Source organism: Gymnogyps californianus, unplaced genomic scaffold (assembly GCF_018139145.2).
Source record: "Gymnogyps californianus isolate 813 unplaced genomic scaffold, ASM1813914v2 HiC_scaffold_176, whole genome shotgun sequence".
Taxonomy (NCBI): domain Eukaryota; kingdom Metazoa; phylum Chordata; class Aves; order Accipitriformes; family Cathartidae; genus Gymnogyps; species Gymnogyps californianus.
In genome coordinates, this window is record NW_026114057.1 from 1 (window position 1) to 72,089 (window position 72,089).

Genomic DNA, 72,089 nt, shown 5'->3' on the forward strand with positions numbered 1-72,089 from the left:
CTTTACACCCCAAACAGTCGTCTTCTTGGTGGGGACCATTTGTATGGCCAAAACTTTTTGGTGATATCAAAGTTTATCAGAAGCACACATGCCCCACACTTAAATGTATGTATTCAAGAACAGTTTCCTCAGATATTCAAAGTGCTAACTGTATTTACTAAACAAATCAATATGAATTTTAACTCCTACCATTCCATCATAACGGTCTCCAGGTCTACCCCTTCGGTCATAAGACATAAGATCTCTAAAACGAGAAAAAGCAGCAGCACATGACTCATGTTATAAACTAGTTTATATATTCTAATTCAAGTTTTCATGATTTGCACACAACTATGAATTTCTGAATGCTTTAGCAAAGTTCTGAATGACATAAAATAAAGTTACAGAACTACTGACTATAGTCCTAATAGACTGCTACATTGCAGAAATAATTAAATTCAAATACTTTTTGAAATTCTCTGGTGCAATGCACACTCAATCCTGCATAATCACTACCAACATGGAGTGTGAAACAAGTCCTGGAAACATGAGCACAATTCAGCAAATTTTACTCAACTTGAGTTTTGTACAATGCATTTATGCAACAGCTTACCCGCCACGAGGAGGTGGTGGAGGAGGAAGAGGAAGATTACGAGCTCTGCTGCCACCTCTGCCACCACGACCTGGTGGAGGTGGTGGAGGTCCTCTGCGAGGGCTCATATCATCATAATCTCTTCTTGATGGAGGCATAGGTCGTCCACCACGACCAGGAGGCATTCGATCAAAGCCTCCTCTTCCACGCATTGGAAAGCCTACTGGACGTCCCCTTCTATCATCAAACATCATTGTGAAGCCACCATAGTCATATGTTTCATCATAGAAATTGGGATCATAAGGCTGGGCCCGTCCTTTAATTGGAGACTAAGACATACACAAAAAAAACAAAAACACCACCCCTCCCCCCTGGTTAGCACTGACTGTTACAATTATTATATTTCATTAAATTACTATATTAAATGTATAAATATTAATTTATACATTCTGAATACGTTCTTGATTTCACAATGCTGATAAAGGCAGGGATGGTGATATGCTTCCTGAGAATTTAACTATGATAGAGAAACTGCTGTTACTGATGGGTGGCACGTACATTTGTCTCACTTCCTCCCCAATTTAAAATTTCTTATTTTACTGATATGTAAAGCATGACTAATAGTCCATTGGTACCAAAAATGGCTTCTCTCTCCAACAAGGTACACCCCAATTCTAGAAAACAGGAATAATTTCAAAGGGTTCTAACAATCCAACACTTATTTTGTTACTGGAGAAGAGGCACTGAATTCAAAATAGAAATGGAAAGATATAATTTTCCATCCAAATCATCCCGACTTTCATGAATACCAATGAAAGAATAATAAGTTTAAGACACATTACCTCAGAGATAAGATCCAAGATAATCTTGATACATTCCACAACTCTATCGGGTTTTCCACCAATAAGCACCACTCTATCAGTGGAATGAGGACAACACTCTTGGAAGAGCTTAATGGTGGTCTGAGTGTTCTGTTGAAGAGAAGAAAAAAAAAAAAACCCACCCCAAATCTTCAAATAGAAGTATTTTAAACAATTTTATAAACTTATTGAAAACAAAATGGGTAAGACACTCACTAAAATATTTTTAAAGGAACAATCAAACCAGACCATTAAACTTCCGGTCATTTTAAGTGAATGCTTGCTTCTGAGTTCTTACAACAAATTTTATCTTAGGATATTATATTTTTAAGACCTGCAACGACATCAGTTTGTATGAAATGCTAGTGAAGAGGAAAAAAGTTCGATTTTTAAAAATCCTTCAATTATGGCTCATCTACACGGTCATTTAATCAAATATTAGCAAAAGGACCACATATCCATTATAAGCTTACAGGTTATATAAACCTTCATGTGTCAAAAACATGCTTTGCATGCAAGACAGCAACGTTGCCAGGATTATGTCTGGTCATCTTGCCTTCCTCAGTCCACACAAATAGTAGCTTACACCTAAACTGACCTGGAATTGCTTTTGACACAATGCCAGGAAAGGATAGAAAACAACACTCTAAATTCAGAGACCACTAGCTTTTTAGAACAAAACCTCATTCCTTCACAAGGAATGGTCCTTCACAAAGGAAACAGTGGTCTTCAAGGAAGTGGAACTTCAAACAAACAAACAAATCCAAACAAACCCCAACCCACCCAAAACCAAACAAAAAACCCCAACCGCCAACCCCCCCAACAAAAAACAAAACCCACAACAAAAAAACCCCAAACCCACCCCATACTACCTTTTTATAGCAATATTCAAACATCTATTAAATTATCATCGTTAGAGTTTAGGGAGATGCATCCATGCTAAACCATTTTCCATGTCCAACACCACCAATATAGTCTATTCAGCAGTTCATTCCAGAAGGAGTGATGAATGGCATTTTAATTTTAAAAAGTATCCTTTATTTATAAAGATTACTCTACTGCTAGTATGCTTAAAAGCTTTATAAGAAGTCCTAGGCTCTATCACCAACAGCCACTTTATTTCTGACTTTTTGCAAGAAAGTTGTAATAAGTAACTCAGATTGATCTCAGAATACAGAAATCATGTACGAAATATGTTCTGAAGGAATTATTGCACAGATGATGCTTACACTCACTGTTTATTAACACAAAAACCTAATTTGTTTATAGAATAAAAGCAGAATCTGAAAAGAATAGGAAACAGTACCTCTCTGAGTTCTTTGATTTTAGCACCCTTGACACCAATAATTCCTCCTGCTAGACTTTGGTGAATTAGAAGTCTTAATTCACAGTCAAAGTCGCTACCTTTGTAGTGTTGATACTGTAAGTAAGATGCATACAAGGAAAGAATAAAATATTAGTTGGGGAAAAATAATTGAAAAATCAAAATACTAATTTTGGTTTTTTGTTAAGGTTTTTCTCCAAACACCACGGTATAACTTAATTTGCTGCTGAACTGTAATGCTGCATTTGCTACAATAGAATCACACCTATTTAAGTACTTTGCCTCAACATGAGGTGATGTCAAATTAGTTTTTCTTATTTCTTTTATTATTATTGTATAAAATTTTAAGATATCAAACAGTGCAACACGCTTGCTTACAAAGCCAAGGCAGGGTGGAAATTACAATACAGCTACTTCAAATCGGGGACTAAACAAGTCAGGAGACAGGTGTTTTGAAGGGGAGGAAGCTGTTCCAAATATTAATTTTCTAAGAAGAGACTGTCTCTGTCCTCTACCAAAAAAAATGCCAACATAGTTTGAGCGCTATAGGCCTCCTTTCAAAAAAGGCTGGGTTTTATTTTCTAATTTAACATATTAAAAATAGCACACAATCATCTAGAATTATCTTGTTTTAAAATCTAAATTTATATCTCTGAAGAAACAAACATAAGAGACATACCTCTTCTAAAGTAGGGATAATCTTCTTCAAGATTTCTCCAATTGTCTCTGTATCTGCACTTATACTCAAGATGCTGTTAGAGAGGCCATAGTGTCAGAAAATATGGAGAAGGTAGAAAAGTAGTAGAAGTTTAGTATTCATAATCATACACAAAATTCTAACAAGATTGACTACACAGAAGAACTTACATTTAATATTCCCCATTTAAAGTAAACCTGTTCACTGGATTTACAACACATGCATCTTTGTTTATGCCCAATATATATGCATGATGAATTTAAGACCAGGTAGGTCTTGCAGAGAGAGAGAGAGAGAGAGAGCAAGCGAGAGCTTTTGGAAGGGCTCAGATTAAGTGGGCAAGAAATCGATGCAGAACTGAAAGTAGAAGTGAATATTCACGTTCCCCACCAACACTAATTTAGTATACCCTCGTCATTACATTGGTAAAACTGGCACACCTTCTTGTAGAAAAAGTGGGGATATGCAAGCGGTCAACATTATATCTGGAGTAAGGTTGAGAGACCAGTTAGAAATTAGATTACTAGTGGGCTCTGCAAAAAAGGAATATAAATACAAGGAAAAAAAAACCAAACCAAAAAACACCCCAACCCTCCAAAACCCCACAAACAAACAAAAATGTAAAACAAATGAGAAGTGAAGGAAAGTGAACTAGAGTTAGTATTTCATCAGAAATAATTATGAACAGACAATGTTGGGGGGGGAGCAAGGCGGGCCACAAAGAGGAAGAGACTCTTGAAACAATTTGATTTATAATGCAGTGAATATGCAATACTTGAAGCTGTGCTCCTTCCATTGAAATAAAATTAGTGGATTGTTTGGGTGGCCAACTCACGTAAAAGTTCAGTGACAAAAAGACTTAATGGGGAAAATAAGACAGAAAACTTTAAAAAAAAAACAATACACGGTCTATAAGGGGATACTATTTAATTATATAAAAGGCAGGTAATAAAATACATTTCTCTCTTTCTAATCAGGCAGTGAGGCATAAACTGTTGGGACATACCGCTCGGGGCCACTGCTGTCTGGGACTGAAACACTTGCATTGTACTGCATTGGTCATTGGCGTTCGTGGATGTTGGCATTGGGCATGGGTATTCAATCAGAAGTTGTCAAGTATGGTACCCGTTTGGCAACGAGCACATTTTTGGGCATAGCCAACCAGGGTTTTCACATGGGCGTTCAGGGGCGGATGGGCCAACGTCATGGTGGGCAACGCAGGGGCAAGTCGATCCAGTACATGGGTAACGGAGATATATGGCCAAAAAAACAAGGAGAGGGAAAAGGGGGAAAAGCAATAAATTTTAATTTAATACAAACTATACTCATTACTCTCAGTTAATGAAGCAAGCTTAAGTTGTTCTGAAGACTAACACAATAATGGATTGCTACATCAACTGTGACTTAACAGTATGGATCTTAATGATTTACTTTATCTGACTAAACTACTTTTTACTTTTAACATAATGATGTTTCAGTAGTAGGCTGGCTCATGAACGTAGACACAAAAACTGTTGAGATCCATATTACTGAAACCTTGGGCAAGTTGGGAAAGTTAGTATTCCAGACCAATTAAATTATCTGGACTTAGGTGATGTATTTATTTACTTAAACAAAAACACTAGCTGCCAAAGTTAGCGAGTGTATGTATGATTCCTGACCATTTCAGCTTAATCCTCAATTCTAGTTGCTATAGTTTGTGAACTTAGATGGAACTGATTCTGTAATGATATATTAGCAAATATTGTGTTGAACAGTCTTGCTTGAAAAAATTGCTGAAATTGTAGCTGATGCTAAGTACAGGAGTGTAAACAAATGGAATTTAAGAAGCATTGCCAAGTTTTATAAATACATAACATTTACACTGAACATGTGTCTAATCACAAGAGTCAACCCACTATAAAATATGAATAGGTAAATAAGCCATGACCATTTAAAAATGCTTCCAAGTAACAGAATAAAGTGTTTCTTTACTGTTCTATACCCGTATTTAAATCATGCAACCTTAACATGAATGCTTTTGTGCTTTATGTCCAAGCTGTTAAAGTAAGAACAGATGGTCCATTATGGGTTTTTTTAAAGGAAGTTAAAGAATTCCTCTATCACTGGGTTAAGCCTGCAATAGTTTTCAATAGTACTATAATTGATTCACACATATGGGAAATGGTACAGTTAAGAGTTTTAAGCTTTGCCAATATTTCTAATTAAAGATGTTAACTCATTTGAAGTGTGTAATTTAGAGGAACCCTGTTTGAAAGCAAAGAGGTTTAATATAAACCTCTCCTCCCATATAACTTAAGCTGGGTTTTAATTACAACACAAACCGAAAAACTAAAGTTATCTCCTCTAAAAATCATTATAAATGGCTTATAATTAGATTATTGTTGTCTAGATTTGAATTTCCAAATTTCTAGAAATGTATGCAATCAAGTTTTTAATGTAGTGCTCTGAAAGAATTGGTGTTAAATTAATTCAAACTCATATATACTCACATCTGTACGAAGTGCCTTAATATTTTTGCCACCTTTTCCAATCACTGCTCCAGCATTCTGGAAAATAGTTTTCAGAAGTTATGTTATGCTAATACAGCACAGACTACATTTTTGAACTGAAGACTAAGAACAATGTATCTATTTCTGCATTACTTTGTGGGATGCATTTAGGGGTGGGGCGGGGCTTGTTTTGCTTTTGAAAGGTTCAAATTAAATCAAAACATAAACTGACATGGTTTTACCATGGGGGAAAAGGTCAAAACAGTTCTTACCACTGAACTTTGGAAAGAGATAAAACTACTCAATAATATTATTTCAATTTCAAATTTAAGTTTCTAGGCAATTCTGCCTGTGTTAAAACCATCTCATAGTTAGAGTATGACTGAAGAAATACCTTATGGGATTCCATGCATGTTATGTAGGTTAAGGATTTTCCTAATTTATTTGATCACTTTTTTTTTTTTATATGTTTGCAAATTTCACTTTCACACTCCAAACATTTGATAATTTCAAATGCTACTTTTGGTTTTAAACCTATGTAACTCAACTGACCACTCAGGTAGGTACAGAATGTAAAGCCAATATAAACAATCGCTAATCTCCAGTTGCTAAAATCAACAGGAATAAACTCAGATATTCAAGAGGGGCAACTGTAAAACTAAATTTTTACCAGGCTATTTCAAGAACTACATGCAAAATTATTGCTTTTATTATGCAGTTCATACATGATGCTAACAGCACCACAAACATTTTGCAGCACTCCACCTAACTTGACTATTCATCAGAAATGCTATGCAGAGTTAAGGTAACATTCGCCTGCCCTGACACAAAAGACTGAGTTACTTCAGACAGCACAAACATCTGTAATGACTGGAAACACTAAAGGAGATTCATAAATAGCAATTTTACTGTGACAATTTATACTAGTTAATGAAGCGATTGCAATCCCTGAAACATTACTCCCATATTTCCTCCTGTTGATACATATAGATTTACTAAATCTGGGAAAATTACTAAAATCCCAAAAGGAAGTCCTCATCTTGCCTCTCATATTTAATTTACAATCATAAGCTGATCATTCTCTAAACTGCTTGCTTTCTAAAGACTAATACACAGTCATTCCCCTGGAAACAATTACATTCCACTCAAACATAAGAAAAGTGGCTTATAATTTCTATTGCTTTATTTTTTTCAATAAGTACATTTTTTTTAAATCAGAAGTCCCATAGATCATTAAAGACTCATCCTTGAAAAAAATTTATTGAATACCATTGCAATACACTTCTACTATCATTCATGCACACTTACAAATATTCCTAATAAGTTATTTTATTTTAAATAAAGCACATGTTCTTTCTAAACATACACCACAACATACACTTTGTCACCACTGTCTTAAGCAATGGTATAAGCAGGAACATAACGATACTGAAAAAGCATACTTTGCTTTGAAGTAAGATGCGTAATTCAACCATCTCATCTGTATTCCGAGATCTTTTGAAAGCCTGTTCTTCTTCCATATCTTCTGCAGGACGTTTGCCTGTAGACAGGTCCATAGGGGAGAAAACACAAACATATATTTAACTTTCTAAGTCACGATAAAATTGTATATCAAGCTTATGCACTGTATTCCTAATGAAGCATTCCCTCCTATTAGCCCAACGCTGACTTCTGATATCTACCCTGAGTATCTATAGCACAGAAACAGGTTTTTACTTCATCAGCCTACATATCAATTAATTATTGAAGACTCATTCCAAATCTATGAACTACAGTTGAAATGAGAATTTTGCAAGCTTAGTGAAAAATTTACAACATGTTGTTTAAAGCAGTGCTGCATCACCTACCTAGTATTTCTTTTACAATTGGGAAAACCTTAAAGCCCAAAAGATCAAAAGTAGTTTGTCCAATACTGAAATACTGGTGGAACAACAGGAAAGCAGTATTTCAAACAGCTTTGAAAAACTGGCATGAATCAACTCAACGCTAATGCCCACTTTTCTTCTTCACTAATTATGTTCAAAAAGTTTTTAATTTAGCTAATATTTAGAGATATTTCACATATACACATTCCTTCAAAGTAACAACTGCAACAAATAAAAATACAGTAATAGATATGCCTGACAGTATTTTTACATGATCACACTGTCCAGACAAGTACTGAGTATTTAGCTATCAAATATTTTCAAATCCTTAGTTATAACTTTTAGTTGCTTATGCCATGTCTAAAATACTCCCAAAGAAAAATTACGTATTCATGATACAAAAACCATGTAAAACCATACGGGACACTTAAAAGATTAAATGCAAAAATACTGCCAATACAAACATTTGATACAGTTAAAGCATTCCAAAATAGTTAGAAACACTGAGACTTAAAAAGGTTCTTCCCCCCCCCCCCCAATAAAATAAAATAAAGTAGTCCTTTAAAAAATTTACCATTTGTCTCTGTGTTGGTAAAGGTCTCCTCCTGTTGTTCAGTCTCCATTACCTTTTATTCTTAGGTGTGCAGATAAAACCTGTTGCAGAATTAAAAAAAAGCTAGTACATCTATTTTGGGGAGGGGGGGGAGCAAACTACATTGTAGTAAAGGGAAAAACACAGATGTCTGCTTTTAGAACTTACCAGTTTTATATACGCTTACAGAGCAAAACCCAAGTGTTCTGGGCAGGATCAAAACCCAACAGCCTACTGCTTCAGAAGCCTATGAAAACAGCATAGATCAGGCTCTGTTCACTTACAGGTCTGATTCTCGCTACAACTAAAAATGGGGGTTTGACCCGAGTTTTTGCTGCAAAGCTTTTTTTATAAATGAGAAAACATAACAAGGCCAAACACATCACTAAGAGGAGAAATAATAATCAAGTCTGTAAACTTACAGATCAGCAATTACAGTCTGAATGATTCTGGACTTGCTCAGTTTTCAAGCATTTGCTAGTTTTAAGCAATCACATTTACTCATAATGATTTTCAGATATTTAAAGTGAACAATTATCTGGTTCCTATATTTAGCATGTTATATAATACATATCTTGAATTTCCTTTTTAAGGGACACTGTGTATCAATCTGCTTATTGTTTAGTTCTAAACAATTTAGACTAAAAAGTTATTATAATCACCAGCATTAATTTTATAAGTTCTCTATCAACTTACTAGCAGGCATTCTATCATGCCTTCCATTCAATATAACAGATGAACAAAAGAAATTACACACAAGCCACACTAGAAAAATTCTGTTAAAAATACCACACTGTAGTTATGTATAACCTCTGCATACATGCACGAAGAATCTCAAAAGCAGCTGAACTTTTTTGACTTTGTGAAACAGGTACCTCTTTCAAGATCTATTTTTGTTAAGTCCATGTGAGAATACTTGTAAAACACATTAGAAGTCCAGGCAGAACAATTTTGCACCTTATTCTCTTAAATTCATTTGTACAGATAACAGCCAAACAAAGAATGATATTTTTCCCCCTTGGATTTTATTGCTCAACTTCCATAGCCTGAACAAACGGTTGACACTTACGTATCCACGAAGAAAAAGCAAGGTACGTTTAACCTTTTAAAACATCCTTTCAATCATCTGTTAATTTGTAACAATTACCCTGTTTGTGCAGGCTAACAGCAAGCACTGCCGGTAGGCATGCACTCTTTTACAGTCGCTGCTGAGAGACCGCCTTCCCAGCACATGCTAGTATTTCCAGGTCCCTAATTTGAGCTAATGGAAAAGCGCCGCTTAAAGAATAACCAAGTCTCAAACATACGTTGCCAGAGCGGGGGGGGGGGGGAAGGCGGGAAGAGAAATTTCACCAGGTTCAAATGGCTAGCCCTTCCAGACCCTCTTCTATTCTATTCCAGACCCTATTCTATTTACGACCCTCCCAAAAATTTTAGAGCTGCGGGGGGACGAAATGTAATATAGTGTTCAGGACAAGATGCTCTCAATTAGTTACTGTGCTCTGTTGTGTAAATCGAGTTTGTGGGATTAAATTGACTAACGCAATGTTTTTAAAAACATCGAAAGGATAAAGCGGCCACAAGTAGAGGGCTGGGAGATGTCGGCGCGTCTCTACCCCGCTCCCTCCGGGACGAACGGCCCTTCCCGCCCGGACGCCTCCCCTTCCACAGCCTATGCGCAAGCTGCGCCACGGTCTGCTCGGGCTAACGTTCGCTTTTACCCCTCGCACGGCTTCCAGAGCCAGCCAGCCAGCCCGCCCGCCCGCCGCCGAGCGCTCGGAAGCCCAGCTCACTCCCTGGGCGGGGGGGAGGAGGCGACGGCGTTACATAACCCCCGCAGCCCGAGACCCACCTCCGCGTTGGCGGGGACCAGCAGAAATGGCGGCCGCTGTAATGGCGCCTACTCACTGCTAGGCGGAGCCGGGAGCCGAAAAACCACCACCACGCGGTCACAAGATTTCCCCCACTCTGCCCAGGGAGACACAAAGGAGGCACTCGGCGGCCCTCACCCGAGCTCAAGCGGGGCCGACAGAGCGCAACGGCCCCGCCACGAGAACTCCGCCATCGCCACAATCGCCCCTAAAAGCAGGCCCTGCTGCAGAGCGCTCCCAAATCGGTTTGGCACGGCCCCTTCCGCACAGGCCGCAGCCGAGAGCGCCCTCCCTCCTCTTCCTCTCTGCCCGCCATAATTCTCAAAAAACTCACCCCATGCAGCTACCCAGGGTAGGTGCAGGAAGGCGGCGGCGGCCGCTCCCCTGGCCTTAGCGCGCACTCGCTAGTGCGGCCGGCCACTCCGGGAGCCGCACCGGTTGGGCCGCCATGCCCGTACTAAGGTCGCCAAGGCGCGACGGCTACCGGCAGAGACACAGATCACCCTTTTCGCCCTTCCCTCAGGACAGATGGGGCCCCTTGAGCCCGCAGGTTGCGCCAAGCCACTCCACATTAGCTGAGGAATCGTCACTCCCGGCCCCCTCCTTCTCCACGCAGCAGTCCCCGGACCTACCCAATTCCGCCGCCCCGCCAGCAGGGAAGAGCGCTGTCCCTACGGGAACCCACGAAAATCCTGGGGCCCGGCGGCGACTCAGGCCTCCCGCGTTACTGTGTCACGCAGCAGCGTCAAGAAGGGCGCGATCAACAGCTCCACTTCCCTTAGTCCGCCCCCCTCCAGTGCGCGCGCAACACCCCCTCCTCACCTTAATCAGGTACGCGCGCGAGCCGTGCTTACCTGCACCCACCACGTACGAGAGATAAAAGGTGAGTAGCTCCCACCACTAACACACACATCCACCAGCACCACCAGGCGACTAGTCCAGCCGTCTCGTCTCGTCTCGTCTCCTCTCCTCTCCTCTCTTCTCCTCCCCTCCCCTCCCCTCCGTGGGGACCCACTGCGGCCCCGTTGGGTAAGGCAGCTGCCCGTCAGGGCAGGGATGGCCTCTAGTTCGCTCCGCCCTCCGTGTAGACCACGGCGAGACAGGCCTGGGTGTCACGGGGAGAGGAGCGCGATCCACCCTGCACCGCCGCAGTGTGCCTAGGTTGTTTGTTTGTTTTACCTGCCTGACAGGAGCCACGAGAAGAGCGGCAACAACAGTGGAGACAATAGAAGGCGGTAAAAGAGAGCGAGAGCAACCTCAGGATTTTTTGGGAAAAAATGGCGTCTGCGAAAACTCCGCCTTGTACTTGTCCCCTAGCGCCGGAGGGGGCGGGGCAGAGTTCTTGCGATGCTTAAAGGCGCGCGTGGCTCCGCGCCTCCTATTGGCTGTTGAGTTGCGCGGGGTTTTTGGGGGTTGTGCACAGAGAGCAGGTGTATTCTCCCTTCCCACCCGCAACTCGGGTGATGGGAGGTGGGCTGCCCTGCTGGTTCTGCTCGCTCGTTCGGCACCGCCCCTGCCCCGGATAAGTGTGGGGTGGCTCGGCTGAGGGTAGGGTGCGGGGGAAGGGTCTTGGGTTCTAGTCAGCCTGTTTGAGGAGTAGGGAGGTATGTGTCCTGTCCCCGATATGACTCTGTAGTGGGGTGGCCTATCTCACCTCAGCGTCCATCGCTGTCCACTGCAGCTCGTCGGTGCCTGCAGGGATGCGGGGTGGCAGCTGGCCTCACCGCCCCTGGGGGGCTTGGCACAGGGTAGCAGCGCCAAGCGGGTGACAGGCTGCCTAAGGACTGCGTGGCCGAGATGAGAAACTTATTGAAAATGGCATGATGTGCTGGTCCTTACCTTACAAGAGGCCCGTGGGATTAGACCCATTGATCGGTAAACAAATGGGTTATTTCCCTTAAGTAACTGTACAGTTTCTTCTAAGCAGTGGAGTTTTGGGGAGAACTTTAAGGCAGGGTATTTTTTTCTTAGCTACAGGTTATAATGTCAGAAGACAAGCCTTGTGTTTCTTAACTATTCTTACAGTAATTTTTCTTTGGTATAATTCTGTAAGGAGGTTGAGCTCCTTGGTCATCCCCCTTAAGGGGATAAACAGGTTCCAAATGCAGTTATACAAGTTAAACGTGCATAGCTACTTCCAAAACTAACAAGAATTATAGAATGGTTTGGGTTGAAAGGGACCTTTAAAGATCATCTAGTCCAACACCCCTGCCATGGGCAGGGACATCTTCCACTAGATCAGGTTGCTCAGAGCCCCATCCAACCTGGCCTTGAACACTTCCAGTGATGGGGCATCCACAACCTCTCTGGGCAACCTGTTCCAGTGTCTCACCACTCTCATCATAAAGAATTTCTTCCTTATGTCCAATCTAAACCTACCCTCTTTCAGTTTAAAACCATTGCCCCTTGTCCTGTCACTAGAGGCCCTGGTAAAAAGTCTCTCTATCTCATTCTTATAAGCCCCCTCTATATATTGAAAGGCCCCAATAAGGCCACCCTCACAGTGAAGAACTTCTTCCTTACATCTAATCTAAATCTACCCTCTTTCACTTTAAAACCGTTACCCCTCATCCTATCACTACACTCCCTGATAAAGAGTCCCTCCCCATCTTTACTGTAGGCCCCCTTTAGGTACTGGAAGGCTGCTATAAGGTCTCCCCAGAGCCTTCTCTTCTCCAGGCTGAACAACCCCAACTCTCTCAGCCTGTCTTCATAGGAGAGGTGCTCCAGCCCTCTGATCATCTTCGTGGCCCTCCTCTGGACTTGCTCCAACAGGTCCATGCCCTTCTTATGTTGGGGGCCCCAGAGCTGAATGCACTACTCCAGGTGGGGTCTCCCGAGAGTGGAGTAGAGGGGCAGAATCACCTCCCTCGACCTGCTGGTCATGCTTCTTTTGATGCAGCCCAGGATATGGTTGGCCTTCTGGGCTGCAAGCACACATTGCCGGGTCAAGTTGAGCTTCTCGTCAACCAACACCCCCAAGTCCTTCTCCTCAGGGCTGCTCTCAATCCACTCATCGCCCAGCCTGTATTTGTGCTTGGGATTGCCCCGACCCATGTGCAGGACCTTGCACTTGGCCTTGTTGAACTTCATGAGGTTTGCACAGGCCCACCTCTCAAGCCTGTCCAGGTCCCTCTGGATGGCATCCCTTCCCTCCAGCATGTTGACCGCACCGCACAGCTTGGTGTCGTTGGCAAACTCGCTGAGGGTGCACTCAATCTCATTATCTATGATAAGCTAGAGCTTATTAACCACTGATGTTCTTGAGACAATGACCACCAAAACTTGGTACTATTGCAGCCAAACCCTGGACTGGGTCTCTAGATAACATTGATATTTCAGGCTAGCCTTCTGTTGTCAGTTCCAAAGTTTTCATTGTATTAAAGTGTAAAAATCACCCCTGTGGTACAAATACTTACAGATCCCAACTTGCTTGTATTGTAAATGGGGCTTCTCACTTGTGTTCTTAACAGTGCTAACGAGATGGGAGAATAACTTCTTGGGTCAATTTTTAAAGTAGACTGGGTGCGAACAGCAGCACTGATAGGAATAAAACAAACAAAAAACAGTTGGAGGAGAACCTTTCTTCTTCTAGTTATTATATGTTCTCTTTCCATCCACAGCAAAAGGATTTCAGGTGTATACTTCCAATTAAATCAACAGGAAAAGATGAAGCCACCAAGAAGGGTTGCTTGTAGAAGTCTCAGTACTTTCCTGATACTTTGTGATGAGTAAACTGTATAGGCTGTTTATGCTGGTTGAAGCTTACTTGTTTAATTATTGGAACTGCATGTTTATTTTTAGCATCAGTGGAAGTGTTTTTAATTGTAATTGCTTCTACATTGTCACACTTAGAATAGCTGAACTTTGAACTGAGAGCAAATTTTTATACAATGCAAGTGAGAGACGTCATAACTTTAGCTGTTGTCAGAAGAATAAAAACATCTTTCTGGGTTTTGTTCTAGAGAATTCACTTTTTTCTTTTAACTTAAAAGAAAATGTCTGCATCTAACATTACAGCAAGAGTGGAAACTTGGCTTTCATCTATGTGGCATGTTGAAGTTCCTTTGATATGGCTGGAAGCCTGTATTAATTGTATTTGTGAAAAAAATAGCAGTAGTAACTTAAGTCAAGCTAAGATTAACAGACAGATTTGAGCAATGGCTTCTTACTAGATCTAAGAAATTTGGAATGTCCCATTTTGCCTGATTGCATTTTAGATGCTCCCAAAAGAGAGTTGTCTGGCTTCTACTCCATACAGATTGATTCACTGGTTGATGTTAGCCAACCAGCATGTTCACAGTTGCAGAAGCTCAGAGGAAAAAATACTGTAAATGAAGAAGTAACAGCCAACACTTGAGCATCCTAAGAATCCTGGGAAGCAAAGTGTACTCAAATGCTGATGCTGCAAATAACTGATGGGATAGATCAAATTCAGGGCATGGAATATCAACCAGTCCCTGTTCTCCATAGTAATCTTCCTCCTGGAAGAAAAAACACTGTACGGGGAATACTGCATGTTGTCTTGGAGTCCTTCTTCTTAAACCAGAAAATATGAAATTCTTGGTGAATTGGATGAAGTGGAGGTTCTTATAGTGGAGTCTATATACTCAGGAAAAAGTCCTTGCTAGATTAATTGGGGAAGCTGAGAACCTTAATCCTGTTGGACAAACTGATCATGAACAAATTGTTCCAAGGCCTGTAGATGAATTAGGACAAACTCTAGGCCCTTCAAATGAAGATCTTTTAGCTAGTCTTGATGAAAATAATGAATTTGCTTTAAATGATGTAACACCTTCAGAAAGTGTATACTGCAGTAGAAGTGACAATTTTAGTACAGCCTCAGGTTTGCTCACTGCACATGATGAAAATCTTTTGTGACAAGAATTTGGAAATCCTTTGCCTCATTCAGATGAACAAATTTCACCTCCTGTGGAATGTTGATGGCTTTTTAAATTACTTTCCTTTGGAAGATTACTTTCTTCTGGAAGAAGAGATCCAAAGAGAGCTGGAAGAAGTGCTGTCAGTGGTCATGAAGAGAAACATAGATTTAATTACTGAGAGGCTTCTACATACATCTAGAAGTTCATGTGATTCATCTTTAAATGGCACTTATGAAAAAGATGATATGAGAGAAGCCTGTAAAAGCTACCAGCAAGCAAAAGACTTCGGAAAGAACAGTATCTGCTGGAGATGAAAATAGTACAAGTAACTTCTCACAGCATAATAGCATACATCAGACTTACAGTTCTGCAGATTTCTCTTTGGAAAATACTACCAAAGAAAGATGGAATGATATAGACCTAGTTGAGAGCAGACATAAATTCCAGTGCACTTCTGACAGCAAGCTGCTAACAATGAACCAGTATGTTTTTCAAAAACTGATCCAAAAGCAGATCAGCCAGAGAATGATATGCAGTCCTTTCCTTGTAGAGCAATAGAGGCACATGATCTTGATTTAGTTTCTCCACCTTTCACCTATATTTCTGTTCTCCTTGCAAAAAAGCCAATTCTTAAAGTTAGATGTTTTATTGTAACTCTTAATGGAAACCTCACAAGCAGCAATGGGTCCAGGGGTATAAAGACAAAAATTTCTGATGGTTCAGCTTATCTCAAAGTAGATTTTGCTGATGATATTCTAACAAGTTTGATTGGATTTTCAGTGCCTGAAATGAATATGTTGAAAAAGATCCTATTTCACATCCAAAGCTTAAGGATGATTTAGAGAAATGTCAAAGATGACTGATAGATCTCTGATGACTATAGAGTTTAATCCTTTTTTCAGTCTAAAGCCACTGTATTAATTCTACAGGATGCAGATGCAAGGCATCTAGAACAATTGAAGAATTTTTTGAATAAATAATGAGCACAAACTTGTAGATTATATATTAGAAAATGTTTAAGTCAAGATTTCCCCTGAAGGACTGTTGAAAATTAAATTTTAAAGTTAAGTGGTGTGGTGGTTTAGGCCCTGCCAGCAACTAAGCACCGTGTGGCTGCTCACTCACTTCCCCTGTAGTGCTCCCACTACCCATCTGGTAGCCAGCCAGATGTAGCCCCATTCTCTACAACCCTTTGAGCTCTGCCGTTCAGCCAGTTCTTCACCCAGTGCAGCGTGTACCTGCTCATCTCACAGTTGGACAACTTGTCCAGAAGGATGCTGTGAGGGACAGTATCCAAAGCCTTCCTAAAATCCAGAAAAACTACATCCACCGTCTTCCCTTCATCCACTAGGTGGGTGACCTTATCGTAGAAGGATATCAGATTAGTTAGACAGGACTTTCCCTTTGTGAACCCATGTTGACTGTGCCTGATGACTGCATTGTCCTTTAAATGTCTTTCAATAGCACCCAGTATGATCTTCCCCATAATTTTTCCAGGTACTGAGGTTAGACTAACAGGTCTATAGTTTCCTGGGTCTTCCCTCATGCCCCTCTTGTAAATTGGAATAACATTGGCTAGCTTCCAGTCAGCGGGGACCTCCCCAGACTCCCAAGAGCTTTGGTGGGGGTCCTGCTGACCAAGAGGGGTCCTGCTGTAACATCCACTAGCTCCTTCAGTACTCTGGGGTGAATCCCATCAGGCCCCATGGACTTATGAACATTCAGCTGATACAACTGGTCCCTTACAATTTCAGTGTCCACAAATGGAAAGTCACTGTTCCCGAATAAGGCAGTGGCTAGACCAAAGATGTGGTAGGATTCCAAATAAACTAGGCTGGCCAAACCAGCTTGAGGATTAGCCTAATCCTTCCAGATACCAATTTGGCCACAGTGATACATGTGTTTATAACCCAGCAACTTCTTTCTTGTTGAATGAAGGTAGCATCCTAAGGAAGCAACAGCTAGTTGTAATAATATCATCTTAAAGTACCAGTTAGGAATATTAAAGGATAAAGGATTTCCTAAAGGGTGTGCTCTATTGGTCTAGTCTAGGACCATTACTGTGATTTCACACTAAAAAAAAAATAATATTTCAGGTCATATCAGAAGGAGACTTTTCACAGAAGTTGAGTATGGAGCACTATTAGATAGAACATTAAATATAACATTTGGAATGAAATATAAACCCCTATTTCTTAATATCTTTTGTGTGGGAATTTTTATTGTACCCCTTGAGGTGAATTAAAAACACATTTGTGCTTAAATATAATGAACAAAATTAATGAACACTGCATTGGACAAAGTCCTACTGCCATAAGCAGTTCTACAAGGAGTCTGCAAAGATGCATCATGAGCTGATTCCTTATATACACTTGCACCAGCACCAATCCCATGAGTGGTTGCATGAGGTGTCTCAGCCCGGCCTTGGGTTCATCCCCCAGCCCAGCTCTGCTGCCCAAAGGTGGCCCCTGAGCGCTTGCATTCCAGGATGGCTACAAGACAATGCTGTGGCTGTTTCTTATCTCATCACCGGGGAAACTTCACTCCCTTACAGGGAGTCTTTCTGTCTCTGGCATTCCTGCTTCCAGCCAGTTCAACCCCTTCTGCAGTTGGGCCTTCTTGCCCTCCATGCCAGATCATTCCTTGGTCACAAATTACCACTGCTGAGCAGTTGCAATTTGAATTTTCCCTTCACTTGCTATAATAATATCTCAAGCATTTCTATTTAGAATAAAATCTTAATAACTTTAAGCTTTTCTTTGTAGGTAGAGTGATTTACAGTACAGTGTTTTTGAGTTATCTGGTGTCAAGCAAACTTAAATGTATTTACCTGGGAGGAAAGGGCAAAAAGGACTTTAAAAAGTAAATACTACTTCTCATTTCTAATCCAATTCTATTCATTATCGTCCTAGAAGGAATAGAGTGCTAGGAATAATGACAGCAAACTGAAGATTAAGGGCAGCCTGACATTGCAACTCTTTTTTAACCAACATAAGAGGTAGAAGTTTCCTACAACTCTGCTTCTCATATAAGTGTATGTGTAGCAGACTTTTGTACCAGTGTGTCACTTTTTAATCTTTTGTCCTTGAAGAATTTTTCCCTGTTCACATCGTGTTTTCTAACAGGGCAAATTGCAATGTGTTCCTGTCAGAATCTGACCTGTTTCTGTGTCTTAGCCTTCTCTTATGGCTAAACAAACCCGGTTCTTTCATCCTCTCCACAGAGTGGCATATGCTTCAGCCCCATGACCACCTTGGCAGCCATCCGCTGGACCTGCTCCACTATGTCAGTGGCTTTCTTGTAGTAGGGAGCCCAAAATGGGACACAGTACTCCACATGCGGTCTCACAAGTGCTGAATACAGAAGAAGGATCACTTCCCTGGACCTGCCTGATACTCTCTAATAGAGCCTGGTATGTGGTTGGTCATCTTCATTGCAAGAGCACACTGCTGACTCATGTTCAACTTGTTGTCCACCAGGGCACGCAGGTTTTATTCTGTAAAGTTGCCTTCTAACTAGTTGGCCACCAGCCTACATTGTTGCATGGGGTTAGTTGTGCCCAGATGAAGAACTTTGCATTTGCCTTTGCTGAACTTAATGAGGTTTCTATCAGACTATTTCTCCAGCCTGCTGAGGTCCCTGCTCTCTAGTATATTGACTATTTCCTATACACACCCCCCACCCAGTTTGGTAGCTTCTCCCCTGCTTTCCCCTTATCCACACAGTCAGTAATCTCTTTGTAGAAGGTAATCAGATTGGTCAGGCATGACTTGCCCTTGGTAAACCCATACTGGCTGTTCTTCCCAATCACCACCTTCTCCTTCATGTGCCTGGATAGGGCTTCAAGGAGAATTTACTCTAACCTTCGCAGGGAGTGAGGTCAGGCTGCCCAGTCTGTAGTTCCCTGGATCCTCCTCCTTGTCCTCCTTGAAGATGGGTGTGACATTTGTCTTTTTCCAGTCATCAGGAATACCTCCCCGATTGCCATGACCTTTCCAATATGATAGAGAGTGGCCCTGCAATGACATCAAGCCAGCTCCCTTCAGCACCCTCAGCTGCATCCTGTCTGGTCTCATGGAGCTGTATATGTCTGTTGGGTTAAATACTCCCTAACTGTATCTTTCCCCACAGTAGGTAGTACTACATTTCCACAGACTCTATTAGTAGGCTTGGGGAAATGGGGGGCCATAAAGGTTACTATTAAACCACAAATCTGGCATTTATTGTAAAGAAAAACATACTTAGCAGGCCTAGGACTGCTGGCTTCCTAAACACATGCTTAGATAATTTACCCCCTGGTATTACCTATTAGTGTAGTTGCCCTCATACAGTTTCTACAAACTAGAAAATACAGTGCTATTAAGTAGAAAGTGTAATTAAAGATCCTCTTGTAATTTAAAACATTTTAAAAAAATCATTCAATAGATACATTTCATGAAAACACATGTTATTGTCTGGATCCTTTTACTTACAGATTGAGGATTTCCTCTTGAGTACAAAAATCGATGAGAGAAACCTTTGAGCTGACATACATACCTAAACTGACATACTGCATAAAGCATATGTGTAGCAAGTGCCTAAATAAAATAAATGTTATATCTCTTTAAAATGTATGTTAAAATACACAAAAACACTGAAAGAGATTTTACCTTTTATTTCACAAGTTACTAAGAACACACATGTGGTCAGATATGAAGTTCAACAGACAGGCATCAAGTTTTTAAATACTGTAATGTGGTCACATTTGGTAGCATAGGCAAAGCCAAAACAGGAGAAAAGCAAATGTCTTACCTACAGGGTCTGTTGCTTATTATAAAAGGAAATGAGATTGATACTAATCTTGTAGAACATAGGCTATCATCTTATTTAATGTAAAATAATAAAGAACAATGTAAAATAATCCTCAGTATCTCTAGCAAAATACTAAATCTACTGTCTCTAGTACTGGTAGATGACTAAGCATGAAGCAGAAAAAAATTCTGAATTTTCTTATCTCAGGTGTTACCAGTTAGGCTACTATTTATTTCCCAATTGTATTTAAAACTCCTGATTCAGTGATACTTCTTCCATTTCTGCTATTTGAAAAACAGAACTGAGAATTAGTTTGATCTAATAATATCTTAGTAGTGGCTTTTATGAAGTTAATAACCAGTAAATTAGGCCGTGGGTACACATAGAAAAATTTAAAAGTGAAATAATTGTGTACACTCACAGCTAAGTATTAACTATTCATATATAAGTATAGTTAATGAGTTTGCATAGACTGTTGCAAATGTACAAAATGAAACATGGCTATGTATTTATCTCTTGTTATATATTTTCTATTCTTGTAATAGTAAATTATTCTTGTGACATAGACTGTGATATACTTTAACAGTATACTATGTATTGCTGGAGCTCTTACAAAATTACTGTCTTGTAGACAGGAATAAACTATTATTACTGCCTCTGTTGCCTCTTCTTTGCAGAAGAAAGCTTTCTTAAAAATTTTTTTTCAGCTTCAGATATATGAAAATGTCTGACAAAAAATATTAAGTACTTTCACAACAATGATAATCTTAAACTGATTTAAAGGCACATTATTTCTGAAAACTTGTTATTTTGTGAAATTAGTAGTTTTGAATCTAAAAATCAGATGTTATGTCTTCAGTGTAATTTACCACTTTAGATCTTCCTGAGAAATATGGTCAGTTTGTTGATATTGTATTCTACCAGGTATTTCAAAATTCATGAGAGATGTTTTGTGATGGAAGTAAGCAAACCAAATTTTTATCATGATGGAGACATTCTAATAAGTTACCAGCTAAAATCTTGTGTTAGTCTGATGTTGGGAAATTGTACATTTCTATTCCTGACTTCACTTTTGGAGCATAAGAGATTGTTAGAGGGGGAGGATTTATGAGTGGAAAAGGAAGGTGTGATTGGTGAGAATGTCAGGTATCTTAAAAGAAGAGTGTTTTAACAGGATGTTTCTTTACTTAAATGAAAAAAAAAAGCAAAAGATTAAGTAAAGCAACATTAAAAGAACATTGTCTTAAGCATTTGTGGTGGGTTGACCCCTGCCAGCAGCCAAGCACCCACATAGCTGCCCCCCTGTTGTCCCAAAAATCAGGATTCTTTCACCCGGTGTGCAAAAAAGCCAATTAACACACAGAGCCGAGATATTTGTTTATTTCATGTCTGCGCAGAGATGGGTGCTAGGTGGTAACTCCACAAAGCTAGCACACCTGATTAACACACGGTAAAGCATTTTATACCTTTCAAGCAACAGTTATCAGTATTTTTACAGTTTTTCTTAGTTACTCTCATTCCTATTGGTTCTCGCAAGTCTCATCTCCACTTAAAGTCGCAGTGTCCTCCTTTTTTACTGCGCATGTTCTGTGAGGAAGGGGCTTCTGTTGGTAGGGGGCTCTCCCTACTCAAGGGTGGGTTTTCTAGTATGTTAATTAGGATAGTTCACTCGCAGTTCAAGTAGCTCTTTGATTGCCCCTGTGCTTATCTTGGTATGTCTTTACCCACTGACTTATGGTGTCATCTTGTTTCTCTTCTCAAGGTCACGCCTCGTTAACTAAATAGCATCCTTTGTTTTTGTTTCTCGCATATCTCCAACAATTCCCCCTTTGAGACTTAGATAAATAGTTCTTATTTAAAATAAGTCTCACTTAGATATTTTCATTCTAAAACTTCAGTCTCTGGGAGATTTCAAAATTTTCCAAAACTGCTCATAGGTTCCTTCCCATTGACATATGTCTTGCTGGAATTTTTTCCTGTCCTTTATAGGGAAGTTTTCAAGTTTGAGGGATTTATCTCCCTCTGTCATGAGCGTGCATACCCTGGGTGATTGCATTAGAGCAATTTGCTTCATCATGTGCCAAACCTTAAAATACAGTATGATTATAAGCAGTAAACATAAACATGTTAGCAATAACAAGATCACAACAGGGTGTAGCATGAGATTAAGAATGCCTGTTGTCTTGGGTGACCATCCAAGGAAGGCTTCCCACCACCTATGTTCTCCATCTTTCTTCACCCGGTCCAAAACACGATGTATCTCTTCCGTGTCATGGTGAACGGTGATTAAAGTCCTTTGTCCCTCTTCTCGGGCACGTTCCAGCAACTGGCGTAGATCATTATGTTGTAAAAATTTTTTCACCAGTGTGAGATCCATCCCAATGGGAGTAAGCAATAGATCCTTAACTAAAGTATAATTGGATTGTATTAGCTGATAAGTCGTAACCGGAGCTGAATAGTTGAAATCACATCCTATAATGTTAGTAAAGTTACAAATGCAAGTATTTGAGTGATTATTTATCCCGACAGTAATATTATCTACAACTATAAAAATTACACAGAGTTCTTAAACACACACATCCTTTCCCAATGTATATGAGTACAGTTCCAGGGATTTCTTTTGGATGTATCTCGAAATGACAAATATTTTGCTCAGTGTCAAGACAAATGTCTTGAGCTTTGATGGTATTACTTTCGCAAATAAATCCCTGTTGTTCCCGTACCATACATGCATCAACTTCAACAGTCTGCCATTTGTTATTGTCTCGTTGTGCCCATACTCTATGCTCTAGTGGATAAAGTACCGTCCCATTGTGATTTAAGCCTAACGCAACAATCGGGTAGATGGTTTTTACCGATGCATTCTGTATGGTTACAACAAAGGCCGTGGCTTTGTTATCGATAGGATTGTGAGTGAAATTGACCAGATACCACCATGACTGGAATTCTCTTTCAAATGCAGTTGCCTTTTCCCAGATTATTTTCCGGATTTCAGTAGGTAAGGTGCCATCTTCACCTTCTCTAACAATTGCTGCTATTGTATATTGCACCCACAGTTGAGCTTGGATGCAACTAATAGCTAGCGAAATATTGTTTTGGGCTATACCAAGTGCATCTATGATTAATTGGTGGTCCTTTTCATTAACCCTTTCCCATTGAGGCAATATATCAGACAACAGCCATTGATGAGTTCCTAAAGCTGACAGGGAGGATTGCAATGGATGTTCTAATATTTTTAGCTCATGTGTGGCTGTACTGAGTTTGTCTGCAAGTACTTCAGCATCTATGCTGTTTAAGACTCCCAATCCTGTCCCTAGGATACCAGTTACATCTCTTTTTACTCGATTTGGAAGGGTAAGAGACCGCCCATGTAACCACGCTAACCATCCTGTATAGGACGTACTTATGAATGGTGAACAGGCTGGTTTAACTGCAGAGATATTAATCTGCATTGATAGTTCTACCCGTTTGAGGGACCAAGATGGATTAAATAAAAGTCGTTGTTGTCCAACCCTTTTAACTATATATGGTCCAATTCTAGTTATCTGGGGTGTTAAAGTTATCTCTTCTTCTGAGTTAGCCAACGGACCTTCTCTTGTGGGGGTGGGGTTCTGTTTTGTAGTTGTAATTTCTAACTTAAACTTAAATGACAGTGCAGTTTGGTTTTTTCCTGCCCTTTTATCAGCCCACAGACATATTACAAACATTGGTTGGGTCAAGGTGAAATTGTGCCAACATTCTCTCTCTTGGTTCTGATTTGAACATATCACACTCATTCGACTTGGACCATTATAGATATCTCTTACAGTAATTTGAGAGGCTTTTTTGTAGCTTGTTCCGTTAATCATTCGGCATCCTACCTTAATCTCTTTCCCTTGTTTTGCCCTAAGTTGGGGGGTCCTATGAGGGGCTCCCTCCTGGTCCCAACCCCACTCGTTTTCCAGAAATATTTCATTACCGTGCATAACTACCGTGGATAAGTTTAAGTCATTTATCTTTGATTTCTGCCCCATACTACCAGTGTATCCAATATGTGCTTGTGTCCATGGCCATCGTGTTGTGTTCACACAGGTACCCAAGAGCACCAACACTAGTAATTTCAGGTTAATTTTTGTCAGACACTCCATAGTCATTATCAATCCGTTTTGCATATAAGCGTTATATTCAGTGTTCCTTTCATGCAACTCTATTAGTGAAACAATCCGTGTTACTATGATCAATATTATAACTATAGATAGTTCATTAGCCCGTAGAGTTTTTAGAAAATCTTAGCTTCAGTGCTCCTGTTGATACCGATGTCCACGATTCCTCTGGGGGAGCTTCCTTCACCCTCGTATAGTGGATCCAGGAGCTAATCCCTTCTACTTTTACTGCGGTGTATGTGGTCAAGAGCACGAGGTAAGGTCCCTTCCATTTTTCTTTTAGTGGTTCATCTTTCCAGGTCCGGATGTAAACCAGATCTCCGGGCTTAAAGTTATGTACCGGAGAGTCCAAAGGAAGCGGAGCCCGCTGGTTGAGATATCTGTGTAAAGAGGATAATACCCGCGAGAGAGATAGCAAATAATCTTTTAAAATTTCTTCACCTTTAATGTGTATCTGATCACTCCTGTTACCCACCTCAGTGACGGGATATGGTTTTCCATACAATATTTCAAAGGGGCTTATCCCTTCCCTCACTCGAGGAGTAATCCTAATTCTCATCAAGGCAATCGGTAGAATGTCTACCCATTTCAATTGGGTTTCTTGACATAATTTAGAGATTTGTCTTTTAAGAGTCTGATTCATCCTTTCTACCTTCCCACTAGACTGTGGTCTCCAAGGGGTATGCAGATCCCACTTCATCCCAAGGAATTTAGATACCCCCTGGATTATTTCCGAAATAAAGTGAGGTCCTTTGTCTGAGGATAATCCCTCAGGTACTCCAAATCTGGGGATTATTTCTTTTAGTAGTATCCTAATTACTTCCCTAGCCCTATTGTTGTGACAAGGGAAAGCCTCAGGCCATCCAGAAAATGTATCCACTAAAACAAGTAGATACCTATACTGTCTGCACTTTGGTAATTCAGAGAAATCTATTTGCCAGTATTCCCCAGGGGCTATTCCTCTTTTTACATCACCTGCCGGCGGCTTTCTTTGTGTTTTTGGATTATTTGCACAACAGATTTGACATCTTTTTACTATTATATCTGCATTTGTCTGCATTTTTGGCCCTACGGCGTATCTCTTAACGCTGCTTATCATAGCATCGGCTCCCATGTGAGTTTCTTCATGTATTTTCTTGAGGAGAGCTTCCATCATTTTGGCTGTGGTGAGAACTTGCTGATTAGGAGTTACCCACCATCCTTCTTCACTTTTCGTGCACTTCAATTTTTCTGCCAACTGAACTTCTTTTTGCGAATATTGTGGAGGTTTCATATCAGGTTTCCTATTAGGTATGAGGGCTCCTATTATCGGTTCATGCAAAGCAGCTCTTTTTGCAGCCTGGTCAGCCAACCTGTTACCTTGAGTTATTTCTCCCTGTCCCTTTTGATGGGCTCTGCAGTGGATTATTGCCACCTCCTTTGGTTCTAGTACTGCCTGAAGCAAATTTAGAATCTCTTGTCCATATTTAATACTGCTTCCCTGGGAATTCAATAGCCCGCGTTCCTTCCAAATAGCTCCATGAGCGTGTGCAACTCCAAAGGCGTACCTGGAGTCTGTATATATATTGATCTTTCGATCTTTTCCAATTTTGAGTGCTCTTGTAAGAGCAACTATTTCGGCTTTCTGTGCCGAGGTATTCGGGGGTAAGGGTTTGGCCTCTATTTCTTCCCATAAGGTAACCACTGCATATCCAGCTTTTCTTTCTCCATTCCGTATAAAGCTGCTGCCATCTGTAAACAGTTCCAAATCTGCATTTTTTAGTGGCTCATCTCTCAGATCGGGCCTGCTGGCATAGACCTGTTCAATAGTTGCCAGACAATCATGTTGTAAAGGTTCTTGTTCTGCTATTGGCAACAAGGTGGCAGGGTTTAAAGTTGATACTACGCTTAGAGTAACATCTTCATGATCAATTAGCATAGCTTGGTATTTGGCCAGTCTGTTTGGAGAAATCCAATGGTGTCCTTTTTGGTTTAAAATAGCCATCACTGCATGTGGGACTAATACTGTTATTGGTTGTCCCAAAGTGAGCTTCCGGGCTTCCTGGATTAGCAGAGCAGTGGCGGCTACAGCTCGAAGGCAAGCCGGCCATCCTTTACTCACTTCATCTAATTGTTTCGAAAAATAGGCTACTGGCCTTTTCCAGCTTCCAAGCGTCTGAGTCATTACCCCAGAGGCCACTTGCTGTCTCTCATGCACATATAACTGAAAAGGTTTTGTCAGATCAGGGAGGCCCAAGGCAGGGGCTTCCATCAATTTTCTTTTAATTTCATCAAAACTACTCCGACACTCTGGAGTCCATTCTAACAACTCCCCCGGGCCCTTTGTGGCTGCATATAAGGGTTTGGCTATGAGTCCAAAATTGGGGATCCACATCCGGCAGAATCCGGCCATTCCCAGAAACCCCCTTAGCTGCTTTTTTGTTTTTGGTACTGCTATTCGGCATATAGCCTCCTTCCTTTCTTCCCCTAGTGCTCGTTGTCCTTTTGATATATTAAAACCAAGATACCGGACTTGCTCCTTAGCAATTTGGGCCTTCTTCTTCGAGACCCTGTATCCAGCCAGTCCCAGAAAGTTTAGTAGGCTTACTGTAGCTTCAGTACAAGTCTGTTCAGTATCTGCTCCAATTAAGATATCATCCACATACTGTAAGAGAGTAACATTATCATTATTAGTTCGCCATTGTTCTAATTCTTTAGCCAGTACCTCACCAAACAAAGTGGGACTATTTTTAAATCCCTGGGGAAGAACGGTCCAACACAGTTGTCCTTTCCTTCCAGTAGTCGGATTCTCCCATTCAAAAGCGAAGAGTGTTTGACTCTGTTCATCCACTGGAATGCAGAAGAAGGCATCTTTTAGGTCCAACACTGTAAAATAGGCATTGTTTTCAGGTACAGAAGCTAACAAAGTATAAGGGTTGGACACCGTAGGATGTATATCTTTTGTTATCTGATTTATAGCCCTCAAGTCCTGCACTAATCGGTAATCCTGGGAGTGAGGCTTTCTCACTGGTAAAATCGGTGTATTGTATTCAGATTGACATTCTCTGAGCAGTCCATATTGAATAAAGGTATTTATCAGGGCTTCGAGGCCCTTGCGAGCTTCCAGCCTAATAGGATATTGATGCACCCTTACTGGTTTTGCCCCCTCTTTTAGTTCTACTTTAATCGGACTCACATTTTTTGCTTTACCTGGGTTTTTTGAAGCCCATACCAGGGGAATTGCTGCATTTAATACAGCATCTGGAATATTCTCTTCAATTTCTTCTGATGTTTCATCTGTCAGCAAGCAGATCTGAGCTCTCCAGGCAGTTTCAGGTGGGATATGGAGCTGTACAGCATTCTTAGAAAAGGTTACTTGTGCATTTAGTTTGCATAATATATCTCGTCCCAGTAAAGGTAGGGGGCATTCTGGCATGTATAGAAACTCATGAATTAATTTAGCTCCCCCAATTGTGCATTCCATTGGTTGTAAAAATGGCCTTAATGTTCTTTTTCCCGTTGCCCCAACAATAGGTATAGTTACTTTACTTAGAGGTCCTTTACAACTGGTGACCACTGAATGAGTAGCCCCACTGTCAATTAAAAAATCTATGGTCTCATTCCCCAGCTTAACTGGAACCAGGGGATCAGCTGGGGAGACTTTAATGTTCTCCCCCGGTCCCCTTCATTCATTGTCTGAATCTTCTAACATAATAAGATTAGAATTTTCTATATGATCCCGTTCCTTTGGCCTCTTTCGTTTCGGGCACTCATTTTTCCAGTGTCCTTCCTGTTTACAGACTGCACACTGATTTAGCCCTAAAGGGGTTCGTTTTTGCGATCCTCTTCCCTGCATTATGCCACCACATCCTCCTCTTCCTTTACTTTTTCCTCTACCCTTCCCTTCGACATCATTTCCATTTATTGCCGCTGCCAGCAAAGATGCTTGCAACTTTATTTTGTTCTGTTTTTCTTTTCTTTCCCTCTCATCTCGATTGTTATAAACCTTATACGCTATCTCTATCAATTGTGAGATCGACATTCCACCAGCTCCATCAACTTTCTGCAACTTTCTCCTTATATCCCGAGTCGACTGCCCAATAAACAACATATTGAACATCCTCTGATTTGCCTCATCATCCGGATTCAAGTCTGTCCATTTTCTAGCTACCTCACATAGCCTTTCGTAAAAGGCAGATGGATTTTCCTCCAGACCCTGCCTTACTTCGTAAAGCTTAGACACATTCTTCGGTTTAGGCACTCCATGCTGAACCCCATATAGTATCAGCTGCTGATACTGCTTCAGTTGAGCCCTCATCCCCCCCCTGTTAGGATCCCATTCTGGGTCCCTTTTAGTAGGCAGAAACTCCTCAGAATCTTCTTGCCTGTTTCTCCTTCCCCCTTCTTCCCTGGCCCTCTCAATCACCATTCTCTTTTCCTCTGCCGTAAAGAACGTATTTAGCAGAGCCTGTATATCTCCCCAGTTGGGATTATGTGTTAACATTATGGTTTCTAATAGTTGATGTACTCCTTCAGGGTTTCCCCTATAGGATCCAACAGATTGTTTCCAATTTAACAGATCGGAGGTAGTGAATGGAACATGTACAAAAACCGGCAGTCCTTCTGGTCCCACCGCCTGTCTCAGGGGAGCCTGTACAACTGGTTGAGTGTGCCCCCTAGTCCGGCTGGAAATGGGGCTAAAATTCTCATTGCCCAACTGTAAATTAGGATCAATTATCGATTGTCCGGCACTATTTTTGTATGAAGGTGGGGCTGTTGGGACTAACATTTGCACATCCTCCTGCTCTTCTCCCCCTGCAATCTTTCTATCATCACAGCCTATGCAACAACCGCTCTCCTTTTTCTCAGAAGCTATATACATCACTAGGTCAGTCTTTAGCTTACATTTTTTCTGAATAGCAGGTTTTCTGTATAAAGTCATAAAAGCATCAACATAAGGCACTTCATCCCATTTCCCCGTCCGGCGGCAAAACAACATCAATTGTAATATAGTATTATAGTTTACCGATCCATTTTCTGGCCAGACCTCATCATCACCCAATTTATAATTTGGCCACCATTGATTACAATATCTTTTCATTTTATCTTTAGTCATCGGATCTCCCCCAAACTTATTCCAGTTTTTCAAAATACACCCCAAAGGGCTACAGGGAGGAATCGCGGATTGGCTTGCTCCCATTTTAGCCGAATTTACCTATTTGCCGGCTTTGACTCCCTTGGTCGGTAATTACCCTTCTGACCCCTTTGGTCAGTAATTACCACTCTGACCGCTTTGGTCAGTAATTTCCACTCTGACCCCCCTTGGTCAGTACCGCTCTGACCCCCTTGGTCAGTATGCGCACTCAGTTCTGACCCCCCTGGTCAATTAAGGCAACCCTTGCCGAACGTCTACGTGCGACTTTATGCGCCCCCCTGGCGACTTGATGCGCACTCGGCTCTGACCCCCCTGGTCAATTACGGCACCCTTTGCCAAGCGTCTACGTGCGACTTTATGCGCCCCACCGGCGACTTGATGCGCACTCGGCTCTGACCCCCCTGGTCAATTACGGCACCCTTTGCCAAGCGTCTACGTGCGACTTTACCCTTTAACCTTCCATGGGAGTCATTGAATTTGTAATTAAATTTTATACTCACCAATCCAAGGATTCATTCCCCTTTCACCCTGATACAAATATCTCTGGTCGGCGTTGCACCTTTGAGTCGCTTGTCGCCCCGGCTTCGGAGGGAATCCGGAGGAGTCCCCGATCAATAGGTCGGTGCGCGCTGGAGCTCGGTCCGGTCCGGTCCGCTGTCGGGGACGGCAAGATGATCCGGGCAAGGCCTTATGGCCGTCCCATCTGGGTCGCCAAAATGTTGTCCCAAAAATCAGGATTCTTTCACCCGGTGTGCAAAAAAGCCAATTAACACACAGAGCCGAGATATTTGTTTATTTCATGTCTGCGCAGAGATGGGTGCTAGGTGGTAACTCCACAAAGCTAGCACACCTGATTAACACACGGTAAAGCATTTTATACCTTTCAAGCAACAGTTATCAGTATTTTTACAGTTTTTCTTAGTTACTCTCATTCCTATTGGTTCTCGCAAGTCTCATCTCCACTTAAAGTCGCAGTGTCCTCCTTTTTTACTGCGCATGTTCTGTGAGGAAGGGGCTTCTGTTGGTAGGGGGCTCTCCCTACTCAAGGGTGGGTTTTCTAGTATGTTAATTAGGATAGTTCACTCGCAGTTCAAGTAGCTCTTTGATTGCCCCTGTGCTTATCTTGGTATGTCTTTACCCACTGACTTATGGTGTCATCTTGTTTCTCTTCTCAAGGTCACGCCTCGTTAACTAAATAGCATCCTTTGTTTTTGTTTCTCGCATATCTCCAACACCCCTACCCCCTGCCCAGCATGATGGGGGAGAAAATAGGAAGAGCAAAAGCAAGAAAAACTCGTGGGTCAAGTTAAAGACAGTTTCATAAGTGAAGGAAAGAGAAAAAAACCAAGTGATGAAAAGGCAATCACTCACCACCTCCCACAAGCAGACTGATGCCCAGCCAGTCTTCAAGCAACAGCCACCTTGCTAGGCAAGGAAATATTGTTCTTTACAAATACAGCATATCTGTGTTGCATTAGTGGTGTCCACAGATCAATCAGTAGCAAAATTTTTATTGGGCCTGTTCATAGTAGACCTTCATCTACAGCAAGTACTGCTTAATACTTCCATAGTACTTACAAACTTTGTGTGTCAAAACTTCAGGCTGCTGTGCTTTTGACAGTAGTATCTCATCTAGCATATTGTTGGAAGCAAAAACTTTCATGTTCATTTTAAGGAAAAAGCCTGTAAAATATTCAGATGTCTGGGCTAACCTGAGGCCTTTGAGTCACACTAGCTGGATTTGTTTGTTGTTTATGGGGGACAGGTTCAGTGTAACTACATTACTCATGATACAATCGACACAGACTAACAAAATCTATAGACGTTGTGTTAATAATGTATTAGTATCAATATCAGTATCATTATCATCATTAGTATCATCATCAGTATAAAGATGTTTAAACTGGTATAATTTATGCCAGTTTCCATTTGTGTAATAAGCCCAGTTAATAGTGTCCATATTAAAGCAGTAAATCAGTATAGCTATGCCGAGTATAGAAAAATAAAGGCAAATCATACCCCTAAATGCCTTAAGATTTAGGTGGAATTTGGCTGACTGAAAAAAAGAAGGGCCTGATCATTTCATGCAATAGTCCCACATCCATATAAGTCAGTGTTGCCATTGAATGAAGCCATTAGACTTCTCTTGCCCCATTTTCATGCTTGCACACCATCTTCTTTGTGCTGGGTTAAAAACTATAAAACATTACCATAATGCTGCTAGGTTAAAAACTATCTTTAGTTGCTGCTGCTGGTTTGGCTTTTAGCCTGGATCAGTTCCCTGAGGTACAAAAGAGGAAATGGTGCAGGGGTGGAAAGAAGTGGGGATGGGGGCAGTAGGGTGTCATGGAGAGGTGCATATGCTTGTTTAAAGCATGTGAAACTCCAGCCATAGACACAATTCTGCTGATGGACAGCAACAGGTGTCTTTTGGAACCAGCTGGAGGAAGGTAGGATGAAAATATAGGAAGAGGCCAAGTAAAGAACACAACAGAAGGAAGCTAAGTTGTTCAGCATTTTAATATAACAATGAAAAAAAGCTTACTGTATCCTCTCTTTTCTTCCATGAAGGAAGCAATGGCTTTGTCAGAAATAGTAAAGAATAATAAACAAGGGAGGAGGGAAAAAAGGGAAATTCTAAACTGTTTGGGACACTGAAAAAAAACAGTGATTATAGAAAGCCTGATCCAGCTGCAAGAGATGCTAAAAAAGAAAATCATATATATTTATACCGATGTGGTGGGTTGACCTTGGCTGGCCAACAGGTGCCCACCAAGCCACTCTATCACTCCTCCTCCATCAACAGAACAGGGGGAGAAAATACAATAGAAAAGCTCATGGGTCGAAACAAGGACAGGGACATCACTCACCAATTACCGTCATGGGCAAAACAGACTTGACTCGGGGAAATTAATTTAATTTATTGCCAATTAATAACAGAGTAGGACAATGAGAAATAAAAACAAATCTTAAAACACCTTCCCTCCACCCCCACCTTCTTCCCAGGCTCAACTTCACTCCCGACTCTTCTGCCTCCTCCCCCTGAGAGGCGCAGGGGGATGGGGAATGGGGGTTGTGGTCAGTTCATTACGTGTTGTCTCTGCTGCTCCTTCCTCCTCATGCTCTTCCCCTGCTCCAGCATGGGGTCCCTCCCACAGGATATAGTCCTTCATGAACTTCTCCAACGTGGGTCCTTCCCACGGGTTGCAGTTCTTCACAAACTGATCTAGCATGGGCCCTTTCCACGGGGTGCAGTCCTTCAGGAACGGACTGCTCCAGCGTGGGTCCCACACGGGGTCACAGGTCTGCCAGAAAACCTGCTCCAGCATGGGCTTAAAATATGGATTGTACTTCTGTGGATAAGTGCACAAATAATGTCTGTATAATAATAATGTTTATATCTGAGTGGTAGCAACATATTACCATATTTTTTTAGATAGACTTGTGTCGTGGTTTAACCCTACTCAGCAGCCAAGCACCACGCAGCCACTCCCTCACTCCCCTCCCTGCTCCCAGTGGGATGGGGAGGAGAATTGGGAAAGAAGGTAAAACTCATGGGTTGAGATAAGAACAGTTTAATAACTAAAGTAAAATATAATACTAACAATAATAATAATACTGAAATATAATAATAATAATAATAGTAATGAAAAGGAATATAACAAAAAAAGGAAGGGGGGGGAAGAAAAAAAAAAACAAAAAACCCCCAAAAAACCCCAGTGATGCACAATGCAATTGCTCACCACCCGCTGACCGATGCCAGAGCCACGATCCACGCCTCCCGGCCAACTCCCCCCTGTTTATATACTGGGCATGACGTTCCATGGTATGGAATACCCCTTTGGCTAGTTCAGGTCAGCTGCCCTGGCTATGCTCCCTCCCAGCTTCTTGCACACCTGCTTGCTGGCAGAGCATGGGAAACTGAAAAGTCCTTGGCTTAAGATAAGCCCTACTTAGCAACAACTAAAACATCAGCGTGTTATCAACATTATTCTCACACTAAATCCAAAACACAGCACTGTACCAGCTACTAAGAAGAGAGTTAACTCTGTCCCAGCCGAAACCAGGACAACTTGAATGGTGGTGGTAACTTCATTTTTTATGAATTGTAGGTTTTAGGGGTTTTTTCCCCAAGAAAAACCCACATGGTGTGTCTCAGCATAATTAGAACTCAGTTTTGCCCACAGCACTAAATTCAGCTTGGTGAGTACAGGCCTAATTGTAATAGTTCCCCCATTTCTCCATTAGTTAGGAACATACCTTCCTTTTACTTATATGTATCCTAATTCCTGTAACTTGCATATGTAAAGAACCAACTGGTTCTATTAGGTAGTCATTACAAGATAGGTGACCATGCTGGATTTTGTAACATTATTTGCAACTGTGAATAGTAGCTATAGGGGAGAAAAAGGATTCTGCTCAATTCTGAGTTTTCCCCTGATGCTTTTTAAACAATGCATTTATCTGTTCTTCATTTTTCAAAGTATCTTCTCTAGCTGTGCAGTTATAATTCAGCAATATCATGTACACTTCTGCATTAATAAATACCTAGGACCTGCTGAGTAATTATGAAATAACCTCATAATGAAATGCAGAAAAGAGTTCTAATTAAATTTTGAAGTTGCTTAACAACTATTCTACTTAAAATGAGAATTTTCCAACCGTGTTTCCTAATGAGTTCTCAGAATACATTACTAAAAATGTATAAATGATGTGGTAAACGCAAAATGTGATTTTCCACACCTCCAGTGTGTGGAAAACCATTTGTAAACAAAATAAACTAATATAAAAAAATAAAATATTAACTGATGTTGGAATACTAAGGCAAGTGCATGAAATGTTTCTAACTCTTTGTTTTATAAACAAAATCTAAGAAACCTGTATAGGGTGAGACCAATGGTCCATATTATTCAGTATTATGTCCCTGAAAATGGCCAGTAGTGGGTGCCTAGGGTAGCATGGCAAGCATATAGTGCTATTTCCCTGAGATAGTTTTTCAGCAGTCTCTTGCTCATGAACCCCCTAAGCCAGAGGTTGTACCTTTGCACTTAATAGTCCCTGATGGAAATTAAGTGCAACAATTGGACTAGACTTACAACAGAAGGTTTTGTCAACATAAAGTATTGGCTAAAAATGTGATTGTTGTATACCATCTTTCATTCAGGGATTACTAAATTTATATTTGCAGAACAAATATTTTGTAAGTATAAGCTGTATTCCTAGTAAAGGAGTTCACTCGTGTTGCTATCCCTTTCTAATACAAAATAGACCTTATTCAGGATGCTCTCTGGTTTAAAAGAGATAATATGCTCACAATTACTAATAGAAGTACAGTTAATGCCATAATCCATTCATGTTCCCATATCAATTATTTTTCTTAAGTCTTTTTAAAAAAACCCCAGAAACAAACCCACAAAAATAAGTTATTCTATCCAAGCACTAAAATCAACTAATTTAACCTACTAACTGAACATTTATAAGTAATATTAGAGTAATCATAATAATATTAATTAATACTTGCTTGGATACAGAATTCATAGCAATACTAAATAAAATAATAATCATGGCATTCTTTTGAAAGATCTTTTTGAGAACTGTTAACTTCAATGATGGTAGAGAGTACCATTTTATGGAAAATCTTTTTTAGATTAAAAAAATAAATACACAGAACTAGTTATATTACCAAGAACAAGTACCTCAGTCTCACAGACAGACTTACGAAGAATTTAATCTTGTCTTCCAGTTTCTCACTTCCTGTTGTATAATGCTAATACTTTCTTTCTTCTATCCTTTACATGTTTTGTTTACTTGAACTGTAAGATTATTAGTTTACAATCCTGAAGACAGTTGAGGCTGCTAATTTCACAAGATAGAGATTACTAGAATGCGGCACTTTTCCATCATGTTCCCTCCTTGCTCCAGGCTTTTGAGTGATGAATAAGAAGACAATAGTGGGAGCAGAGGAGTGATTTCTGCCCTAAGAAAGCATGAGTGGCATAACTTTTTTTTTTAACACATCTCAGAAATATTAAGACTTTTTTGTTTACTTCCTGATATTTGAGCCTAAGGATATATATTCTCAAACTTTCCTCCACAATCAGTGTATATGGTTGGGAGGGGTTGTCTTGTTCTGCTTTTTAAATGATTTCAGGTAATCATGTAGCAGCTGGAGTGGAGACAGTGCTGTCTTCTTACTCTAATATATCTCCAATATTTGTAGATACTTTTTGATATCTTGTGAAAATTTACCCAAATTTCATAAAAATGGGGTCTCTGAAGATAACCAGTTTACACATACCCCCTCCTGTGGGAATCCGTAGGGAGTTTTGCGAGCAGCCTTGAACAATTAGACATAGCCTTGAAAGACATAGAATAAGGGAGTAAATAAGTGATAAAGCAGGTGCGCAGAAAAGAAGCTGAAGACTGAAATAACTTGGAACACAGATAAGAGACCGAAGCCAGAAGACGTGTGTCTTGCTCGACAGCACCAATCAGAAGCTTAGCCGCGGCGCGTGAACAGAAGGTATTAACTAATCATGGAACAAGCCTGAGCGCATGGACAGCTAATGAATCTATATAAGTACAAATTTGTAAACAATAAAGGTCTTTGGTTTTACCCGCACCAGAGTCCGTGAACCATCCCTACAAATGGCGCCCAACGTGGGGCACAAAACTACAGCGTGGAACGTACGTCGGTAGGGACTCCAGTTGGACGAATTCATCAGCGGAGGAGCTGAACGACCCGGGTCTCAATCACCAAATAAAGGTGAGCAACTGGAGCATTTTATTTTTTTTAAAATGGGGGCGCATATGTCTGTAGAAGAAGCGTCCATTTTGCGGCTGTTATTGCAATTGTTAGCTAAGCGGGGAATCAAATGTGAGGAACAGACTATGAAAATGTTGTTAATGTGGCTTAAAACGCATGGAGCTCCCACTCAGTTGCATGAAGTACTTGATGTAGATAATTGGGAGAAAGCTGGCACGCTAATCTGGGAAGCAGCCTCACGAGGTGACCTTACGGCAGCTCAAATTATGACCACTTGGCGTGTAGTGACAGATAATTTACAGCAGATTAAGGCAGATAAAAAAGCTGCCGCTGCCGCCACGAGTGCTATAGCTCCCCAGACCCCCCCCGAAGAAACGACAGCGAGCGTAGGGGGAGAAAAAACTGCTTCCACTGTCAGACCTAAATCCCAAGATTTACAGGCTGCCTCAGTACCTCCGGAGGGTGAGCAGTGTAAGCTTGTGGATGCATCTGGACAATTGACCGGTTTTACGCCAGCATCTGTAGCAATCCCTCCCGCCCTGCCGAAAAAAATGACATCGGACGGCATGGACTTTGATCCTAAAGATCGGTGGGCAAAGCTAAGGGAGGAGGCGATTAAGACAGGAGACCTTGAGGCAGTGAGTTGGTCTTTTCCTGTCCTGGTGTGGGATCAAGGACCAAATGAGTGGCAACCGTTCCAGTGGGACTTAATCAAGGAGTTGCGGAAAACCGTTGTGACCTATGGACTTTCTGCCCCCTTTTCTCAGAGTCTGTTAGAGAATGTTTTTACAGGACAATTGCTTACTCCTTATGATATATACCAATTAGCTGCCATGATTTTAACGCCAACTCAGAAACTGTTATTTACACAACAGTGGCAGGATCTGTGTGCCCAGGAAGCACTTGCGAATTTAGAAAAGCAGCCGAATGATCCATTACATGGAGCAGGCTTACCCCAGCTGCTAGGGCGGCCGCCGTTAGACAATCCGCGATTACAGGCACGACTTGACCCCGTGATTTTGCGTTTGACTGCCCGATTAGCTTATCAAGCCATGGTTAAAGTGCCAGAGACAGGGAAAACAGAAAAATCATTTACCCGTATTATACAACAAACGAACGAGCCTTACATGCAATTTATTGATCGCTTGAGAGACGCTCTCGATAAGCAGATTGATAATGCCGAGGCAAAGGAAGCCCTATTACTTAAGCTAGCGGTTGAAAACACTAATGTAGACTGTAAACGAGTATTACAAACCCTATCACAAGGGGCTGGTATCATACAGATGATCGAGGTCTGCAATAGAGTTGGTTCTATCTTACACCAAACTGAAGCCCTTGCTGGGGCCTTTGCAGCGGCAGTGAATGTTACAAATAGCAAGTGTTTTCGTTGCAGAGCGAGCAGCCACTTTAGACAACAGTGTCCAATGAAACCTGAGCGAGGCATCAATGCGCTAGTGCCGCACCCCTGTCCGCGTTGCCATAAAGGCCGGCACTATGTGAATCAGTGCCGATCCAGATTTGATAAAGGTAGGAACCCGTTACCGCGGTCCTCCAAGTCGGGAAACAGGCGGCGCAGCGCGCCGCGGGGGCACGCTCCGACACAAATACCACCACCCACAACACCGGGAAATGCGCCTCAACCGAGCTGCAATCCCTCGTCCGCATGGACGACCTCTGCGCCAGTACCTCAGGAAGTGCCGGAGTGGATGTCACCACAGTAACGGAGACTGTGCTGTTAGACCAGAAGGTTGCTAAAATTCCATTGAATGTCATAGGCCCGCTAGGCGGCAGTCTGAGTGCTCTTCTAGTAGGGCGATCCAGCACCACCCTACAAGGCCTGTTTATATTGCATGGTGTTATTGATGCCGATTATGATGGACAAATACATGCACTAGCTTGGACACCCTCCCCACCGGTGACCATACCACCTGGAAGCCGGATAGCCCAGCTGGTCCCATTCAAAGCCTGTGTACCTAGGGCGTCCAACGCTGAGCGAGGAACCTCTGGATTTGGATCAACTGGACCGCCCAAACTCTATTGGACTTTACAGATTACTAACGAACGTCCAACCATCAAAGTTACCCTTATACAAGCGCAAGCCAAACCCTCCGAAGTTACACTTTCTGCCCTTGTGGATACTGGAGCTGATGTTACTGTTATATCACATCATTTTTGGCCTCCCAGTTGGCCCACTACAACAATACATGGTGGTCTTGTTGGTATCGGCGGTCTTTCTACGTCACAACAAAGCGTCAACCTGATACAGGTACGGACAACTGATGGACAGTGTGCCAATATCCGCCCATATGTAGCCTTCACACCGATCAATCTATTAGGGCGAGACGTTTTGTCGGCTCTGTTGGTGGCACTTACCACAGCTACATCGCCTTTTCCACAGAGGCCATTGGAGAGCGGCCAACACTCCGCCTCACGTGGCTGACTGAGAAGCCTGTGTGGGTGGACCAATGGCCTCTCGTCAAAGAGAAGGCCGCAGCACTACGAAAGTTGGTAGCAGAACAATTGGCACAAGGACATATTGTTCTGACAACTAGCCCATGGAATACCCCAGTGTTTGTCATTAAAAAGAAAAATGGGAAGTGGCATTTGCTACATGATCTACGACGAATCAATGCAGTAATCGAAGATATGGGTTCACTGCAACCGGGTATGCCGTCTCCCGCAATGATCCCCGCGAATTGGAATATTATTATCATCGATTTAAAGGATTGTTTTTTTACCATACCCTTAGCAGCGGAAGATACATCTAGATTTGCCTTTTCAGTACCCATGGAGAACTGTGAGGAACCTATGCAAAGATATCATTGGACAGTACTGCCACAGGGAATGAAAAATTCACCCACCATTTGCCAGCAATATGTTGCCACTGCACTGACGCCAATTCAACAGCAGTACCCACAGTTAGTGTGCTCAAAACCATGTTGTTAAAACAAAAAGGGGGAACTGTTGGAGACTCCCCGCAGACACGCTTAGCAAAAGCAATATATGTGTTGAATCATCTGTCCTTTACCCCTCATACTGAGACACCGGTGATGCTCTACCATTTTCACTCTTTAGGGGAGGTATCACAGCAAACATTACGAGATAAAAATGTACCTGTCATGGTGAAATCCCTACTAAATGGTAAATGGGAAGGTCCATTCACATTAATAACATGGGGGAGAGGGTATGCTTGTGTTTTGACAGATCACGGACCCCGCTGGGTTCCAGCTCAGTGTGTACGGCCAGCACTCACAAAGCTGCAGGTACCAGGCAAACAACAGACAACCGCAAAAGACCCTGAAGGGCCTGCCGAGACATCAGAAGACATTTTGAGTGACAGCGCAAACTGTTTTGATGGGAAATGACTTGCTTGAGACAGTAAGGAGTTGTGTAACAGGCCTCGCTAGGTCGCAGGTGTCTATATGTCTAGTCTGTAAGCACTGCTGTGGATATATTACCGTACATTGTATATTTTGTAGAAAGTATTTGATTTATTTTAATGGTAATTAGCACATTTATCTGAATCATACTTTAGCACCATTGTGTATTCATTGTAAGAGAATTAATAGTATACGTGAGATCTATTCAATCCGTTATTTTTGTTGTTATGCAGACCGGTATATAAAATGGAGAGGATAACGACCTTTTTAAGTTTGACTGGGTGTATACAAGCAATATGGGTGCCACCACAACCAAAGACGAATGTGTGGGTCACGTTAGCGAATTTAACAGGACAAGATTTTATTTGCCTGTCTATTGTATCTCCAGGGAACCCTTTTTCAACATGTCTTGTCGGAGTCCTGGCAGATACCTGGCCCAACACTACCCAGTCCCAGCATTTGTGCTCCAGTTTCAACGCCTGTGTCGACAACTGGGACGGATGGAGTGCTCATTTACCCCAATTACCACAGGAGCCGCAAGAACTTGGACTCCTGGGTTCAGTTAAAATGGACAGCTGTCTGTATTTTAATTATGCAGGGTGCAATCGAACGACAGCACAAAATATCAACTCCTCTCTGTCCATATATAGAAATAATACAGCCTGGTGCAACTATACTAGCCCGAATATTTCCAAATCTAGCAACGCGCCTCTGGCGCTTCCCTCAGGGGTCTTTTTTATCTGTGGCGATCGCGCATGGGGAGGAATACCATCTCATATAAAAGGAGGGCCTTGCAGTTTGGGGAGGCTCACTTTGCTAACACCAAATACATCAATAATTTTAATCACCGGCACTCCAAGCGATCGACCCATGCCTTTAAGGCAGAGTGCAGGGATGATGTGGAATTTTGGAACAGTGAAAAGATAATTATGGCTTCTATAGCTGCGCCAGGGGTGGCAGCCTCGCAGGCCTTAGCCACACTAAATAAGTTGGGATGTTGGCTAGCCAAGCAGACTAATGCTACTTCTCAAGCCTTGAGTAGTTTGCTTTTAGATGTTGATTCAGTAAGACATGCAACTTTGCAAAATCGTGCAGCAATTGGTTTTTTGCTTTTAGCACGGGAGCACGAGTGTGAAGACCTTGACGGTATGTGTTGTATGAATCTCTCCGATCACTCAGAATCTATTCACCATAGCATTCAACAATTGAAAGAGGGAGTTAAAAAGCTGGTTGATGATGGATGGGGTTGGATAGAAAATCTTTTTAGTAACTGGGGAATTAATAATTGGCTTAAAGGTTTGATAAAGATTGGGCTAATTTTATTATGTGCTATTTGTGGCCTCCTGCTCATTATTCCGTGTTTGCTATCCTGTCTGCAAAGGGCCCTGCAGAGGATGATAAACACTGCATTTTGGGTAGAAAAACAAAAAGGGGGAATTGTGGGAATTCGCAGGGAGTGTTGCGAGCGGCCTTGAACAATTAGACATAGCCTTGAAAGACATAGAATGAGGGAGTAAATAAGTGATAAAGCAGGTGTGCAGAAAAGAAGCTGAAGACTGAAATAACTTGGAAAACAGATAAGAGACCGAAGCCAGAAGACGTGTGTCTTGCTCGACAGCACCAATCAGAAGCTTAGCTGCGGCGCGTGAACAGAAGGTATTAACTAATCATGGAACAAGCCTGAGCGCGTGGACAGCTAATAAATCTATATAAGTACAAATTTGTAAACAATAAAGGTCTTTTGTTTTACCCGCACCAGAGTCCGTGAACCATCCCTACACCCTCCCTTTACAGGCTTTCTGCCTTAACTGTACTGCACAGTTGTGTGCTGTCTCTCGAAACTGAAATGACTGACTAGGACCTCCCTGTAATTAGTTGTCCTGGTTTTGGCTGGGACAGAGTTAACTCTCTTCTTAGTAGCTGGTACAGTGCTGTGTTTTGGATTTAGTGTGAGAATAATGTTGATAACACGCTGATGTTTTAGTTGTTGCTAAGTAGCGCTTATCTTAAGCCAAGGACTTTTCAGTTTCCCATGCTCTGCCAGCAAGCAGGTGTGCAAGAAGCTGGGAGGGAGCATGGCCAGGGCAGCTGACCTGAACTAGCCAAAGGGGTATTCCATACCATGGAACGTCATGCCCAGTATATAAACTGGGGGGAGTTGGCCGGGAGGCGTGGATCGCGGCTCGGGAACTAACTGGGCATCGGTCAGCGGGTGGTGAGCAATTGCATTGTGCATCACTGGTTTGTTTTCTTCCCCCCCCCTTCCTTTTTTTGTTATATTCCTTTTCATTACTATTATTATTATTATATTTCAGTATTATTACTATTGTTAGTATTATATTTTACTTTAGTTATTAAACTGTTCTTATCTCAACCCACGAGTTTTACTTTTTTTTCTTTCCTTTCCTCCTCCTCACCCCACTGGGAGGGGGAGGGGGAAGCGGCTGCATGGTGCTTAGTTGCTGACTGGGGTTAAACCACGACATTACTGTCATTGGCTGTGAGTGGCATTCTGGCACTCGGCACACCAGCTAAGATGAGAGAAATTTTTCCTACCCTGCAGACAGTAGAAGTCACTGACCCCAGTGGAGAGAAATGGGTAATTGCAGTGGGGGAGAACTGAGTTTTCAGAAAACAGAAAGAAAAAGGCAGAGGCTAGAGGAAATGAAAGCATCAAAGATGCAGCAAAACATTTTTGTAAAGGGGTTGTGTAAGGGCCAAAGACAGTCCTGAGTTTTTGGGTACATGGACAGAAGAATAGGAAGCAAAAGTTGGAGAGACGTGTAGGAGGGAGGCAAGGGCTAGGGGTCAGGTAGACAGAATAAGAGGAAATTTGGGTATGTGGAAGTGTAAAGAAGGGAAAGGGAAGGAGAGCTAAAGTGAGAAACATGAATAGATGTGAGAAAGAGTCTGAGCATGAACTATAAGATGACAGTAGATAAGCAGAAACTGAAAGCTGTGACACTGGAAACTTGTGGAGCTGGAGAAAAAGAAGCTTGATGGTATGGCAGAAAGGTACAAGCAGCCAAGTTGGGGGTATAGTGCCTATGAGCAGAGACATGAGAGTTCAGATTGTATGCAGTAGTATTTCTAAAATATCCTTACAGTCACTGGGCAAAATAGCATGTTTTTTCCATCACCTTATTCTCAGAAATGACTCAACCATTTCTGCTAAAATTTCTCTCAGTTTAGCCTGAGGCAAGAATCTAGCATGATGCTTGAATGATTAAAGTATGATTCAAAATTATCTTGGCAAATCAGATATATGGTTTAAAAAAAACCCAAAATGACATTCAGTAGGAACAAGCACAAGATATTACACTTGAGGAAGAGCAATCAACTGCACAAATTAAGTATGGGCAAGAACTGGTTAGGTAGCAGTTCTTCAGGAAAGGATTTATGGGTTATAGTGGATCACAGGATGAGTGAGCCTCAACCTCATGTGACTGTGAAAAGACAGATGTTAGACAGATTGTAACCTGAAAGGCACATGAAGTAATTCTCCTCTGATCAGCACTGGTAAATCTGCGCAGGTTTACTCTGTCCAGATTTAGGAATCACACTTCAGGGAAGATGTCAACCACACATTGAAAGTCCAGACAAGCAGCAAGAATGATCATCAGGAGAGAAAACATGTTTGGTGAGGAAAGGTTGAAAGAAATCAGGCTGTTTACCTGAAAGAAGACTGAAGGGAGGAATGAGGAAACATGATAGTCTTCAAATATGCGTAAAGCTATTACAGACAAAGAGATTAATCTATTCTCTGTATCTACAATAGGACAAGAAGTAACAGGCTTAAATTGCTGCAAAAAAGATTCGGGTTCAACATGATGAAAAATTATTAAAGGTACTATTCACAGAGATCTCAAATAGGTTGCCTGGGGAGGTTGTGGGGCTCTATGATCGGGAGACCTTCAGGAACAGGTAGACAAAATCAGTCAGGAATGACCTGAGTATAGTTATTGTGGTTTAGAGACAATAGACAATAGAACTAGATAACTTTGAGTCCCTTCAGATGTGTTTTCCTGTAATTGTAAAATTATAAACAGCTGAAAAGTATTTTAAGATTAACATGCAGAGTGCTTATCTGTTTAAGAATACCAGCACTTGGGAAATTTCTAAAGCTATCCCAGGGGTGGATGCAGTTATACCTAGAAAAAGTAAGCTTACCTAAAAGGCTTGTTTTAATCCTAATTAAAGCTAACTGTCATCTACAAATGTGTCGTCTTCTCTGCCTATCTACTGCTGTGTACTCATTTCTGCATCTACTAGTTCCAATGGTTAAAGTGGTTTTGTCAGTGGAGTTCTATTTATGCTAGGGACTTCTGCTGGTACAACTCTTGTCACTCATCAATTATACCTCTTCACACATAGCAGGCATATCTGATATAAACCTGGCTTATTTGGGTAATTGTAACTTTAGGATTGCAACTTGTACCATATGTTGGCAAGAAATGGTAAAGAAGATATGGTCACTTTACCTTAACAGAAAACTTTTCTGATATCCAGTACTGAATTCACAAAGAAGCTAATTGCTGTTGACTACCTCCAGTACTGAAAAACTGTGATAATCGCAATCTGATTTTAAACAACTTTGTTTTGAAATAACTTTCTTAAAACATTAACATTTTCTTCCTAGATATTTATGGAATTTTAAAAAATATTCTTATTCCATTAAAGAAACTTTGAAGCATTGCTCCCAGAATAGGTTTTATTTATGTCATTCTTTTTAATGCAGTTCCTCCAATTAATAAAAGCATTCCTTAGAGAAGACATCTGAAACATAAAGCTAATAATTGCTTCAATCTGTATACTCTGACTTGCTATAATGGGCGGAGCTAAGTGTATGCTTTTCCTTTTTCTCTCCAACTACAATGTTATCTATTTTCATGTGAAGAGCACTAAAAAAATTCCTGTCTTGATTTAAATAAGATCTGTCCATTTGAGTCTGTCCATTTCCTGTTACAAAAAAAATGCTTCTTAAAATAAATTTCACAGTAGCTGGGGCAACTGCAGAGTGAGTAGTCAGAAGAGAACAGTCACTAGATTCTCATGCCAGAGGAAATAGAGGATATGTTCTTTTCTACACCTGAAGATGGGGATTTATTAGACCTTTTAGCAAATAATTTGATTTTACAATACATTACCAGGAATTAGTGAGATTGGCTATGTCCCTAATTATGTTTTTTAAAATGTCCTTAGTCTACTTTGAAAGATTTTGAAGCGGACCTTTATTATAGTTACAAAATTGTCTAAAAGAGCATTGCCCTCGTAAAATGAGGGTCACAGGTGGAATGTAGCAAGGCTAATATGAAAGGTAATGGAAAAATCCACTACTTTTGCATTTGTTACTTAAATGACATGGTTGGGTAAATGGATTTCTCTACTTCCTAGGAGTGTGCTTCTACATTAGTCTAGCAGCAATTAGAGAGAAGAGGTTGCTCTGCAAATTGGCTCTGTGAACCATGTAGTTCATCTTTTTATTGTGTAAAACATAAAAAATTGCTCCTAATCAATCCACTTCAACTTTCAGTCTAAAAATTATCAGACTAGAGCACTTCTAAAATGTTTTCCTGAAATTAACTAAAAGGAGATGATATTTGTATCAATAAGCAGATTATGGTTATGTGAGGTAAATCTTACTGTGTTAGCAACAAAGGGGCTACATTATTACTGCAGAGTTCTTAACAAATTGATTAATGCTTTTAGAATAATTAGTCCACATTTCAGATGTAATAGTGCTCTCATTTAATAAATGAATGATGCATCACTTGACCATAATAGTAAAATAGCTCCTTTTTTGAAAAAAAAAAAAAAAAAAAAAAAAAAAATAAAAATTTATTTTGAACTTTCCTTATCAACAGATAGTAAGTCACTTATTAAATACAGCTTGCCTCCTTGTCTTTAACGTTTGTCTCCTTTGAGACCTAGTGTGACTTCTGCTTTTGTGGACAATAATATTTTGGATTGTAGCTTCATGATAGTTAATAGTTCCCACAACTTGACAGAATCATTGTGATCAGATGATAGGACTGGGAGTCAGGAAATGTGATTTCTACAGCAGGCTACCAGTATGACAGTGGGAAATTATTTAACCTCGGTGCTGTATTTTCTGTAATATGTAGGCAGGATGTTCATGATTAGAGTATTGTGAGGCTTAATTAATTACACTTGAGATCTTAGGATGAAAGAGGCTCTAAAAAGTACTGTTATCTGGATGGATATTTTGAGTCCAATCTTGTAATCCTCTGAAAAGCAAAACTATAATGCAAAGTATTATTCTTGATTATTAAAGTTGGTGAGAGATGACAATTCAATTTCATTATAACATTCAAGCTTTTGAAGTTTGTTTCTGTTCTGCATTGGAGTAAAACCAAAACCTTTAAAGTATTTTCACAAGTAAAATTGCATTGAAATATCCATTTCTAGATAAAATATTATCAATTATATTCTCTCTCATCTGAAGTAACCGTATGGCCTGGGATGCTATAAAACCTTCCCAACGAAAGCTCTGTAGAACTCAGTAAGTCTCTTTCATGTTTCAGCTTAGAAAAACAGGATATTTTCACAAAAATGTCTTTTGAAAGTGTTGCAACCAGATTTACTGATCAACGATTAAAGGAAAGAATATTCTACTTCTGATGTACCTGCACACATTCCTGTGAAAAAGGCTATTATCTAAGGTGATTCAACTATGACTTCCATATCCATTTCTTTATTTTTGCTGAAAGCAGTTATGCCACCTATAAATAATTTTCAAAATGTGATAATATTCCTATTTGTATGCAATAATAATATTTAAAAGTTAAAAGTCTACTAAGTAGATTTTCTCTGTAATTGTAAAAGAAGTACTTTAATGCAGTCATTCTGTACAGCATATGTGAAAAATATATGTATGGACTTTAGTGACTCCAGTCTTCAGTTGGCACTGAAGAACTGAGCAGTGAGCAAGTGAGAGAGTTCCATTCTGACTCATAAATCAATAGGGGCAACCAAAATTCACATTTCAGTTGCAGGGTTTATTTTGCCAACAGCATGCAAGTCAGGAAAAAAACTTCCAGGTTGAATTTATAAGGCTAAAAGATACTCTGGAAGTCTGAGAGATCCAATCAAAAAGAAAATTTGTGCTGAAATTTTTATAGGGCAAATTTCTGATTAGAATAGAACTTTATGGTGGGTTAGTCCTTTTAGGTGAAGGTGTCCTGGAACAATAAGAGGTATTTCTATACACTTCCAAACTTATCTTCACAGCCAATAAAAGCTGGCTTTGGAAAAAAGCAGATTCTAATCTGTAGAGACCTCAAATCTAATACTGGTACAAGTTGCCAATAGTTCTATACAAGATTCCCAACTATTGGCTGTCTGGTTCTCCAGAACTCCAAGAGAAGAGTTTGTGGCCTGAGCATTAAATCGTGGTTAAAAAAAAAAAATCTCAGGATACTTGTTAATTGTATCACAGCCTCCAAATTTGGGTCACAGACATCAGGTAAGAAATATTTTTGTCCTTTAATGAGTGTACCTGCAGCTCCAAATAGAATATTGCCTATGACTCTGAGAAGGGATTTTTCAGAAATATTTGGAAAAGGATAGTGATGATCGCTGCAGATAAGGGGTTGGCTGGAGCTGAAAGAATTTGGAATATAAGGAACAGTGCAGTATTAGGGTTACTGACACCAGGGTGGAAGACTGCAGGTCTACATTATATTGGACCTGTTTATTATAAGCTATCTCAAGGAAAGGAAGTAGATAAGTAGGTGAAAATAGGATTTAGTGCCAGTATTATGGGAGCTTTGAAAAATATTACTAGATCTCTTAGAACTCACATTAGATACAGATGTAGACTTAGCTTAGTTGCCACCACATTTATCAGCACATAAATGCAGATTTATTTATGTACAAACACGAAGCTATATAAGTGTGTACATCTGTATATAAATACAGATTTATATCTGTATATAAATAAAGATGTGCACATTTTCCCATTTGTTCCAGAAAAGAAGAGAGCTATGGAATTAAATTATTTACCTGTTTGTTGATATGTGATTATCAGCCTCTGGGAAGGGTGACATGTTTTGTTTCTTAGAGACCTCAACCACAATCCTAGCTTAATATCACCTAGCAAAGAAAATCAATAGTTTTTTTCATGCTCTTCAATATAGTGTGCTTGAAACCAACATAAAATCTTTTCTATGGCAGTGTTCTACAACATGCTGTTCCCTTAGAGTTCAGGAAAATCAAGCACTTGCTATGATCATAGCCTGTCTTTAAGCATCCCACATAGCTTCCACTCAGAAGTGACTGTTGATATAGTTCTATATCCATGATTCTTTTTCTGGTTCCCTACCCTGAAAACTAATTAAGCATTGGTTGGAGATTCAAACTTACACGAGCTGGCAACTGAACAGCAGCCACACTCTTTCAGTCCTCCACACTGGTGTCTCAGGCAGGAGAATCATAGGTGAATTTGTCAGATCTATGTTTTCCTAGGAGTCCCTGACAAAGTAGGGATCAAAAAGGATCACATCTCCCAATCTCTCTCTTATGCAGAGAAGGAGGAGAGAAGCAAATCATTGAACCTACCCTTAGGAACTTAATTCTCCAAATAATTAAGTCAACAGACTCTTCTGTTAAAAGGTCTGTGTCTGGAATTTTTTGTGAGCTATTCTTATACGCAAGTGAACGTAAATAATTCTTCTGTTGAATAATTCTTCTGGCCAGGCAGCAGAAGTTTCTGATAGGTCTTTGACAAAGAATTCAGATACTGATTAAATTTATTAGTCCTTCAAGGTCTTGCTATGTTTTTCTTTACCAATATAGGCCCAGTACAAGTTCACTGACTAATCACAGCTGCTGATGCTTTGTGGGAAGGATACTGCCTGGAATATTTTAAATAGTTTTAAAATTCATTTTTACTCCCTGTTGTTCATAAAAATTCTTAATAAATTAAAATTTGTTCATTTACTGAGATTATTCATTTAATAATTTTAAAATAGAAAGGAGGAACAGTACAAGATTTGCATTTAAAAATTCAGCAAAATCTCAACTAGCATGTATGGTGAAGTTATGACAACTGTTGACAGCAAAAAGTGAAGAATTGAGAATATACATTTAAAGTTATTGTTGTTTTATCAGGAATTTTTAATTTTGGCATAAGACATCACTCAGTTTCCACAGCTGTGAAAATACTTCATTGCCTTAAGGGAGAAGTATGAATCTTAAGTAACTACCATTAAATACAGTGCTATGAAATACCTAAATAGGGATACCATAGATACCTAGATAATTTATTTTTAGGTTTTTAATTTTTTAGGTTTTTAGATTTTAGGTTCAGTGTTTCTCACAGTAAGATTTTTCAGAGTTTTCAGAATTCACTGTGCCAGAAAATCAGCCAACTCTCAACCCAAGGGAGTATGGAATCAGGCACTGGGCTTCGGACTGGGTGTTCAATGACAGTAGAGTTTAGCTAATGAGTGCAAAACTGCAGTGGTTAGAATGTGACTGCATGAGTCTCGATACAAATAATTAGAATAAATAAGGCCTAATATGACATCAGGATCTTCTGGTATAGTGGCATTCTCAATGTGGGTTTAGGTACTTAAACTAATAGCAGAACATATACCACAGGTAACACCTGACTGAATGGCTGCTGTGAGAAGACACCTTAATAGTTGGCAGTGTGATGCCTTACAGAAAAAGGCTACTCTGCCTAAGCCACCTGGTGGCAGATAATATTGGAAATATTGGATACTGCATTAATGAAAAACGTATGTAATACCATGACTAGGAAGACCAGATGCAGAATGACCTTTATCTTCAACACATTTTATTCACAAAGAAGCAGCTGACTTTTTGTAAAATATTTTTGGGTTTGGAACTGACTGTCCCCTACTTTGATATTTTGACAGTTTACTTGAGCTATAGAGGGTAAAATACCTCAGATGCCTCAATTCAGACAAAGCTCCAGAGGGAGGAATCAGCTCCCTAGGCCTGGGGCTGCAGGCAGGGCCTGGTGCAGGTGGAAGTGATGTCCTCATCTGCAGGAAGGGTGTGCTGGCCAAGGAGCTGCATTGCCAACTTAAGGAGATGAGTGAACAGACTGCGCAGCATCAGGAAAGATAATTAAAAAAAAGACAAGATTTTCATAGAAACCCTGCAGAGACCAAAGCCTGAACCCCTAACTGCACAAAACCAGAGGTAGCCAGAGAATGTGTTCGACTGTGGGACAAATAGAGACATGGAGAGGGCTGGAAGCAGTTGACTTTGGTAACAGGAGGATGGCTGCTGTTCTGCCTGCAGATCTGCAATTGAAGACTAGGCTCAGTGCCCTGGTAGCAGGCAAGGGGCAGAAAGCCCTGTCTGGAGAAGCATCAGTGGCAACCGAGCCTGAATCCCGCAGGAGCACCAGGAGGAAGCAGTGAGTGATAGTGGGTGACTCCCTGCTGCAGGGGACAGAGACCTCCATCTGCTGACCTGACTTGCTGTCTAGGGAGGTTTGCTGCTTGCTGGGGGCTTGGATCTGGAATGTTGTGGAGAGACAGATGAGGCTTTTCCAGCCCTTGGACTATTCCTTCCTGCTGCTCATCCCTGTGGATACCAACGATACAACCAAGGGAGACCTTGAGCATATCAAGAGTGATTGCATGGCTCTGGGGGATGAGGGTCAAGGGCATGAGGGCCCAGGTTGCATCTCATCTATCCTGTTGGTGAAGGGGAAAGGCTTGGAGAGGAGCTGATGGATCCTGCAGGTCAACACCTGGTTGCGCAGCTGGTGTCATGGACAGGGATTTGGCTTTTACGATCACAGGACCCACTTTGTGGATTGAGAACTGCTAGGAAGAGATGGGATCCACCTAGCCAAGTGGTGCAAAAGCATCTTTGTCAACAGGCTGGCCAACCTGGTGAGGAGAGCTTTAAACTAGGAATGATGGAGAGGGAGATGGCAAACCACAGTTAAGTGAGGAAATGTTGGATGGGATGGAAAACAATGGATGCAGGGTGATGGGAACAAGCAAAACCTCAGAAATGATAAAACAGGGTGAAGAGACACACACCTCAAGTATATTTGCACATATGCATGCAGTCTGGGAGACAACCAGGAGGGACTAGAGCTCTATGTGCAGTCACAAAAATACGACATTGCTGGGATCACTCAGAGGTGGTGGGAAAGCTCACGTGACTGGAGTGCTGTGGTGGATGGACACAAGCCCTTCAGGAGTGACAGGCAGGGAAGATGAGGAGGGGGACTGCCCTCTGTGTGAAGGAACAGTAGGATATGTGGGACAGAGGACAGGTGGGTGAGAGCTTGTGGGTCAGGGTCAGAAGAGAGACCAGTAAAGCTGACAATGTGTGGGAGTGAGTTAGAGACCAGCCACTCAGGGTGAGGAAGTGCACAAAGTCTTCTTTAAACAAGTTGAGGAAGTCTCTGTGTCACAGACCCTGGTTCTTCTGGGGAACTTTAACCTCCCTGACATCTGGAAGAGCAATACAGCAGGACACAAGAAATCAAGATTTCTGGAGAGTGTTAGGGGAAACTTCCTGATATAGGTACTGGATGGGCACGGGGTGATGCACAGCTGGATCTGCTGTTCACTAACAAGGAAGCACTGTTTGGGGATGTGGTAATCAATGGCAGCTTTGGCTGTAGTGACCATGAAATAGTAGAGTCAAGATCATGAGGAGAGTGAGGAAGGAGAGCAGCAGAGCACAGACCCTGGACTTTAGGAGAGCAAATTTTGACTTCAGAAACTGGTAGGTGGGATCCCATGGGAGGCAGCTCTGAAGGGTAAAGGAGCTCAAGAAAGCTAGCAAGTCTTTAAAGATAGCATCCTCCAAACACAGGAGCAGTCCATCCCAGTACTCAGGATATGAAGTAAATATTTTGGGAGACCAGCTTGGCTAAGCAGGGAATTCATGGCACAGCTCCAATGCAAAAAGGCAGTGTACAGGAAGGGGAAGCAGGACCAGGATACAAAGCAGAAATTTAGAAACATTGCCTGGGCATGTAGGGATGGTGTCAGGAAAGCCAAAGCTCAGCTGGAGCTGAGACTTGCAAGGGATGTCAAGAGCAACAGGAAGAGCTTCTACTGCTGCATTAGCAGTAAAAGACTGAACAAGGAAAATATGGGATGGCTGCTGAAAGGGTAGGGGGTGATTTAGTGACAGTGGACACAGATGAGGCTGAGATACTCACTGCCGCCTTTGTCTCACCGGCAAGGTCTGACAGGTCTCTGTGCTTAGTGACAGGGTGTCCTGGTTTCGGCTGGGACAGAGTTAATTGTCTTCTTAGTAGCTGGTACAGTGCTGTGTTTTGGATTTAGTGTGAGAATAATGTTGATAACATGCAGATGTTTTAGTTGTTGCTAAGTAGGGCTTATCTTAAGCCAAGGACTTTTCAGTTTCCCATGCTCTGCCAGCAAGCAGGTGTGCAAGAAGCTGGGAGGGAGCACAGCCAGGACAGCTGACCCAAACTAGCCAAAGGGATATTCCATACCATGGAATGTCATGCCCAGTATATGAACAGGGGGGAATTGGCCAGGAGGGGCGGATGGCTGCTCTGGCATTGGTCAGTGGGTGGTGAGCAATTGCATTGTGCATCACTGGGGTTTTTTTCCTTTTTTTTCCCTCTTCTTTTTTTTTGTTATATTCCTTTTCATTACTATCATTATTATTATTATATTTCAGTATTATTACTATTGTTAGTATTATATTTTACTTTAGTTATTAAACTGTTCTTATCTCAACCCATGAGTTTTACCTTCTTTCCCAATTCTCCTCCCCATCCCACTGGGAGCGGGGCGGGGGGGAGTGAGGGAGCGGCTGCGTGGTGCTTGGCTGCTGAGTGGGGTTAAACCATGACACAGGGCTCAAGGAGGAGCAAGAGGAGCTACCAGCTGGGGATGAGGGTTGAGTGACAGTTTTGCAAGAACCTGACCCACACAAGTCCCTGAGGCCCAATGGGCTGCACCCAAGGGTGCTGAGGGAGCTGACCAATGTACTTGAAAGTACACCTTTGAAATGTGGAAACTGGGGAAGGTTCCTGACAACTGGAGAAAGGCAAATGTTGCAGAATGTGCACCCATATTCAAAAAAGGCCAAAAGTCAATCCAGGGAACTACAGGTTGATCACTCTCAGTTTGGTCCCTGGGAAAGTCACAGAGCATGTCCTCTTAGAACACATTTCTCAGCACATGAAAGGGAAGAAGGAAATTGAGAACAGTCAGTATGAATTTACCAAGGGTAAATCATGCCTAACCAACCTGAGTGCCTTTGATAATAAAATTATTGGATTTGTGGACAAGGGAAAAGCAGTGGATGTCCTTTACCTTTAACCAGGCTTTCAACACTGTCTTCCACTATATTCTTGTATCCAAGTTAGGACATTATGGTCTGGATGGGTGGACAAGCAGATGGATAAAAAACTGGTTGGATGATTGGTAATAGTTACTGGGTCTTATTCTACCTGGAGGCTGGTAAGAAGTGGGGTACCACAGGGGTCTATCCTGGGACCTGTCATGTTTAACATGTCTATCAATAATCTGGAGGACAGGATGGAGAGCACTCTTGTCAAGTTTGCATATGACACCAAATTGGGGGTAATCAGTTGTATTGGGTTTGTGTGGCAAGGTTTTGGTAGCAGGGGGGCTACAGGGGTTGGTTCTGTGAGAAGCTGCTAGAAGCTTCCCCTATGTCCGATAAAGCCAATGCCAGCCGGCTCCAAGTCAGACCCGCTGCTGGCCAAGGCCGAGCCAAATAGCGACGGTGGTAGCACCTCTGGGATAACATATTTAAGAAAGGGAAAAGAAGTTACAGGGCAGTAGCAATTGCAGCTGGGAGAGAGGAGTGAGAATATGTGAGAGAAACAACTCTGCAGACACCAAGGTCAGGGAAGAAGGAGGGGGAGGAGGTGCTCCAGGCGCTGGAGCAGAGATTCCCCTGCAGCCCATGGTGAAGACCATGGTGAGGCAGGCTGTCCCCCTGCAGCCCATGGAGGTTAATGGTGGAGCAGATATCCACCTGCAGCCTGTGGAGGACCCCACACTGGAGCAGGTGGATGCCTGAAGGAGGCTGTGGCCCTGTGGGAAGCCTGTGCTGGAGCAAGCTCGCAGGACCTGTGGCCCTGTGGAGAGAGGAGCCCACGCTGGAGCAGGTTTGCTGGCAGGACTTGTGACCCCGTGGGGGACCCAGGCTGAAGCAGTCTGTTCCTGAAGGACTGCACCCCATGGATGGGACCCATGGTGGAGCAGTTTGTGAAGAACTGCAGCCCGTGGGAAGGACTCATGTTGGAGAAGTTCGTGAAGGACTGTCTCCCGTGGGAGGGACCCCACGCTGGAGCAGGGGAAGAATGTGAGGAGTCCTCCCCCTGAGGAGGAAGGAGCAGCAGAAACAACGTGTGATGAACTGACCACAACCCCCATTCCCTGTCCCCCTGTGCCGCTCTGGGGGGGAGGAGGTAGAGAATTTGGGAGTAAAGTTAAGCCCAGGAAGAAGGGAGGGGTGGGGGGGAAGGTGTTTTAAGATTTGGTTTTATTTCTCATTATCCTACTCTGATTTTGATTGGTAATAAATTAAATTATTTTTTTTTTTCCCCAAGTCGAGTCTGTTTTGCCTGTGACGGTAATTGCTGAGTGATCTCCCTGTCCTTATCTCAACCCATGAGCCTTTCGTTTTATTTTCTCTCCCCTGTCCAGTTGAGGAGGGGAGTAATAGAGTGGCTTTGGTGGGCAACTGGCATCCATCCAGGGTCAACCCACCACACCAGTTGATACACTCAAGGAAAAAGTTGCCATCCAGAGGGACCTAGACAGGCTTCAGGAACAGGTCAACAGGAACCTGAAATTCAACAAGGACAAATGCAGAGCCCTGGGAAGGTAGAGCCCTGGCAATGATACAGGCTGATGATGGACCAGCTGGGGAGCAGCTCTGTGGAGATGGCCTGGGAACCCTGGCAGGCAGCGAGCTGAGCAGGGGCCAGCAGTGTCCTGGGCTGTGTGAACAGGGGCACAGCCAGGAGGTCGAGGGGATGATTATCACTCTCTACCCAGCATTCATTAGACCACATCTAGATGCTGCATCCAGTTTTGATGCCCACAGTACAGGAAAAACGTCGATAAACTGGAGGGAGTTCAGCAGAGGGCCACCAAGATGGTTGGGGCCCGGAGCAGAGGTTCTGCGAGGAGAGGTTGTGGGACTGGGGATTGTTCAGCCTGGAAGAGGGACGGCTTCAGGGGGACTAACATCAGCCCCCCAGCACCAGTGGGGAGGGGATCAAGGAGATGCTGCCAGGCTCTTCACAGTGATGCATGGCCCATTGAAATGAGAGGTTCAGACTGGATATCAGGAGAAACATTTTCCCCATGAGGAGAGTCCAGCAGTGGAGCAGGGGCCTGGAGAAGTTGTGCTGTCTCCATCTGTGGTGGGTTGACCTTGGCCAGCTGCCAGATGTCCACCCAGACACTCTCTCACTCCTCCTCCCCAACAGAAAAGGAGGAGAAAATAACATGAAAATGCTCATGGGTCAAGATAAAGATGGAGATTGCTTACCAATTACTGTCACGGGCAAAACAGACTCAACTTGGGGAAAATGAATTTAATTTATTGCCAATTAAAAATAGAGTAGGATGATAAGAAACAAAGACAAAACTAAAAACACCTTCCCCCCACCCTTTTTCCCAGGCTCAACTTCACTCTTTCATTCCCAACTCCTCTACATCCTCCCCCCACCCCGAACAGCACAAGGAGGATGGGGAATGTGGGGTTGCAGTCAGTTCAAAACAGTTCCTCTCTGCCGCTCCTTCCTCCTCACACTTTTCCCTTGCTCCAGCATGGGGTCCGCCATGGGCTGCAGTGTGGATATCTGCTCCGGCGTTGTTCTCTCCATGGACTGCAGAGGAATATCTGCTCCAGTGTCTGGAGCGCCTCCTCCCCTTCTTTTTTTTCTGACCATGTTTGCACTGTTGTTTCTCACACTTTTTTTTTTTTTCTTCACTCCTCACTCCCGGGCAACATTTTGCCCTTTCTTAAATATGTTTACACAGAGGTGCTACCAGCTTCGCTGATTGGCTCAGCTGTGGCCTGCAGTGGGTCTGTTGTAGACTCAGCTGGAACCAAATGCGGCTGGCATGGGGGCAGCCCCTGGTCTCTTCTCACAGAGGCCACCCCTGCCGCTACCAAAACCTTGCCATGTACACCCAATGCATCATCCCTGGAAGTTTTTAAGCCCTGACTGGATAAAGCCCTGAACAAGCTGGTATGATGTCAAAGATGACTCTGCTTTGAGAAGGAGGTTGGACTAAAGACCTCCCTGAGGTCCCTTCCAACCTAGAGTATCCTATGATCTTAAAATAAAAAAAAAACTTGCCAAAAAAACCCCAACAAACCTGCAACATCACTTTATGCAATATCCATTCTCCTTTCCCAGTTCATTTATTTGCAGTCCTGATAAGACATTGCTTTTATAAGCAGGAAAAAGCCCAACAATTTATAAGCCTTGTATCTTTTAATGCATTTCTTTTTGGTTTTGGTGTTGCTCAGTTGCCTGAAAGTAATTCTGTTTACATAGAGATGCTAGGCTGGAATTCTGGTATATGTGTATGTATTGGGTCTGGCTGGGATGGAGTTAACTTTCCCCATAGCAGCCCTCATAGTGCTGTGCTTTGTATTTGTAGCTAGAATGGTGTTGATAACATACCAATGTTTTGGCTACTGCTGAGCAGTGCTCCCACAGCATAAGGCTGTCTCTCCAACCTTCACTCACCCAAAGGCCAGTAGGCTGTGGGTGGGCAAGAGGTTGGGAGGGGACACAGCCAGGACAGCTGACCCAAACTGACCAAAGGGATATTCCATACCATATGAGTCATGCTCAGCAATAAAAGCTAAGAGAAAGGAGGAGGGGGGGCATTCATTATTAAGGCAATTGTCTTCTGAAGCAACCACTACGCATAGTGAGGCCTTACTTCCCAGGAAGTGGCTGGACATCACCTGCTGATGGGAAGTAGAGAATAAATCTTTTTGTTTCCTTTGCTTTTGCGCGTGGCCTTTGCTTTTCTTCATTAAATTGCCTTTATCTCAACCCACAAGTTTTTCATCTTATTTTCTCCCCACTTTCCCACTGAGGAGGGGAGTGAGAGAGCGGCTTGGTGGGTACCTTGCGGCAGACTTCTGTTGTTAAGTGCTTGGTTTGCACAACTGATACCATAGTAAAACTCTAGTGATTAAGTGTTGTCTGCTAAATATTAGGCTACCAAATAAGGCATGCATTGTCCTATTCAGTAGATAAGAGGAAGGATATATGGTCAGGATGTCCTTGTAATAAGAAACTAGGTAGGCTTCAGTAGGTCTTTATCAGTTTTGGGTATTCGCAAGAAATGCAAAGTATGCAGAAGTTAACTGAGCCTGCGCAGAAGCAGAGTTCAACCAAGGGACATCGTGAGGAAGACTATCAAAGACCACCAGAGGACCCCCAAAGACCACCTGAAGAGTCAACTGCACATGCGGATCACTCATTGAGGACGCTGCAACTTTAAGTGGAGATGAGGCTTGCGAGAACCAATAGGAACGAGGGTAACTAAGCGAAACTGTAAAAATACTGATAACTGTTGCTCGAAAGGTATAAAATACTTTACCATGTGTTAACCAGGTATGCACATTAGGTGAAGCAATTCCCCGTGCATCCGGCGCTGTAAAAAAGAATACCTGCTTTCTAAAACTCCAAATTGAGTCTTAGAGAGTTTTTCTCACCGACTTTTACGGTAACAGAACAATACTACAAAACAGATATGAAAAGGAAATATATTAACATTTATAATTTGATTACCATGCCCTTTTTGAGGACCAAATCTTTTGAATGCCATTGTGAGGAGAAAGTCTTCTGAAGTCATGATAAGAAAAGAATTTAAAAAGTGGGATCTTAATGGATATGCTTATATTGAAAAGGGGGAGCGTAGCTACAATAGATGAAATGTTGGTGCCCATAGTAATAAAGTATTTCCTTCTATAGGAGCATGCTGTTTACATAATTAAAAAAAAATTTACTTTTCAACAATTTACTTGGTACTTGAAAGGCAAGGATTGCTATGGCAACACTGAAACAAACAAGAAGGAATTGCAAACAGATGAATCATAACATATGCAAGACAAAGAATCAAATGTTTTCCTAATTGAGCTACCTTTTAATTATAGCAAACATTTTAATGAGACTTTTCTTAATTGTTTCATACTGTCTGATAGGCAAGGGAGGTAAGAAGTAGGAATTATGCTTCCTATACAATGATTCAGCAAAATGCATTTGAAGGATAATAGCACTGAACCACCCCATCCCAACACACCCCACCCACCCTTTTTAGTAGACTGAAGAGTCTGAATTATCTTTCCAGTGACTGGAAAAAGGGAAACATCACACCCATTTTTAAAAAGGGTAAAAAGGAGGACCCTGGGAACTACTGACCAGTCAGCCTCACCTCCATTCCCGGTAAGATCATAGAACAGATCCTCCTGAAAGACATGTTGAAACATATGGAAGGCAGGGAGGTGATTAGAGACAGTCAACATGGCTTCACTGAGGGCAAATTGTGCCTGACTAATCTAGTAGCCTTCTACGATGGAGTGACTGCATCAGTGGACAAGAGAAGAGCTATGGATGTCATCTATCTGGACTTCTGTAAGGCCTTTGACACAGTCCCCCACAACATTCTTACCTCTAAATTGGAGAGATATAGGTTTGATGGATGGACTGTTAGATGGATAAGGAATTGGCTGGATGGCCATGTCCAAAGAGAAGTTTTTTACAATGAGGGTGGTGAGACACTGGAACAGGTTGCCCAGAGAAGTTGTGAATGCCCCATCATTGGAAGTGTTCAAGGTCAGGTTGGATGGGGCTTTGAGCAACCTGGTCTAGTGGAAGGTATCCCTGGCCCATGGCAGGGGAGTTGGACTAGATGATTTTTAAAGGTCCCTTCCAACCCAAACCATTCAATGATCCTATGAAATTCAAATATGCAAGCCTGCCTGTTGCTCAAATGGAAAAATAAGTTCTTGTTCCCTTTGAACACTCAGAACCTGCAACCCTGAATCACAGGCAGACAAGAAAGCTTCATCAATTACTCTGCTCGCTCTCTCCCTCCCCTCCCATTAAAAAAATAGCCAGGCAATCTTTATACACTATTGCTAAGGGCCATCTTTTTCTAGGACCCCTTAAACTCACCATTGCTTAGATTGTAATCAGTACAGCCATTAAGAATTAAACTCCTGTTTGTGCCTGTCTGGCCTGAATCTCCCGCATGAAAGCATCCAGTAAACTTTGTGAAGTTTATTTTGCGGAAGCCATATGATTTCTGTTTACCTACTGGTACAAGTCTAGCTCAGACCCATCTCCCCATCTTTTACTAAAAAACAGTGGTGGTTAGCCTGCTGTTCCCTTTTGTTGCCAGATTCAATCCTGTTTTAGTTTTATTCTTCTCTGCTTAAGCAATTTGTATACCCCAGTAAACTCCCAGCTGACTCATGCACCTTGTATTGGGTTTGCGTGGCAAGGTTTTGGTAGCATGGGGGGCTGCAGGGGTGGCTTCTGTGAGAAGACACCAGGAGCTGCCCCATGTTGGACAGAGCCAGTTCCAGCCAGCTCCAAAACAGACCCGCCACTGGCCAAAGCTGAGCCAATCAGCAAAGCTGGTGGCACCTCTGTGATAACACATTTAAGAAAGGGTAAAAAAAACACTGCTCAGAAGTTGTCTGAGAAAGGAGTGAGAATATGTGAGAGAAACAACTCTGCAGACACCAAGTTCAGGGAAGAAGGAGGGGGAGGAGGTGCTCCAGGTGCCGGAGCAGGGATTCCCCTGCAGCCCACTGTGAAGACCATGGTGACGCAGGCTACCCCCCTGCAGCCCATGGAGAGGATCATGGTGAGGCAGGTACTCCCTGCTGCCCGCGGAGGACCACGCCAGAGCAGATATCCACATGGCAGCTTGTGGAGGACCCCACACTGGAGCAGGTGGATATGCCCTGAAGGAAGCTGCAGCCTATGGAGAGGAACCCACACAGGAGCAGGTTTCCTGGCAGGAACTGTGGCCTGTGGGGAACCCACGCTGGAGCAGTCTATTCCTGAAGGACTGCACCCTGTGGAAAGGACCCATGCTGGAGTAGTTTGTGAAGGACTGCAGCCCATGGAGAGGATTCATGCTGGAGCAGGGGAAACGTGTGAGGAGGAAGGAGAGGCAGAGATGAAGAGTTATGAACTGACCCCAACCCCCCATTCCCCATCCTATCTGCACTGCTTGGTGCGGGGGGGGGGGAGGGGGGAAGGAGGTAGAGGAGTTGGGAATGAAAGAGTGAAGTTGAGCCTGGGAAAAAGGGTGGGGGTGGGGGGAAGGTCGTGGTTTAACCCCAGCCGGCAACTAAGCACCACGCAGCCGCTCACTCACTTCCCCCCCACCCCTGGGATGGGGGAGAGAATCAGGAAAAAAAACTCGTGAGTTGAGATAAAGACAGTTTAATAGGACAGAAAGGAATGAAAAACAATGATAATGATAATAATAATATGACAATAGTAATACTAAAAGAATTAAACTATACAAAGCAAGTGGTGCACAATGCAATTGCTCACCACTCGTTAACTGATGCCCAGTTAGTTCCTGAGCTGCGATCCGCCCCTCCCAGCCAACTCCCCCAGTTTATATACTGGGCATGATGTCATATGGTATGGAATATCCCTTTGGCCAGTTTGGGTCAGCTGTCCTGGCAGTGTCCCCTCCCAGCTTCTTGTGCCCCCTCCAGCCTTCTTGCTGGCTGGCCAGGAGAAGCTGAAAAATCCTTGGCTTCTTAGTATAAACACTACTTAGCAACAACTAAAAACATCAGTGTGTTATCAACATTATTTTCCTACTAAATCCAAAACACTGCACTATACCAGCTACTGGGAAGAAAATTAACTCTGTCCTAGCCGAAACCAGGACAGTATCCACCCCTTATTCTATACCATCTACATCATGTGCAGGTCCCACACTTTCCAATGCATTTTCAATTAATCACCACCACTTTTCCTGTCTTTTGATACATATACACACAGATATCATTCCCTTAATCTATAGGGCTTTAAAATGTCCCTTTAAAATGTTTGTTGAGTTCATTCAGTCCATGACTTTGGGCTCCATCTGTCATAACAGTCTGTCTGGGCAGGAGGGATGGTGCGAAGTCCGCTCAGTCGGCAGAGCAGGATCCGGCTTTGGTGCAGTGCAGCGGGCAGATGACATTGGGCACAGCAGGAGGATGGTGTGTAATGTTGGATTGTTGCATGCTGCAGTCAGTCCTGGTTCCATCACTACTGCACTTCACTTGGTTTTATCAAAGTTCATTCTTCATTAATACAAGTGATTCTTACTGTAATACTGTTGATATAGCATATAACAACTATAGTAGTGATGACATACAGTGGCAGGGTTATATAGCAATTAACATCATACAATTTAAATCACTGGCTGTTCTCACCTAAAATCAAATTCCCTTGAGGCACACATCGGACTTCCCCATCCTTCCGCATCACCCACCAAGTGCACCCAGGTCCTTGAGCAAAAGCAATCCCACGAATGGGTTTGCCTTTGCCTGAGGCAGGAGTAACCCAGACTGTCTTCCCTAGCATATTTTTTATGTGCACTACAGGGACCTTATCCCCTTCTACAGTACGTAAAAGTTCTGGTTGGGCAGGGCCAGCTCAATTGACAGATCCTCTAGTGTTGACTAACCAGGTGGCCTTTGCTAGATGTGTATCCCAATGTTTGAAGGTCCCACCACCCATTGCTCTCAATGTAGTCTTTAACAATCCATTGTATCGCTTGATTTTCCCACAGGCTGGTGCATGATAGGGGATGTGATACACCCACTCAATGCCATGCTCTTTGGCCCAGGTGTCTATGAGGTTGTTCCAGAAATGAGTCCCGTTGTCTGACTCAATTCTTTCTGGGGTTCCATGTCGCCATAAGACTTGCTTCTCAAGGCCCAGGATAGTGTTCCGGGTGGTGGCATGGGGCACAGGATATGTTTCCAGCCAGCCGGTGGTTGCTTCCACCATTGTAAGCACATGGTGCTTGCCTTGACGGGTTTGTGGGAGTGTGATATAGTCAATCTGCCAGGCCTCCCCATATTTGTATTTCAGCCATCATCCCCCATACCAAAGAGGCTTTAACCGCTTGGCTTGCTTGATTGCAGCGCATGTTTCACATTCATGGATAACCTGTGCGATAGTGTCCATGGTCAGGTCCACCCCTCGATCACGAGCCCATCTATATGTTGCATCTCTTCCCTGATAACCTGAGGTGTCATGGGCCCACTGAGCCAGAAATAATTCACCCTTATGCTGCCAATCCAGATCTACCTGAGCTACTTCAATCCTAGCAGCCTTGTCTACCTGTTGATTGTTTTGATGTTCTTCAGTGGCCTGACTCTTGGGTACATGAGCATCTACATGACGTACTTTCACAACCAGGTTCTCTATCCAGGCAGCAATATCTTGCCACAATGGGGCAGCCCAGATGGGTTTACCTCTGCGTTGCCAGTTACTCTGCTTCCATTGCTGCAACCACCCCCACAGAGCATTTGCCACCATCCATGAGTCAGTATAGAGATAAAGTGTTGGCCATTTTTCTCGTTCAGCAATGTCTAAAGCCAGCTGGATGGCTTTCACCTCTGCAAACTGACTCGATTCACCTTCTCCTTCTGCAGTTTCTGCAACTTGTCGCATAGGACTCCATACAGCCGCCTTCCACCTCCGATGCTTTCCCACAATGCGACAGGACCCATCAGTGAACAGGGCATATTGCCTCTCATTTTCTGGCAGTTTATTCTACAGTGGGGCCTCTTCAGCACGCATCACCTCCTCCTCTGGTGATATTCCAAAATCTTTGCCTTCTGGCCAGTCCGTGATCACTTCCAGAATTCCTGGGCGACTGGGGTTTCCTATTCGACTTCATTGTGTGATCAGTGCAACCCACTTACTCCATGTAGCATCAGTTGCATGATGTGTAGGGGGAACCTTCCCTTTGAACATCCAGCCCAGCACATGCAGTCGGGGTGCTAAGAGGAGCTGTGTTTCAGTACCAACCACTTCTGAGGCAGCTTGAACTCCTTCATATGCTGCCAATATCTCTTTTTCAGTTGGAGTATAGCGGGCCTCAGATCCTCGATATCCCTGACTCCAAAACCCTAGAGGTCGACCTCGGGTCTCCCCTGGTGCTTTCTGCCAGAGGCTCCAGGTAGGGCCATTCTCCCCGGCTGCGGTGTAGAGCACATTTTTAACATCTGGTCCTGCCCGGACTGGCCCAAGGGCTGCTGCATGAACTATCTCCTGTTTAATCTGTTCAAAGGCTTGTTGTTGCTCAGGGCCCCATTTAAAATCGTTCCTCTTGCGGGTCACTTGATAGTGACAAGGTGTAATTATTAATAGTTTCTGATAGACGGCTCCCGAAGTACGGAGGTGACGGCAATGCTGAGTACAAATACCAGATTAGTTTCACGACCAGCAATTCTATCGTATCCTAAGCCAGTGTTACAAAGTACAACAACATGATAACCCTGGCCCAGTTCCCACGGGTGATAAACAGCACAACAGGGAGCATATACTGCAAGTAAGGTATTACATAACGCACCTTTAAGAACAAGCGCACCAACTTTGAGAGCAAATACATCAACATTGTGACCAGCAACTATTGAACTAATATAATGTATGTTTATAACAAATTTGTTCTAACACATTCCAGTCAGATTTGTCGTTATCTCAACCCATACTGCCCCACATTGGGTGCCAAAAGGGACTGTCGTGGTTTAACCCCAGCCAGCAACTAAGCACCACGCAGCCGCTCGCTCACTGCCCCCCCCACCCCTGGGATGGGGGAGAGAATCAGGAAAAAAAAACCTCATGAGTTGAGATAAAGACAGTTTAATAGGACAGAAAGGAATGAAAAACAATGATAATGATAATAATAATATGACAATAGTAATACTAAAAGAATTAGACTGTACAAAGCAAGTGGTGCACGATGCAATTGCTCACCACTCGTTGACTGATGCCCAGTTAGTTCCCAAGCAGCGATCTGCCCCTCCCAGCCAACTCCCCCCAGTTTATATACTGGGCATGATGTCATATGGTATGGAATATCCCTTTGGCCAGTTTGGGTCAGCTGTCCTGGCTGTGTCCCCTCCCAGCTTCTTGTGCCCCTCCAGCCTTCTTGCTGGCTGGCCAGGAGAAGCTGAAAAATCCTTGACTTCTTAGTATAAACCCTACTTAGCAACAACTAAAAACATCAGTGTGTTATCAACATTATTTTCCTACTAAATCCAAAACACTGCACTATACCAGCTACTGGGAAGAAAATTAACTCTGTCCTAGCCGAAATCAGGACACAAGTCTTTCTTTTTTCTTCCTCCTTTCTCTGCCCATTCCCTCTGGAAAAGCATTCTGGATTACTTTGGAATATATACTGGACAAAATATCAACACTTATGAATAAATATACTAATCTATTGTCTAGTTATACATAGTATCTGAGGGTCATGTTTTTTTTTAGTATAAGCCATCAAGAAATTCATCCAGTAATGAGAAGAGTACACCCATGCACACATTAAAGAAAAATAATCCACGTTTGTGCATATTATATTCATTTTGAATCTTCCTTTGTTCTGTGGAGAATAGTCAAAGTTAAGATTAATATCTTCACCTGTCCTGTTTCTTTTACTTGCAGTCTTAGCTTTGAATTTCCTGAGGTTCAAATGGCTGTTTTAAATGAATATTCTATTCCCCTTAATTTCATTTTTTTCTTTTTGATAAGATACTGTTGATTGACAAGCCTTATGTATCCATATGTTTCTATAAAGTTTTAAGCCTATACATTCAAATGGATAATGATACATTTGGAGACCAAAGACATCAGAACCAATGAACAGCCAATAGTGGTCAATCAAACATTATCAACTTTCATATCTGTGATTTATAGAAGAGTTTTTTAAAAGGCTATTTGAAAATCAAGTTAATTCAGCTCTACTGGATAATATCAGCTAGACAAAACAAAATGTTCTTTGTCTGGTTATATCCAACTTCAGTGTTACACCTCCTTGCCCTGTCTCCTTGTTATTTTGTAGACTTGAAATCCATTGACCTTTCACAATCCTTGTTAGTCTTATTTCAACTCCATAAGGAAGCCTCATATAAATGATATTTTAAGAAAAGGCATGCAATCCATAACCTTTAGAAAGTTAACATTTAAATCTATATCTCTTAATATTATGTAAAGTTATTTTTGTTTCACATTTTTGTCTTCTCTAAAAGGGTGAACTTGGTATGCTTTCTGGTGCCTGTTGGCAATCAACATTAATACTGATGGGAAGCAAACAACCACCTCACTTTTCCCGTGCCAGGTGTTCACTAATTGTAAAACTGAATAATGGATAATAACACATCCTAGTGTATTTATCAATCCACCTGTCTTTTTACAATGCAAAAGAGGTCATTTGAGACTCTATGTAGGTTTTTTCAGCTCTTCTTATTCATTAACAAGGAGCTGCCTGCAAAGGCTGCTGAGTGAAAAAGAGACCATATTACCTGGAAACAATAATGGAGTGCAACACTGCATGAAAACAGTAATTAGGTTTGACCAAGGCCAGGATACAGTTGCTATAATCAGTATCACTCAGAATTAATTTCATACTTCTGAAAGGATACGAGGTGAGATTGATTTAATGGTGACCAAAGCTACCCTTTTCCCTGTGAACTCCAAACCTTTGAAAGAAGAGGAAAAAAAAGAGAGAGAAATCATCATATTATTAGCACTAGAGTTAGCAGCCTTGTCCCCTTAAAGAAACAATGCATTGCCATTTTAATGAGCTCTAAGGGAACAATAGGATAATTATCTTCTGAACACACAGACCATTATAATGCTCATCAGGTTTTTAAAGCTAAAACCAAAGTTAAAACACTAAAAATATATTTTCATACTTCATAAACTTCACATAGAAAACAAGAATGATGTATATAAAGAATGGCATTCTAATCCTTAAAGAACTACAGTGCAGTAGTACAATAAACAAAGAGGAGGGGAATTTATCTAATTTGAAAGCACTTGACAGGCAGTTAAGCTACCTATCTTACTTTGCTTCTTTCAGATGAACAAATTTCCCATACCAAACTAGCTTTCCATCACTGTTTGATGACTGTGTATTACTTTTGATCCTTGATTTTCCACTGAAGTAATAAGAAAATTCTTCTTTTTCGGCAGAGGAAAACTAGCTGTCCAGTAATATCCTAGGGTAAATGTTGTGCAGTTTTTAAAAAATTCTTAATGGGAAACAATGGATTTTTAAAAAGTCTGGCTGAAAGCTAAGATAAATTTGTGCGAGAGAGACAGGAAATTGAAGTGCATTCTGGTTTTAAAGCTATGGAACTTTTATATCAAGTGCTGTATTAAACCTGGTATCTATTTGTCTCTCTATCTTTTTCAATCTTCCTGCCAAGTGACTGCTAATAAATAGAATTAACCTGTGCCATCTGTTCTTATACTATAGACCCATACACAGCAGCCTCCTGTTTACTATAGTATTACATTTAGTCAGTTTTCTTTCAGCAATGGCATCTAAAAAATACACACAACCAGGTGAACCAGACAATTTCAAATCACTGTTAAGATGCAGAGGGCACCTCCTCATACATATGTTAAACTACATTCTCTTTCATTAACTAGATCCAGTTAGTCTTGGAGTACATCTTATCTGTATTTGTTTAAGGGAGGCAATTCATTAATGTACCTTACTGGAAAGGGCAGGGAACCGTTCTTATCTCAACCCACGAGTTTTACCTTCTTTCCTGATTCTCCTCCCCATCCCACCGGGAGGGGGGAGAAGTGAGCGAGCGGCTGCGTGGTGCTTAGCTGCTGACTGGGGTTAAACCACGACAGGATGATAATAAAATTACTTATGTGCATTATGGATCCTTTCTTGGTGTTTAAATTATTATTGATATGACAGAACTGTTCTTAAATTATTTTAAAAGCCATCCTACAACATTCTAAGATGCTCTTTCTGACACTTCCTGAAGCATTAAAAAATGGCTCTGTTGTTGCAATTAACAAAGTTGAAGCTGCTAAACATTGTAAGCAATAAACATGAGGCTTTTTTATTTCAGATAAAACTCTAATGCATTTCTAATTATTGCTCATCCTGGAAGACCACTGTGTTGACTTTTGAATTTCCATATCTCTTAGAGGTAACACATATTTTTGTTAACTAAAAAAAATTAAAACCAAACCAGTTGGTTAGCTTGTGCTTGAATTTGTATGAATAAAATTAAATTCTTATTATGTTACAGGTACATTTACATAGCAGGTAAAAGACATGGTATGCATTTTAATTCTGGCAGACACACTAGGTATAATAAAGTGAGAGTGTTCTAATTAAATTACAAATCCTGCATTTAAAGACCTTACTTAAGAAAAAAAATGATTGCATTATTCACCTTCACAAGCAATCAGTTATAAAAAAATAATTGGGTATAATCAATGTCAAAATCATCATTGCTGCAATATGGTGATATAGCTTTGGGTTTCTGATATTTTTTGTTTTTTTTTCTTTCTTTAGAGGATGAGCTATATCCCTGCTGCATGATGCAGCCAAGCCAAATAATAGTCTTTATGCATAGGCTGATTTGTAGGGACATTGTAAGCATGTCTTGGGAGTGAAAGTAGGGCTGGAGAAGGCAAGGCTGCTCTCTGTACTCAAAGAGGCTCAAGAATCCTTGTGGAGAGTAGGGAAGAGAGGAAAAGCACAAGTTATGCAGAACTGGTCTAGCAAGGTACTGTGTGGCCTCGTTTCTCAGCAACTTCACAGGAGAAGACTCTTTGTAGCAGGTGTGTTAAAGTGGCATTATGCCACTCAGTGCTGGACATAGCAAACTTACCAGGTCATGCCAAGTATTTGGCAGGAAATATCAGGTCTGTAGCAGAGCTGCTGCATCAAAGATTTTCTTGATTGCACCCTTTAGTTCTTAGGAGTCACATTCTGTGAAGAATCTGTTTTTTTCTCACACAAATCACAGAATCACAGAATGGTTCAGGTTGGAAGGGACCTCTGGAGGTCACCTGGTCCAATCCCCTCTGCTCAAGCAGGGCCACCTAGAGCAGGTTGCTCAGGACCATGTCCAGACAGCTTTTGACTGTCTCCAAGGAGGGAGAATCCACAACCTCTCTGGGCAACCTATCCCAGTGCTCAGTCACCCTCCCAGTAAAAAAATCTTTCCTGATGTTCAGGTGGAACCTCCTGTGTTTCAATTTGTGCCCATTGCCTCTTGTCCTGTCACTAGGCACCACTGAAAAAAAGACTGGATCCGTCTTCTTTGCACCCTCCTTTCAGATATTTATACACATTGATGAGATCCCCCCCGCCCCCCGCCAAGCATTCTCTTCCCCAAGCTAAACAGTCCCAGTTCTCTCAGCCTTTCCTCACAGGAGAGATGCTCCAGTCCTTTCATCATCTTCATGGCTCTTCGTTGGACTCTCTCTTGTACAGGGGAGCCCAGAACTGGACACAGGACTCCAGGTGTGGCCTCACCAGTGCTGAGCAGAGGGGAAGGATCACCTCCCTTGACCTGCTGGCAACACTCCTCCTAATGCAGCCCAGGATACCATTAGCCTTCTTTGCTGCAAGGGCACATTGCTGGCTCATGTTCAACCTGGTGTCCACCAGGACCCCCAGGGCCTTTTCTGACAAGCTGCTTTCCAGCTGGGTGACCCCCATCATGTATTGGTGCCTGGGGTTGTTCCTCCCCAGGTGCAGGACTTTGCACCACTTCTATGATTTGTATGGATTAAAAACTAAACAGCAATAAGGCTGTTTTTGCAATTATTGTTTGCTTATTTAACAACAATGTCACTAAATAAGTGAAACATGTTTGAACTTTGTAATAGAGAAACAGCAACATTGTTTCTCCTGACATTAGTACAAGTAAAAAATATTAATGTGCCTCTAATGCACTGTAATTGTCTGCATTTAATTTTTTATTTCTTTTTAAAGAAGAGAAATGAAGAGCCTATGAATGATTGCACCTTCAGATGAACTCATCACATGTACCTGCCTTTATTTGTGTGCAGTATGAAATTTAAATTAATTCACATGTGGGTGAATATATATAATTATTTATATATGTCCTGGTTTCGGCTAGGACAGAGTTAATTTTCTTCCTAGGAGCTGGTATAGTGCTGTGTTTTGGATTTAGTAGGAAAAGAATGTTGATAACACACTGATGTTTTTAGTTGTTGCTAAGTAGTGTTTATACTAAGTCAAGGATTTCTCAGCTTCTCGTGCCCAGCCAGCAAGAAGGCTGGAGGGGCACAAGAAGCTGGGAGGGGACACCATCAGGACAGCTGACCCAAACTGGCCAAAGAGCTATTCCATACCATATGACATCATGCCCAGTATATAAACTGGGGAGAGTTAACTGGGAGGGTGGATCGTGGCTCGGGAGCTAACTGGGCATCGGTCAGCGGGTGGTGAGCAATTGCATTGTGCATTGTGCATCACTGGTGGTTTTTTTTTCTTTTGTTGTTGTTTGTTTGGGTTTTTTTCCCTTCCTCCCCCTCCTTTTTGTTATATTCCTTTTCATTACTATTATTATTATTATATTTCATTATTACTATTGTTAGTATTATATTTTACTTTAGTTATTAAACTGTTCTTATCTCAACCCACGAGTTTTACTTTTTTTTCCCTTTCCTCCTCCTCACCCCACTGGGAGGAGGGAGGGGGGAGGGGGAAATGGCTGCGTGGTGCTTAGTTGCTGACTGGGGTTAAACCATGACACCTGGGTAGTAAATATTAATTAGGGACTTAAATTATTGTTTTAAAACAGCTTTTGTGATATGGAGGGCATGTTTTTCTATCAGATGCTCAATATTTATTTTAAGCATATTAAACCACCTCAGGAATATTCAGTGCACAAAACCCTTTTTATGTTTGAGTGGATGAAATTTACAAGTCCAAATTAATGCTAAAAATTACATTTACTTAATTCATTCTCCACAAAGGGGAATTTGTTTTGCATGTGTATTTCTTAATATATGCAATTGATGATGAAAACACAGCACACTATTGTTGCCCATGTTGCTAATTTGGACTAAACAGAGTTTATAAACCATTTCAGCTCCTTACTTGTTTCGTTGCCAGATCTTTCTTTCAGTAGCTGTGTTTCACAATTAAGCAGCATGTATGCGTTTTCCCAAATTAAAAGAGCCTTGCTAAATAAACTCAAACAGCCCTTGCTTTGTTTCTTAGGAACATCATCATGCTTAAAAAGCTATAATTAATATTTTGCTTATTAGCATAAATAGGCAAAGGCAACTGGGGAGAAGCAAAGTAATTGAACAGAAGGTTAGACACGTCTTTCCTTGTTGATTTGAAACATCTGCAAGAAAAACTACTTTGAGATCAACTACTAGTCAGTATTAAGCTTTGATTTAAAAAGAAAAAAAAGTTTTATAAAGTTAACTAGGGCATCTAGCCATTCAGCTGTCTTTGAATTTAATGGAAGTTATGTGGTTAAGTCCCTTTGCCATTTCGAAACTTCAAATCCCATTGTAAATTCCAAAACCTGAAAAGACTTGTACATTTGGCACGGTTAATGTTAGCAATTTGTTTTGCAAAATTGAACACTCTTATCACCCTAAGGCTTGGTTTTAGAAAACATGACTCATACTAACAATCAATCATGTTCATAAGTGTCATGGGTATAAAGTATACAAGCATTTTATATGGCATTTGATGGCCTGATCTTAAGTGATTTGTGTTCATTTAGATGTACTTAAGAAATGAGATTCTTTTTTTCCCGTCACCCACTGTTAGTTTTTTAAATCAGCAGATACATTTATTAATGTTCATTCAGAAACCTTCATTAATTAGGAAGAGCAAAGCAAACCTTAAAGTGCTTACAAATGTCAGCCTGGCAGTCAGATAAAATAACTGAAGCCTAGGAGTTATTTGAGTGCATCTGAAAGCAGTATTTAAGCTAAGGTATATTTTCATCCCTCTATTGGCCTCTGTGTCTTTCCACACAACATACATACACAAATATAATAACTAAAATAGAGAATTATGCCAGACCGTTCCAAATTTATTTCCTGTTAACTCATGCAGACACATAAATCAAACTATTGCTTAAGCTGTATATAATCAATATGTTCTTGAACTATAATTATAATTACTATTATTATTTGTTATCCCAGCTCCTCTTTCTAGAGCTTGCGTTCTCCTGTATTGCATTGCTTCAGTGACTAGACAGGTTTTCTTATTATTGTCACCTCATTGTCTGTAATTTCAGATTTCATTAAAAAAAATCCCAACAAACCAACACACCACCCCAATAACATAATCTCCTATAAAATATAATAAAAGAAAACTCACTACTACCATTGCACTCTCCACTCTCAAAAAAGTAAAAGTGAACTGAAACTGCTCCAGGCACTGGAGCTGATATTCCCCTGCAGCCTGTGGAAGAGACCATGGTGGAACAGATAATCACACTGCAGCCTGTGGTGGACCCCATGCCAGAGCAGTTGGATATTTCCTGAAGGAATTGAGGCCCATAGAGAACCCATGCTGGAGCAAGGGAAAAGTGTGAGGAGGAAGGAGTGGCAGAGAAGAACGTATGTACTTACTGTAACCCCCCCCTCCCCATTCCTAATCTCCCCTGTGCTGCTTGGGGGAAGGGAGGTAGAGGAGTCAGGAGTGAAGTTGAGTCTGGGAAAAACGGGTGGATGGGGGGAAGGTGTTGTTTTAATCCTTGTTTCTCACTACCCAAGCCTAATTTAATTGGCAATAAATTAAATTAATTTTTCCCAAGTCGAGTCTGTTTTGCTCATGATGGTAATTGCTAAGCAATCTTCTTGTTTTTATCTCAGCCCATGAGCTTTTTCATCCTATTTTCTCCCCCATCCTGCTGTGGAGGGGGAGTGAGAGAGCGGCTGGGTGGGCGTCTGGCTGCTGGCTAAGGTTAACCCACCACAGTACCTTCATACAAAAATTTCCATCTTTGAATGCCCTTCCACAACCTCTCAGGAATTCATTTCACCATGGGCCTTCCTTGCTACCTTACTTATCCACTGGTCCTAGTGGGAAAGCATTATCACTTTTCAGCATACTCTTCCACCCACTGCTGTACGGGACCTCCAGTTAGCAACTGTATTCTTCTCTGGTTTTTGTCTTTTTTGGAAAATAGCCATCAAGGTGACATTGATTAAGTGTGCTGACATTGGCAGCTTGGGGACAATTCAAAATAGACACTAGATTAAATAGAAAGTACATGTATGTATAGCCTACAGCTTATTCAGTGAATATTCAGCAAAGACTGTCTTAACTCAAACTCTCCTCCAAGGAATGACATAGTAAAATAAGGGTCTTTCTGGATCTGGAAGAACCATTTTCAGCAGACACACTTTTTTCAAAGCACATTTCAGTTTACTTTTTGAGCTGACCAGGACCAGGTGAGGGTCTTTGCTCTGGGTTCATTCAGTGCACTCCTACCCCTCACCCTTTGTGGTACTGTTTTGTGGTATGGATTTTACAGTGTAAGGGCTCAGTCTTGTGGCTACTGAAGTAGGACTTGTGCCATGACTTCTAGCAGGACATAAGCAGGTTTATACTACAATCCAGTCCCCTTAGTCATGAAAATGGCCTTTGCCTTTCAAATAGGGACTGTGGCTCCAGC

The 72,089-nt window shown here is 41.8% G+C and overlaps 1 protein-coding gene and 1 pseudogene across 1 annotated transcript; one reads left to right on the forward strand and one right to left on the reverse strand.

The window, feature by feature from the left end:
- Window positions 1–158: 158 nt before the first annotated feature.
- LOC127028083 (heterogeneous nuclear ribonucleoprotein K-like) lies at window positions 159–11,185 on the reverse strand (the record flags this gene model as incomplete). Its single annotated transcript, XM_050913904.1, has 11 exons — window positions 11,127–11,185; window positions 8,570–8,648; window positions 8,384–8,463; window positions 7,387–7,484; window positions 5,945–6,001; window positions 4,459–4,502; window positions 3,435–3,507; window positions 2,738–2,851; window positions 1,414–1,542; window positions 593–900; window positions 159–244 (listed from the first exon to the last, which is right to left on the reverse strand). Coding segments are annotated over exons 3-11 (958 nt in total), but the record flags the coding sequence as incomplete, so codon positions are not given.
- A 3,085-nt stretch (window positions 11,186–14,270) lies between these two features.
- Window positions 14,271–16,135, forward strand: LOC127028084 (recQ-mediated genome instability protein 1-like; annotated as a pseudogene).
- Window positions 16,136–72,089: the final 55,954 nt, after the last annotated feature.